Source organism: Amblyomma americanum, chromosome 1 (genome assembly GCF_052857255.1).
Source record: "Amblyomma americanum isolate KBUSLIRL-KWMA chromosome 1, ASM5285725v1, whole genome shotgun sequence".
Classification (NCBI taxonomy): domain Eukaryota; kingdom Metazoa; phylum Arthropoda; class Arachnida; order Ixodida; family Ixodidae; genus Amblyomma; species Amblyomma americanum.
Genome location: NC_135497.1, coordinates 113,027,808 through 113,084,729, shown reverse-complemented (window position 1 = coordinate 113,084,729; position 56,922 = coordinate 113,027,808). Strand labels below are relative to the sequence as shown.

General features: G+C 46.9%; 2 protein-coding genes and 1 pseudogene across 2 annotated transcripts; 1 reads left to right on the top strand and 2 right to left on the bottom strand.

Annotated features, from left to right (window-relative positions):
* Positions 1-15,580: 15,580 nt before the first annotated feature.
* LOC144113187 (MIF4G domain-containing protein-like) lies at positions 15,581-16,509 on the bottom strand. The gene has a single exon (XM_077646140.1). The coding sequence runs from the start codon at positions 16,507-16,509 to the stop codon at positions 16,213-16,215; it is 297 nt and encodes a 98-aa protein (XP_077502266.1). The 3' UTR covers positions 15,581-16,212.
* Positions 16,510-17,144: 635 nt separating this feature from the next.
* On the bottom strand, positions 17,145-32,616 carry LOC144113184 (uncharacterized). The gene is made up of 6 exons (XM_077646126.1): positions 32,371-32,616; positions 28,460-28,564; positions 21,419-21,564; positions 19,122-19,299; positions 18,508-18,626; positions 17,145-17,537 (listed from the first exon to the last, which is right to left on the bottom strand). Exons 2-6 carry the CDS (start codon positions 28,548-28,550, stop codon positions 17,145-17,147), a joined length of 927 nt encoding a protein of 308 aa, XP_077502252.1. The 5' UTR covers positions 28,551-28,564; positions 32,371-32,616.
* A 7,743-nt stretch (positions 32,617-40,359) lies between these two features.
* LOC144113177 (piwi-like protein 1 pseudogene) lies at positions 40,360-46,221 on the top strand (annotated as a pseudogene).
* The last annotated feature ends 10,701 nt before the right edge of the window (positions 46,222-56,922 follow it).

The following is a 56,922-nucleotide window of genomic DNA, read 5'->3' as shown; positions in this document are numbered from 1 at the left end:
ATGCAAGCTTACCGAAAAAATGCTTGCCACACGACTGTCGTGGTGGCTTGAGCACCATGGTTTCTACCATCCCGCCCAAATTGGCTTTCGTACGTCCATAGGTACAGAAGATGGACTGGTTGTCTAGGCGTCAGCAGTTCTGGCCTCAACTCGCAGCCACAATGTACGTACTGTACTGGCCATGGACGTTGAAAAGGCGTACGATAATATTAGTCATGCTGCCATCCTGGAATCGCTTGACATGCTGCATTTCCCTGTTAGAGTGCACAACTTTGTTAAATCCTTCCTTGAAGGCCGACACTTTGCCATACGCCTCGGTGGTGAGGTCGTCGGATCATTTGTGCCTCTTCGCGGCGTTCCCCAGGGATCGGTGTTATCGCCAACATTATTTAATATTGCTTTTATCCCCCTTGCTTGGCGCTTACATGATGTCTCTGAGATTAAGTTCTTATTGTATGCTGATATAATGGTGTGGAGCACTCACAACGACCTGATGACTCAAGCAGCAGGCCTACAATCAGCCATAGATATTACGTCGACTTTTGCTTCTTCAATTGGTCTGCAGCTTTCAGTGAGCAAAACCACGTTCGTGTCAGTCGCCAACCGCTGGGGGCGCCGTAAATTGGCTGCAACATCAATTCGTCTCCATCTATCCGGAGCTCCAATTCAAGAAAGATCGACCGTAAAAATCTTGGGCTTGACAATACACGAGTCAGGAAGAGGCACTGCTTGGCTTTCTCGGGCTAAAAAGCAAGCAATTCGGGCGTTGGGCCTGGTTAGACGCATTGCTCCTACAACAGGCGGAGCCCGCTCTCATATTGCACGACAGTTGGTGCGGGTGGTTGCGCAACCGCGCCTCGTTTACCAAGCCCAATTCCGGCATTTGACGAGGGCTCAATGGGATCGTCTAAAAGCTGTTAATCGAGAGGCAATGAGGGTCATCACTTGCCTTCCCCGCATTACCCCGATCGTGGCGCTCCAAGAACATGCGCAGCTGAATACACTAGATGAGCTGGTGCAGCAATGACGCGATGCTCGCCGCCTAAAGTCAAGCCTTACACACATAACGTGTGCACTCAGGGCATACGCGTCATCACACTCCATTCTACAGGCGCCCCCGCCAGTTCTTCCTCCTTGGCGCTTTGTGCAACTAAGCGACAACAAGCCAACTGATCTACGTCGGCCATCATCTACCCGCGCGGCATCGTCGTTTCGCGACCGAATTACAGAGCAAGACGCCAATCTGCCGCATGTCTCCATCGTCATGTACGTTGACGCAAGCATCCAGGCCTGCGAAACAACAACGGCAGTTTACTGTCCTTGCAAGCCTGCTCTGTAAAAACGTCAAGGTTTCGCCTCTCAGAACCTCCTTCCTCATTCTGTGCGGAGATGCTTGCAGTTCAAGAGGCACTTTGCTCTGTGGCCGCCTTTCCCATGCTACCCACGGCCCGCATTGTCATTCGCACCGACGCCCTTCACCTCACACGCCTACTACGACGAGTCAGTCGCACCCCAGAAATCTGCCAAGACATCCATCGTCTAGCGGCACGCATCCCGCAGCAAATCCGTATTGAGTGGGTCCCGCGTGACCTCCTGAGCGCACAAAGCCGCGCAGATTCGGCGACCCGCCTTTCGACCCCAACCTCGTCTTTGCCTCGAGTCCTCACTCTGGATGACACCACCCTCGTTTTAACAAGAAAGGAACACCTCCGGCCCCGCACACGTGCTCTAATCCCCCCGTGTGCGGTAACCCTCCCTCGTGGTCTTACCCGTGCAGAGGAGGTTGCGCTTCGGAGGATACGGGTCGGGGTTGCCCTAACTCCAGCTGTGACACGCAAGTGGCCGCATTTCAAAGATTTATATCCCCACCCCGGGTGTCCAGTCTGCAAGAACAGAGAGTGTGAGGCGGATATCCACCACTTGGTGTGGGACTGCCAGGCGCTGAAGCCGACGAGAATTCGGCACCTGGCGGCAGTGGGACTCTCACCGGACAATCCAGATTGCTATATTGCCTGGACACAGGGTCCATATCATCGTTCACTTCTTTATTTCATCAAATCAGGCCACCTTTTTTCATTTATTTAAGCATTGTACTCATCTCTCACTTCATAGTTTGTATGCCCTGAGGCAATAAACATCGCTTGAAAAAAAAAACTGCGGAGGAAGCAGGGACAAGAATGTGTTTATACAAGGACTGTCAACTTGCGCGGCGAGGGACGAACACAAAGATAAAGAATCGGTAATTACTGCCACTGCGGTAATAGAGGGGTCTAGCTTGCTTAAGGCAAGTACTATTGCCAGAAACTCTGCTTGAAAAATAGGGGTGAAATCTGGAAGGCGCAGTGAAAGGGACCAGTCTGAATGCGAACAGAATATTCCTACATCTGCCTTGTCATTGCATTGCGATGCGTCGGTTGCTATTGCAATATTTGTAGGTAGAGTCCTTAGATGATCTTCTAGTAGGCCATTTAGAATACAGGGTGGCAAAAGTTTTGCATTTTGGGCGATAATATCGTCGAAAACAATGTGCACAGCGGGCCCTCTGCATAACGCAGGAAGGATGTCAATTTTTCACATCTAAAGGCTCAAGTAATCTTTGCGCAAACACTACCTGTGGGGTATGGAAACGAGACCAGAGGGCACCAAAAAAGGAGGTCGGCTGGCAACAGAAAATGCTTTGCGAACGGTGTAAATGAGATTCATAGATTCTGAGGTAAGTCGGCACAGTTAAAAATTGAAGTCGAGATAAGAGAGGGGGAATGCGGGCTTAAAGGTACAGCACATTGGTAGCCACAAATTTTGGGAGGCCGAGGAACATCCTAGGTGCTTCCCCCTCCAAAAGGAAGAGAGGACGAAGTTTGTATGTAGCCGAGCCTGAAAACACAGATCCGAATTCTAAAATTGGCCTTACATACATTTTGCAAATCATTAATAGCGCATCTCTTCGCATGCCGTACGGGTGACTACACAATCTACGTAACATGCCCACGGCACGAGCCCCTTTCACCGCGACGTGGTCAATGTGTGGTCGCTAGGTGAGTTTGTTGTAATAAATGACTCCTGGGTATTTTAGGGATTGAACCTGCTGTATTGGTTGTAACTGGCAAGTGAGAGAGACTACTAAAAGATTCTGTAGAGGGAAAGCAAGAATGGCGCACTTGCTAACATTTAACTTCAGGTGTAAACTGCTCAACCAGTGCTCAAGTGTACTCAAATATGACTTCAACAAATCATACAGGGAAGTTATATCCGGCGCAGCCCCAAAAAACGCAATGTCATCCGCATAGATGTAAGTGCGTACATGGCGATAGAGAGGAATTGAGCTCAACAGAATATTAAAGAGCACAAGAGAAAGAACAGCTCCTTGCGGTATACCTCTCGTTTGTTCGTACCTCTCTGAATGAACACCATTATGGAAGCAAAATAATTCCGTGTTATAAAGAAATGCAGATATCCAAGAAACTATATAATCTGGAAACTGAAGAGACTGTAGCCTATGTATTAGGATGGAGTGTTCTACATTGTTGTAAGCTTTGGAGACGTCTAGCGTAACCAAAGCAGCGACCAGGTGTTGACGACAAGCAAGGAGAATTCTGCTCTCAAAATCAGCATGTGCATTCAATATCGAACACCGTGGCCGGAATCCGAGTTGACACGGCCTGAGTATAGTTCTGCGGTGCACGAAGGCTGACCCCTGAATTAGTAACAGCCTTTCTATTAATTTTACCACGTTTAATGCTAAAGAAATGGGCGTAATGTTATCAAATTCATAACCTCTGCCCTGATTTTTAAGTAAACGGATCACCTTGGCCAGTTTCCACTCAGGAGGTATCCAAGCATGTTTGATAGAGTAGTTTATTAGGTGCAATAAGGAGTCGGGAGGCTCTTCAAAGAGAATCTTGAGCATCTTTGTAGTGACACCATCAGGACCAGGAGCAGCGGCATGTAATCTCTATACAACTTGAGAAAGCTCCGATAGATTAACTTGTGAGGCATTATTATTTGGCATCACTGACGCAAACAACATTGGTCGCAAATGTAGTAGACACGAAAACCGCTTTTGCAGGCTCGTGGCAATTAATTCAACCACCTGGATAGCTTCCTTAGGTGGCATAACTAACGACTTTAAATTCCTAGAGGACGTGAGCAGTTTTCTAGACCGTAGAAAGCTGAATAGTGCACGTCTTCAACCCGGGGTATCTTCAACCATTTCTTCTTTCTTCTCAACATCCGTACACAAGTGTTTGGGCATACCTATGGGAATATTTGCTCCGGCGTTCAAAAATTTCTTCTAGAAACAGAACACCTACCATCATGTGCTTTCGTAATGCCCCTTTTACTCTTTATTTTGGCATTCTTTTCTTGCTAATCCTACATGTTTTTCCTTCTTTCTTGTACTCACTCCCTCGCATAAATTTAAGCTTGTTAGACCCTCTTACCACCCTCAATCACCTCAGTCACGGAAACTGAGTTGCCCAAGCTTTTTAGATCATCCCATGTTTGCCGCATGCAATTTGTAATACAGGTAGTTACCACCTGGTTGTGGCCAATCCCGTTTTTGGGTATGCGCCACTTTATGGGGCAAACAACAACTTGCGTCAGCGATGCTTCAGTGTCTCTATCGGTGAAGGAACTGACAGACTTTGGTTCCATGGGCAAAAGCAAAAGAAACAAGAGAAACAAAATAGGAAGTATCAGTATCACAGGGGACAAAAAGAAACTTGAAATTCCATACACGTAATCTACTGGAAAAATTGCAGCGCAGCAGTAACAAATACGAGACGAGAAGGACGCAAACACAAGCGCTGACTAAAAACTGTGTTTTATTGCTCTGAGCCAGCCTATATAAGAACTAGGTACAAAACAACAAAACAGAAACCAACACATCACCTCACGCATTCGTGGCACGATTATCGGAATTGTCTCCCGTTCCTCCAATCTTTCGTCCTATCATTGGCGTTCAGAAATGACATTTCTTTTTCACTAAGGCACACAGAGGGGTTGCTGACACTTATCTGCGCATTTTGATATCGCCAGAGCTTCTGCTATCAACCTCGTGGTGGTGTCCCGACACTTACGAAGAATAACTGTGCTTTCAAGGGCAGGGGTGCAGCCTTTGCACTGGCTACAGTGTAAGGCGCACAAAGGAACCTAAGGGACCCAAACTAAGGGGAACTCGCCTTACACTGTAGCCAGTGCAAAGGCTGCACCCCTGCCCTTGAAAGCACAGTTATTCTTCGTAAGTGTCGGGACACCACCACGAGGTTGATAGCAGAAGCTCTGGCGATATCAAAATGCGCAGATAAGTGTGTCAGCAACCCCTCTGTGTGCCTTAGTGAAAAAGAAATGTCATTTCTGAACGCCAATGATAGGACGAAAGATTGGAGGAACGGGAGACAATTCCGATAATCGTGCCACGAATGCGTGAGGTGATGTGCTGTTTTGTTGTTTTGTACCTAGTTCTTATATAGGCTGGCTCAGAGCAATAAAACACAGTTGTTAGTCAGCGCTTGTGTTTGCGTCCTTCTCGTCTCGTATTTGTTACTGCTGCGCTGCAATTTTTCCAGTATGCAGAACCAACTAGCCAGTCACTATGTTTTAAGCAAATTTATTTCTAGTTCAACTGGCCTTCTTTTTCCTCGTTATCCGTGGCAACTCATACCTCACGTAGCACTGGCATTGTGTAAGGCCAGAACATACGCCTTTTGCATCCGTCGGAAGCTACAGCCGGCTGACGTCCTTTTGCTCTTTGGTGGTTTCCCTCCGTCGGCTGGCCATGGCACTCGTATCTGCAAGTTCCTGCGATCAGAGTGGCAGCGGCAAGCACGCCTCTACAAGAATCACCTTCGCTTGCTTCTAAACTGCTCCGAGAGCGTGGTTAATGCTGCGTGGCGCTGGAACAAAGCTTCCCGTCTCATCGACCAGACTACTGAGGTCCTGTGGACACAGGTACTGCACCAGCTACGGAGAAACCTTCCACGGAATGGGACACCCTCCAGGAATGCAGTGCACACTGTTGGTGACGTGCAGCTACCTGCGGAAGTCCACCAGCTACTCGGCCATGGTCCAAAGTTCGCCGTGGAGCCGAAAAAGAACGAAGCAGAACAGCTGGCGATGGTGAGGCAAGTCGCACGATTTGTGCCCAATACAGAGACAGAACGGTGTATTTCGGAAGGTGTTGATGTACTGTTGCGTCGCAGTGGACATGTAAGGGATATGTCGCTTAGAATTGTTGATTGTCTAAAGGGAAGGTCTCTCAATCTGTTACCGGCGGACAAAGAGGGTGGCTTTGTCGTTATGTCAAGCGAAGCATATAAATCGCGAACTACTGATGCAGTGCACTCGGTCTTTGACAGGCACGACGAAGTGTCGTTGAAAAAAGTGAAACGTCCTACTATAAAGCTATGCGAAAGTTTAAACCTGGACAAGCTTGCTCGGGGTATCAATGGTGACAATAAGCTCTGATTATATTTTTTAGCGCAAAAACGCACAAGCCTGACTGTCCACTCCGTGTTATTGTTTCGGAGAACGGGGCATGGCAGAAAAATCTAGGAAAGTTTCTCCAGACTCATCTAAACGTGCTCGATATTGACGACCCTTTTCAGGTGAAAGGCTCCGAGCAGGTGATTGACTACTTAAAAGATAGGCGCGGAGGTAGTTTTACTGCCATATCTGTGGACATAAAAGACTTGTACTATTCCCTCCCGCATGACGACCTGTTAAGCGATGTCAGAGATTGTATCGAGGCCCATGGTGCCGTCAAATTTCAAAATGCTTCAGGCGTGGCTGTCAGTAGCTTCTTGGAGCTGCTGGACACTTACCTGAATTCCACCTTTGCACAGTTCGAAAACCACATTGTCTCTCAAAGAAACGGGATTTGCATTGGTTCTTGTGTCGCGCCCGTACTAAGCGATATATGCCTTGGTGTCCGGGACCGCAAGATACGGGAACGATGCGCTGAGTTTGGCATAGACGAAGTGTTTAGGTTTGTAGACGATTTTCTCGTAATCTTGAACGACGAAAACGGTTGTGCGAATACGCGAGTGCCCGAAGTTTTGACAATGTTTCCAGAGTGTCTTCGACCGTTGGAGGTGACTCATGAGCGGCCAGCCAACGGCCACATTAGGTTCTTAGATTTAGGACTGTACTTTGGCTCTGATCACGTTTGCTGGGCCTGTGAGCCGAGGGGTAAAAAACCAGTCCTCCCGTATGCCTCAGCGCACTCTAAGCTTGCGAAGAGGGCCATTGTGAAGTCGTGCTTTGTGAGCGCTCTTGAGAAAACATGTGGGCACCGTAAAGAGGAAGCCTTTCGAAGCCAAGTGGGTCGTCTTGAGCAAGCCGGATATCCAGCGCATCTCCTAATTGCTGTTGCAGAGGGCATACTGAAACAATCGCGAAATGGGCCCACCACAAATGAACGTCGAACAAAGGCAGCTGTGATACCATACCTACATGCAGTATCACACAAACTGAAAAGGCTAGGAAACAGAGCGGGAATTGATATTTTCTTCTCGGCCCCGAAGAAACTGCATCAGTTGTGCAGAGGAGTAAATTCTGACACCGAACGTGAGCCCGACTGCATGACGAGGCACCGTCCGCGTCTCGTCGATTGCGAAAAAGATGTCGTATATTCAATTCCCCTGTCGTGCGGCAGCATCTATATAGGCCAAACAGGGAGATGTCTGAACACAAGGCTACAAGAGCACAAAAGGAACCTAAGGGACCCAAACTCAGGGGAACTCGCATTTGCATTCGGCAGTAGCAGCAGTTGCACATCGCCGACGCTTGTCTTGGAAGGCGCTTGACGCTTTTCTACCACTTCGCAGTTTTACGGCTGGGCCTCCGTTCAAGTTCAACCTTTGGCGCATGGCTCCACTGCGGCTGCGCTGCATCTGAAGAATTTCCTGCTGACAACGACGCACGGTTTCGAAGATTGCGGACCGTATCTCCTCGTATCATCCGGGAAACCTAGCCTGCTCCCATTGGCCCCAGCAACCACGTTCGAACTACCGAGGTTTCTTCGGCGATACTAGGAATCATTGCTCCGCATTTGCATTCGGCAGTAGCAGCAGTTGCACATCGCCGACGCTTGTCTTGGAAGGCGCTTGACGCTTTTCTACCACTTCGCAGTTTTACGGCTGGGCCTCCGTTCAAGTTCAACCTTTGGCGCATGGCTCCACTGCGGCTGCGCTGCATCTGAAGAATTTCCTGCTGACAACGACGCACGGTTTCGAAGATTGCGGACCGTATCTCCTCGTATCATCCGGGAAACCTAGCCTGCTCCCATTGGCCCCAGCAACCACGTTCGAACTACCGAGGTTTCTTCGGCGATACTAGGAATCATTGCTCCGCATTTGCATTCGGCAGTAGCAGCAGTTGCACATCGCCGACGCTTGTCTTGGAAGGCGCTTGACGCTTTTCTACCACTTCGCAGTTTTACGGCTGGGCCTCCGTTCAAGTTCAACCTTTGGCGCATGGCTCCACTGCGGCTGCGCTGCATCTGAAGAATTTCCTGCTGACAACGACGCACGGTTTCGAAGATTGCGGACCGTATCTCCTCGTATCATCCGGGAAACCTAGCCTGCTCCCATTGGCCCCAGCAACCACGTTCGAACTACCGAGGTTTCTTCGGCGATACTAGGAATCATTGCTCCGCATTTGCATTCGGCAGTAGCAGCAGTTGCACATCGCCGACGCTTGTCTTGGAAGGCGCTTGACGCTTTTCTACCACTTCGCAGTTTTACGGCTGGGCCTCCGTTCAAGTTCAACCTTTGGCGCATGGCTCCACTGCGGCTGCGCTGCATCTGAAGAATTTCCTGCTGACAACGACGCACGGTTTCGAAGATTGCGGACCGTATCTCCTCGTATCATCCGGGAAACCTAGCCTGCTCCCATTGGCCCCAGCAACCACGTTCGAACTACCGAGGTTTCTTCGGCGATACTAGGAATCATTGCTCCGCATTTGCATTCGGCAGTAGCAGCAGTTGCACATCGCCGACGCTTGTCTTGGAAGGCGCTTGACGCTTTTCTACCACTTCGCAGGTTGGTGGCTTTGCTTCCTTTATTTTTTTTTCTATTGCATCGTCTGCTGCTGCTGCTGCTGCTGCTGCTGCTGCTGCTGCTGCCGGGTGCTGTTGCTTAGTGATAGCCATGCCTAATCATACGGCTCAAGAAGAGCCTGACCCTTGTCTTTCCTGCCATGCTGTTATCCCACCCGATTCCCCATTTGTAACCTGTGTAGCGTGCGAATTCAACTACCATGTTGGAAAAGCATGTTCAGGTCTAACAGCCAGAAGCTACAATAGCAAAAAGGCCGATAGCAGCATTGCGCAGTGGAAATGTCGGACATGTGTAGTGGCGTCAGAGCGCACTTCTCGACCGTCCAGCGATCAATGTCGCTCACGTGGCTCCTCCTCTACGCATAGCTGTTCAAATAACGAACAGCAGCAGCTCTCTCAACAGGCACTAATGGGCATCGTGACAGATATGCAAAAAAAGCTATGCCTTCTGATGCCTTTAGTTGAGGCGATGAATGCACTTCCCGAGTTAAAGCAAATAGTGACTGATGTACAAGTGTCTGTCCAACACATGTCGGATAAGTATGATGAAGTGCTACAGCGCCTAACCAAGCAGGACCGTGAACTAACAGACATTAAGGAGCGTATTACAGCAGTGGAAGACTCCGTCAGTGCGAAGGAGATTTCTGATTTAAAGGATCAAGTTAACGAACTTGAACAGTATGGTAGACGGCAGAATCTCGAGATTCATGGGGTCAAATGGGAAGAAAATGAAAACCTTTTACCTAAAATCAATGAGTTGGCTGCTTCCCTTGGCCTTTGTTCGCTTGCTGAAGGCGACATTGATGGCATTCACCGTCTTTCCACAAGAAAAGGTCGAAAGGCTCCCATTCTAGTGCGGTTCGTTTCTCGAAAAACAAAAGAGAACTGGAAGAGCAAGAGTAAGCAACTGGTTGACAGTGAATCAGAAGTCCGCTTCTACGATAACCTTACCAGTCGAAACAAGCATCTTTTGTGGCTGGCACGCACAAGGGCACAGCAGATGGGTTACTGCTTCACGTGGCAAAAGAATGGAAAGGTGATGGTCCGCAAGGGCCCAGGTGAACCAATTCTGCGGATTTCGTGTGAGGCAGATCTGTGTAATATCAAGGAAACTAAGCAGGCTGAAAGTGATGATTCTGAGGCGTGAGCGTCCATCAACTTAGTTTTTTTTTTCTGTGTTTCTTTATCTTTTCTAGCAGTATGGATTACGAAGCATCTTCACAAAACCGCAGTTACTACGCGATACATGAATTTAACGAGACAGTAATGGGATTACCTTCTCATTCAAATAAGCCTCTTTCTATGTTTTGTTTAAACTCACAAAGTCTTCGAAACAAAGGAGATGCCGTTGGCGCTTATCTGAACTTACTTCACCATAAATTTGATGTTCTAGCATTTACAGAAACCTGGTTCACTGATTCTTCTGACGTTGCTCAATTTGAAGACTATTCTCATGTTTCTTTGTTCAGAGACAACAAAAAAGGGGGCGGTGTCTCTCTGTATTTTCGTGATGGCGTATCACACGCCTCCCTAGAGTCGTTTTCCGTTGTTGATTGTGATTTTGAGGTACTTGTTGCCGAATCTTGTGGTGTTATTATAATTCTTGTTTATAGACCCCCGTCTGGTAAAGTTGAACGCTTTTTTTCCTACCTTGACAGTGTACTTCACTCGTTTACAGGACACAGCCAATCTGTTGTCGTGCTGGGTGATTTTAACATAGATATATTGACTGAGAATACAGTTTCTAAGAGTTTTATTGGTATGATGTCTTCCTACAGCTGTGCAAATGTTATAAACCTGCCAACAAGAATTACCACAAGTACCAGAACTGCTCTCGATTTATGTTTCACTGATTTCTTACCAAATGATGTACAGTCGGGTGTGATGGCCTGCGATGTTAGCGACCATCTTCCATTTTTTGTCTTTTTGCCCCATTCGAGGAAAACTTTTTCTAATAGCACAGCTAACACTTTCTATCGGAAAGTTAATGACGAAACTATATATTGCTTTCGACGCATGATTTCAGAGGTGGACTGGTCACTCGTTTTTAATGAAGAAGATCCTAGTCGCTGTTACGATGTCTTTGAAAAAAAATTTCAAGATGCCTATTATGAAGCCTTTCCTCTAGTCCGCCGCTCTAGGTACAAAAAGTCTAAGAAACCGTGGGTTACGAAAGAGCTGTACAAAAGAATAAGGCAAAAACACAATCTCTTTGCTGATTTTTTGAAGCACAAGGACATCAATATACTAAACTTGCATAAAGCTCTAAGGAATAAGCTCAACACTGATCTAAAAACCGCAAAACAGGAATATTACGCAAAAGCGTTCGCTAATAAACTTGCCCCTAATCAGATATGGAGGTCATACAACAATTTAGTATCAAAACGAACCGAGCCAACTCCAGTAGAGATTGTGGTAGATGGCGTTCCACTCAGAGGTCGTCCCTTATCAGACATGTTTAACGAACACTTCCTGACGGTTGGTGACAATCAGTCTGCGCAAACAACATGCACTGATCCAATGTCATATCTTAAAGGCATACCAAAGCCTTCGATATTTCTTTCCCCAACAACTACAGCCGAAATCTCTTCGTATATAATACGTCTAAAAAATAACTGCTCCGTTGGAGCTGATAACATCAAGGGTGAGGTAGTAAAAGCCGTATCTGATATTATCGCACCTTTGTTGTCCCATATATGCAACCAAATGCTCAAAGAAGGCAGGTTTCCAGATAAATTAAAGATAGCAAGAGTTTGTGTGGTACATAAGACAGGAAGCTATAATGATCCTAACAATTATCGCCCAATATCCGTTTTACCGGTCTTCTCAAAAATTGCTGAACAAGTCATCAATACCCGCCTTACTTCGTACTTCATTAAGATCGGAGCTATTGCGAAAGAACAATATGGCTTTCAGAAAGGGAAATCTACGGAAAAAGCTTTACTCCACATAAAGGATAAAATAATTAACAATATAGAAAACAGAATTTTTACACTTGGACTATTCTTAGACTTTAGAAAAGCCTTCGACTCGGTCTGTCACAAAATTTTACTGCGCAAATTACAATTCTATGGGATACGAGGTTCCGCACTTAATCTTATTCAGAGCTACTTATCATCCAGAGTACAATTCACAATGATTAACGACATACCTTCAAGCCACGGCCTTATACGCACTGGTGTGCCACAGGGCTCAATACTGGGTCCTATTCTATTCCTAGTTCACATAAATGACATTGTTAATATTCTTCCTTCCTCCGAAACAGTTTTATACGCTGACGACACAAATATTTTCTTTCATGACGCGAGTTTACAAGCAATAGAATGTAGAGCTAATCTCTGGCTAGAAAACCTTACATTATGGTTGAGGGCCAACAGGTTAGAACTAAACATCACGAAGACGAAGTATGTAATATTCAGAGCTAAAAATAAAGTCATAGATCATGAGCCAATCATATTATACAATTCGAATATTTTACAACGAGTACAGTCAATAAAATTCCTTGGAGTTATATTTAATGAACACCTGTTGTGGACTGACCATATTAATCAAGTAAGAAAAAAAATTTCGCGATCAGTGGGCCTTCTAAATAAATTTAGACTTCTATTGCCAGTATGGCTCAAAAAGCAACTTTATTTCAGTTTAATTCATTCACATCTTCACTATTGTTTACTGATATGGGGAGACTCAACACAGACTAATTTAAATGCTTTGTTTTTACTACAGAAAAAGGCCATACGAGCAATTGCTAATCTAGGCTACTTGGATAGCACTAACTCGTGGTGGAACAGCTTGGGGTTACTGACAATTTTTCAATTAAAAACTCTTCGGCTAGCACTTGAAACATATAACAGATTTCATCTTGAAACTAATTTTTGTGCAACACCAGAACTACCGCAAAACCCATATCCCCTTCGACACATGACAATAAGAGCACCAAAATCAAGAACAAATTACGGATTCCAAACGATTAGATATCAGATGACTACCTTTTTGAATGAAAACAGAAATTTTCATGACCTCCTCCATCAATGCAGAACTCAAAAAATATACAAGAGAAAAGTGATTGCACTGTTGACTTCATGACTAACCCGTACATCCTGTGACATATTATAAATTGATAACAGTCAACATGATTGTATATATATTTTTTTTCCTTTTTATAATTCCCTGTAACCCAACAGCACGCATCTTAACAACTTCGAAGATACCTTAACATTGTTGTACAGTTTTTCCTTTGTTTTTCTTTTAACATGCCAGCAATGTGTAATGGCGACCGCTACATTTATTGTATTTGTTTATTTTGTGTGTGTATGTGCCGAGTGCAGTTTGCTTACTCCCAGGGAGGAAGGCCCTCGTCAGGCACCACGCCTTTTGGCCTCCTTCCTGAAGTGTATGAAACACACTTCAAATAAATACTTTTCAAACTTTTCAAACACTGTAGCCAGTGCAAAGGCTGCACCCCTGCCCTTGAAAGCACAGTTATTCTTCGTAAGTGTCGGGACACCACCACGAGGTTGATAGCAGAAGCTCTGGCGATATCAAAATGCGCAGATAAGTGTCAGCAACCCCTCTGTGTGCCTTAGTGAAAAAGAAATGTCATTTCTGAACGCCAATGATAGGACGAAAGATTGGAGGAACGGGAGACAATTCCGATAATCGTGCCACGAATGCGTGAGGTGATGTGTTGGTTTCTGTTTTGTTGTTTTGTACCTAGTTCTTATATAGGCTGGCTCAGAGCAATAAAACACAGTTGTTAGTCAGCGCTTGTGTTTGCGTCCTTCTCGTCTCGTATTTGTTACTGCTGCGCTGCAATTTTTCCAGTATGCAGAACCAACTAGCCAGTCACTATGTTTTAAGCAAACGTAATCTACAATGTACGCTTACAGAAAACCATGTGACTGTAACGCTCAACCATTTAGGTTTGCTGTCCAGCACATCGAGTTAGAAAGAGGCGCCAGAAACTATTTGAAATATGTTGAAGACATTGGACAGTGCGCTTGTTGTGTATTGCCGTTGTCTAATCTGTTGTTCCCCTAGCGATTGGTGATAGTTCAACACTCGAAAGCATTTTCTTTTTGCATCCATTTACTACTAAATACTCCACGCTGGCGCGGCGGCTCTCCAGTTAAGCGAACGGCTGCTGCGAACTAGATCATGGCTGGATCTAATCTGGGAGGCAGCGGTTGCATTTCATTGGAGGTGAGATGTAGATGGCGCACGTGCTGCACTACCTCAGTGTACGTTACAGAGACCCACGTTGTCTAGATAATTCCATATACTCGATTGTAACGCGAGGGCTTACGCCACAGGCATGAAACACTGAACGAAAACCTACGAATGTAACGCAATGGTGGACGCGAAACAGGAGAAAAAAATACTGGAATTCCATATGTGAAACAAGGTCGCGTTGAATTTTTGAACGAAAGTACTCAAAAATATTGCTTTCTTATCTTCGTTTTGAAAGGAAGAAACTTAACAAAGTACAGTAGTTTACCGCATGTTTCACGCACCCTTCAAGAGAACCGTGCAGAAGATTCACTCGACGATGGAGTCAGCGAAAAAATCCGGTTCCGTGAAATAGGCTTGACTTGTGGAGGTTTAACTTCCCAAAGCGAATCAGGCGAGAAGGTCGGCATTTGCTATAGCCTTTTAAGTTCATATCTTTCTCCAATGGCATTTGTCAATGTCCTGGTAACAATGAATGTAGATGCGAGTCGAGCACTCAGTCATCTTCGCTGTGTACGTAGAAACGTGGTTGCATTTTTTTGTGAAGAATTTCGATGTCTCGGTGCGCCGTGTTTTGCTAGGGAGATCAGTGTGAAAAAAATGAGGAGCCATAAAATGAATTTGATGTTCGGCACCGGTGCCAGCCGCCCACCACAGAGCCCAACATGGGGACGACAGGAACTTTAAAAAAATCTTACCCATGCCAGCTGTACACAACTACTATAACCAAATATGGCGAGAGACAGGTTTGTCAGCCACACAAGGTTAACCGTAGCAGCCAGAAAAACGAAAAAAAATAAGAGAGGGGGAGACAGGAAAGTTGAGGAAAATGGGAAAGTGATAGATGGAGCGGAGGACAGGAAAAGGAGACTGCCGATTTCCCCATGTAGGGTAAGGCCGGAGGTGCCGTCTACGGGAAGCAGGGGCCAAAGTGGTGTGTTGCCTCCGCCGAGAGGCCATGCAGGTCCAAACACTCACCAACGGCCCAACCACCGGGGTCCCCTTTTCCCCGTACACGGCGCTGCCACGCACGGCTAGGTGCGGGTGCTTGGTTCCATGGTGACGCACTTCCCATCATCCCCGTGCGGGATATCACTGCGGATGCTCAGGAGCCCGTGGTATCGTCACTCACCAACGTCTGTATGTTGCAGACGCCCCTGCGGGCGCATCGAATGTAATGAACACAGCGCTGAAAGCTAGCGATATATAACATTCTTTTATTTACAACAAAAACGAAGGCTGCAAACACTGCTAAGCACGCACAAAAAAGCATTGGCAGTGCTTTCCTCTGCTCTTTCAATCTAAAAAAAATGCTCGAAGCAACGCCGCTTGCTGGGTGTTTGGCAGAACGACAATATTTACACACTAGAAACTCAGGGAAAATACTTTCTCCTAATACTGAAGAATTACACCAGCAGGAAAAAAGACAGTACACCATGATGAAAGGGTGCCAAAGACTCCTCAATGTCTTGCCGCACACCACCTAAGGGCTTCTTAATTGTTTTTCTGTCAGACAGGTACAAGACATGCACCGGGATAGACACTAAAGAGGGCTTCAGAAGTACTGCAGCTTGTTACCGAACTTTTAAGACTATACTTGGATGAAGCAGAAATGACAAATTCTGTTGGCCCGGTGGTCAAGAAATATTGGCTTTGCGGTTACAAGCGGTCAACATGCTGCTAATTCAACGCGTGACTGACAGATGCTCATCCACACTGGAAGGCATATGCGGATAAAGTGATGGCTTTCGGCCATGAAAGCAACAATTAATCATTGTGAGTTAGAGCATCATTGTGTGTGCTTTAAATCATTCAGCTTTGACTTGCTATGAAGTGTCGCGCCAACGTTCCAGAGCGCCACAAACAAGCTACGGTGCAGCGAGATATATTTTCGAATACAGAAACAGGCGGCTAGTCGTCGTCATCATGGTCGACACTTTGGCGGCGTCGGCGACTCGCATGCGGTGCTTGAGGCTTGCGTATAAGGGAAGTGGTACAACTCTTGAGCGAGGTTGAACTGCCATCCGGAGGCGCGCAGCTCAATCACTTCCAGCAGCGTCTTGCGCGCCTGCGCCGAAAGGTCGGGCAGGAGGAAAGCCTCCCGCAGCCGCTGAACCAGGGTCTCCATGCGCTGGGGGGCGCAACGCTCGATGCCCTCGCCGGCGATGGTGAGCACCGACCGCAGGCACTCCATCTGGGAGGCGCCGCGTGCAGTAGTCATCACGCGTGATGTCTAATGCGCTCACTGCGAAGAGCAGCTTAATTCGAGAAAAATCGCCGACAGTTATCGTTACCGTCGCCAGTATCTTTACATATCGCTCCCCCCCCCCCCCTTTAACCCCTTTCTGAATATCTTCAATCACTGCGGAGTTAACCCACTGTAAGACAGCTGACGTGCCTTCCCTTCAAGTAACTACTTACAAAGCCAACGCAGAAGCGGGCACAACCTTATGGATGTCGCCGAGCGCGTGCTGTCTGTGTTCGGCTCGCTGTATATTTGCGGATTCTGGCGTCATGCCTATACGTGCAGCATCCGAGAGGCATTTTGAAGAGCGGTCGGTGGCCTCTTACGGCCGCGCGTCCCCAATGGCTATCGACGAAGGTTACACGAGGCACGAGGCATGGGCTACGGGCACGGTCTATCATAGTATAACCGCTTACCAACGCCACTGTGTTGGGGGGGGGGGGGGGGGACGTATGCCCGTAAAATCTGTTAACATGAGTCACTTATGAATGCAGCGCAGGACCAGTTACAAACTGGTTGCTTTTTATGGACGCTGTTTAGAAATAACGTAGTCAGTAACAGCTCCAAGAAGCCATACAAGCATACATTCATGCATTGTATACTGCTCGGACTTAATGACTTGGTACGTTGAAACTGTCCCAGGACACAACGTGTGCACGAATGCACTGGCGGGACCAAAAAAAGAGGAGGGGGGAACTTGCCTCGGCTGCGTTTCCCAACGACGGAGGCCGCAGAATGATGTGGCAGCAGTCGTACAGCAGCGTTACCAGACACAGCGTACGATTCGCCGTGAGCGTCGTGGCAGCCCCGTGGTCATCCGAGCCTGCTGCTCCGCTAAGGCCCTGCAGCCCCACCAGCAGCTGGGCCAGGAAACACACGTAGGCCGTCCAGCGGCACGGCACCGCAGTGGACGCGTCGAGCTGCCGCAGCAGCTGGTCTCGCTCGCTGAACCACTCGCGGCAGGCGCACATAAGGCTCTCCAGAAATGTCTCGCCCCTCTCCTTCTGCAAGGATGCACGAGGAGACGTCATCGGCGTTCTTGCACTCTAAACAAGAATACGCCTATGTGAGGGTAAAAAGGGGAGTAAGCGGTCCTCCAGTGCACACCCTTTAATAAAAGGATGTACGCTAGAGGACAGCTTACTCCCTGTTTACACCTTTCTGTTCAGAGTATACGCATCGCGCGACGCGAAAACCCACCGAGACAGTGCTACAGCTTGTTGTTTCCTTCGATGCATTCAGCCCTGTGTGGTCTTGCATTTAAGCGACACGTGAGCAACGAGGGACGCCACATTGGATGGCTTCAGTTTGTTTTGGGGCTTCTGGTGTTGCTTCACGTGCGTCGACATCGCACAGAACACTGCCGATTTTTGTATTTCGCCTCCATTGAAATATTCCGCCGTGGCCGGGACAGAACACGCGACCTTCGAAGCATCAGCTGAATGGCAAAACCACTTAACTACTAAGCTGGTTCATCCAGCACTGTGTCACTCTAGTCGTTCGAGGTATAAGCTGTGTGTACTGACGAGGCTGATCTGGCAGTGACCTATGCTCATTTGCAAATTACAAGAAGTTTGCGCTTCGCTATTTATCAAATGATGTTTATGATTTCACATTTTCTTGCTGCAGTTGCTCCCAGAATAAACCAATTTCAAAGTATGCTACCTGAGACAATTGGCGAGTGCTGAGTAGTAGGGAAACCACGCATTCTATAAGATAAACTCACTATGTAACTTTTGTTTCATGGGGCACATACATGTAGAAACGGAAAGCATGGACAGTGCAAAAGCCACCAGCTGAGGGAACGACTGGACACCACGGTTTAGAAACATACGGCCGGGTGCAGCCCTAAATCACTGCACCTTGTAATATGCTGCTATAATTAAACACAGCGAGGAAATGTCCACCAGAATGAGACCTGAACCCTCAACCCCGTCATAGGCACAAGAGAACAGGAGAGAAGTGTGAAGTTACAGCGATGAAGAAGAGGCAGAGCTGGGCAGCTGGCTCGGCATTCTGGACGTCCTCGATGGCCGTGTGGCAGACAACGCTCACCAGTTCCATCAGCTGGTGGGTGCTCAGGGCGCTTGGATCTGCGGAGAAAAGAAGCTGATAAGGAATCAGCAACAGCAAAAGCTACAACCCTTTATCATGCGATTTCATGCCGTGCGGCGGTTGAAGTGAGGACGTTAAATCACAAGAGTCACGGCGCACCTGGTAGCACCTCTTAGACATGCTCGCTAAAACATGAAGGCCTCCAGCATCACCAACAGTTGATTTGAGCCCATAGCACAGCAAAGGAAACTCTGGTTGCTTTCCTCCTACGCCAACAGCTGCTGTGCGATGCAAGCGAATTGCTTGATCAATCGCACCACCTGACTGCCACCCCTGCCAGTGCTCTCCTTTTAGTGGAATCCGGCCCGCGACTCCTAACTATCAACAATCATTTGTTCATTTCTCTTGATTTCAGTGACGTTGCCATTCGCTTCACTCTCCGAAGCCCGACCTCTTAAGGTGACAGGACTAGGCTTAAAAACTAAACATAGCATAACTATGCGCTAATGGTGCTCGTTGGTACGCTTCCTCACCGTGCTGCGCCTTCTTGACAAGGCCCTGGTACTCGCCCAGGAAGGAGGCGTTGGTGGATGCCGGATCGTTGTGCGAGAAGCTCTTGGATCGCCGTATCAAGCTTTTGCCAACCACCGGAGGGTCATTCGTCGAAGACTTCGTCGAGGATAGCTTTGAGGTCAGCACCGCGGGCGGAGCCTGAGAGAAGTTGACGGAGCACGAGCATGAGAAATGACGCCTCTAAGACAGTCAAGGTGTGCCGGATTTTGAAGCGAAAAGCTTCACCGCGCTAGGTAAAGCAGTCTACGGGTAGGCAGTCTACGGGTAGGCAGTCTACGGGTAGGCAGCACAACGACCTTGAACGACCTTCAGCCCAACGAAGGATAGCCGTGTGTGACCATATGTGATTCAGTTATGGTGTCGAACCCTTAACACCTGACCTTGACCCATGACCTTTAGTTTCCTTTTACTTCTGACCTTTGACATTGGGTGACCTTTGGGTTGACCTTAACAACATCCGATGGGGTGATGCGAAGCTACGTGATGACATCCGATGGGGTGTCGTAAGACCATGTGATACCACGTCGTAGCTACGTGTTCGTGTGGGTGTATATAGAGCGGCTGTCGCAAGCGTGTAGAGGGGCGGCCATGGACGAGACTCAGACGCTTAGCAAGCGTGCTTGCTTTTCGCTGAATTCCAGGGTTGGCCAAGTTAAGCCACTGCCAGTTTAATTTCAATTGTATCCGCACTCGGACGTGATGGCCCCACGTAGCTGAAGTCTCACTTTGACGCAGGCACACGTCGCACCGGCAGATTTTGGGTACTGGACATCGTGTATTACTCTATATTGTTACAAGGTTGTCTCAGCTAGAGGAGTAATTACTGAGTGCGATGTTTAAAGTCTCAAAGCGACACATGGGCAGAGGGACGCCGTAGAGGAGGTCTCCGGGTTAATTCAGCCCAGGAGTGGTTACTAGCATTCGTGCTTAACGGACGCAAAAAAAATATGAAAACGGCAGACATGACCGACTAACCCAACTTCTCACATTAATTTAATTACTAGCAACTTGTGCATAGCCATATGGTTAAAGAGGAAAGCGGACGAACTTTGTTGGAAATTACCATAAAAACATTTGAGCTTGAGCAAGACAGCTCTCACTTTGAATTCATCTCATCGCCCTCACCTTGTACATTTACTGGCGGTAGTAGTTTGCTTAGTTGGTTTGCTAAATTGATCGTTAATGCTCTTTGCGAAGACAAGCCGGCGTAAATGACGGAATCGGGGCACGGTGTGCTGTCAAACGGCAACACCACATTACATTTCCTTCCATTTTTAAGCTGTAAACCATTTACCGCCATTAAGGGGCGCGTAAAGGGCATGTACTAGCTAGAAGGGACACATCGTCTACAGCTGACTTATGGTGAAAGAAACCATGACTTTTACACGAACGTTACAGCGTATTCCAGGTCAGCATTATGCGAGGGGTGGCTAGCCGCCTTTTTTTCTGTAGATTTATTTCTAGCAGTCTGAACTTCCGCGCAGTTTATCCACACATTTTATGCAGTCGTTGCTCTTCAGTTTTTTTTTTGTTCATAAATACAACTTAAGTTCTTGAGTAAAGTGAAGTAATTGTTTGCAATCACTGTCATGAGTGCGGGAGTCAACTGTTTCTGTGCCTACACAACACATCAAGGACACACTTAAAATCAGAAAGGACTGCCGCTTCGCTTCTACCCTCAACACCCCACCCCCTAGAAATTTAGATAATTTAAATTTAGGTTTAGGTGCAGTAACCACTGAGGTGCCGAGGTCCGTCTCGCCAAGTGGGTGCACCACTCTAAACAGAAAGGAGTAAAAAGAGGAGTAAGCTATCCTCCAGTGCACGCCCTCTTTTATAAACTTGAGAGTGCTAGAGGACAGCTTACTCTTTTAACTCCCATGAGAGGCGTATTTGTGATTAGAGTGGGCAGAAGTGCTAGGACAAGAAAAATAGCTGGCTGAGCCCTTATAAAAATGGTCTTTAAACAGTCTATAGACTTCATATCGACTATATTGCCCTCCTATAGATATTTATTTTTTGTCTATTCATATTCTATAGACTCGCTATAGACAAAATTGTTCTAAAAGTGTACGGCCATAAATCTATAGATTGTCTAAAGGATTTTATTCCCTATAGACTATTCTCCTGAATTTGTCTATTGACAGTCTATAGACCTTATAGACAAGTCTTTGGATAGTCTATAGAGTGTGTAAAAAAATTTTTGCAAGGGAGGAGCGCGGATCTTGGTGTTCGCAAGCGCGTCACCACCACTCACCTGGAAGTGAACAGCCTTGGGCGCGACGGACTGCCGGGACGCGGCCCCGACGCTGCTGGCGCGTTTCATGTGCGCCAACTGGTGGTGGTGGTGAGAGTTGGTCGAGGAAGGAGTTGCAGCCACGTCTTTGCTCGAATGAGGCGGGTCTGTGCGACGAGCAGACGGGCCCGCGTGGGGCGAACGCAGTTGAGGGGGAAGGGTTGTTCGGTAACGAGTTAACCAAAAACCCACTATCTATGGAATGCATTTTTCCGCTCGAAATACACAGGACAAAGAAAGGGGCGTTCGTTATCTGAAGACTAGAATGAAACGTGCGCCGAGGTAATATTGCTGGATTGTAAAACCGTGTTAAGACTGCAGCAGTGGCTCAGTGGTTATGGAGCTCGGCTGCTGGCCCGAAGGACGCGGGTTCGATCCCGGCCGTGGTGGTGGAATTTCGACGGAGGCGAAATTCTAGAGGCCCATGTGCTGTGCGATGTCAGCGTACGTTAAGGAACCCCAGGTGGTCGGAATTTCCGGAGCCCTTCACTACGGCGTCCCTCATAGCCTAAGTTGCTTTGGGACGTTAAACCCCGATAAACCAAACCAAGCTGTGTTAAAGAGGGTGAGAATGTGTGGGGCAAGCGCTTGTGAGCTGGGGATTGAAAAGTTTCTGTGCATTTATTTCTGTTCGTGCCAATAAACCATCAGTTGAAGTCAGCGTTCTTCCTGCGCGTATCTCCTTTCTTTGTCCTGTGTATTTCGCGCTGAAAAAAAATCCATTCTACGTACCAAGACCAACTAGCCCGTCTTTCCACTTTAACAAGCCGGTTACATGAGCTCGGGAAACAACTTTCATATGATAAAAGCCAACGAGAATTCCGGTTTACTCCTCTGCTCGCTTGCACGCAGACAACAAAAACAAGGAAAAATGCATATGGATACTTTGTGTGTTGTGTTTTATGGCACATAAGAAACTGAGGCCATCATGCGCCAAGAACAAGGTATAGGAAAAGTCTTTTGTTGAATATTATAGAAATGTTCGAATCCTCCCTGCTCTAGAGGCCCTCAAACTTTAATATTACCCAGTGAACACATACACAAATTTTAGAAATGGCTACAAGTAAAAGCTTTAAAGTGGGCCGGGTAACCTCAGTAGCCTTCCTTGGCTGCGGAAGGACATCGAGGCTCCCAACCAATTCAAAATAAAAGCCTCAGCTTTCTTCTCAGGCATGAGAAAGTGGCTGAGGTGTACTAAAATTCAAACAAACCAGTGGGAAAAAATTTAGAGTTTCTTGAGAAATCCCGTTTCGTTAAGAAAGCTAAAAACACATGATATATCAACAATTGCATCATCTCCTAAAAGCAGTGCGGGATGAAAAGGAATGCATTTATTATAAAATTCAGTAAAATACGTTTTACTTAGTCCTTCCAGTTCCACACAAGAGAATAAATTGTGGTTAACTGTGAGTTCATCTCCGCATTCTTGGCAAACAGGTTTGTCCTGTTTCGTTAGTAGGAAGTTGTGCGTAAGGTGCGTGTGGCCTATTCGCAGACGGCATACGATCACTTCCTTGAAACGTTCTTGGTGCACACACGACTTAAATTCACCTAAAACTGGTTTTACCAAGTGTAGTTTATTATTTACCTCATTGTTACAAGCCGACTGCCATTTTTTTCTTAGTTTCCTTGCTACTAATTTCATGCAATCATTAAATAGTATATTTACTTTCTTTATTTCCTTGCCACGAGCTTTAGCAGCACACACATCTGCTTCCTCATTGCCTTTTATTCCCACATGACTCGGGGCCCAGCACAGTTTTATATTTTGTCCTTGAGCTGTGGCAGTTACTGTGTTGTGTATGATGTAACCAAGCAGAGGGGAGCTTGCATTTTTTTAATGGAGAGCTGCAAGCACACTTAAGGAGTCTGTGTAAATAATCGCATTTTTGAGGTTCTCAGTATATTTTCTATGGCCCCACATACTGCGTAGCACTCCGCGGTGAAGATGGAGGAACACTGTGGTAGTCTTACTATTTCCTCCGAATTCCCTCGCACCACTGCGCTTCCTACGCAACTATCTGTTTTTGATCCATCAGTATAAAATTCTGTAAAACTACTGTATTTTTCTTTAAGCGCACGAAATTCTTGTATTATATGTTGCTGTGGAGTTAGTTTTTTAAGGAAATATGCAAGAGGGAGGTCACAGATTGCAGGAAACTTGAACCATGGAGGCAGTGGACCACGGTTTCGAGCAATGCCAGGTAATGCATCCATTACGCCGAGGTTTTTGCACGTATCTTCAAAACGCAGGAGAAGTGGCCTTATAGCTAATGGTCTGTTAAATAGTGTTCTAGATGGGCACTTTGTGACTATTTGGTGACAGATATGTTTAGGTAGGGAACGAATTTTTAAAACGTACGAGCATGTGAGCATGGTTCCTCTCTCTGTAAGTGATGGTTCGTTGGTTTCCACATAAAGACTTTATTGGTGACGTCCTGTATGCACCGGTGGAAAGACGCAAGCCTAAATTATGTACTGGATCTAGCCGTTTAAGGTATGATTGCCTCCCTGATCCATAAACTACGCATCCGTAATCAAAAGTAGAATGTACTACAGAGCGATGAATCTGTAAAAGACCAGTCCTATCGGAACCCCAGTGTTTTCGTGAAAGTACTTTTAGTATATACAGAGATTTAGAAGCTTTCTTTTTGAGTATGTTTATGTGTGGTAGGAATGTGAGCTGTTTGTCATAAGTTATTCCTAGAAATTTGTGCTCATCTTTAATTGGTAGTGGGACTTCATTTAAATGCAGGGAGGGATCAGTGTGCAGTTCTCTTCTAAGCGAGAAAAGAAAAGCTACTGACTTTTGCTTAGAAAACTTGAAACCATTTTTGTCTGCCCATGTTGTTAGTTTATTTACTGTCATCTGTATTTGCCTCTCGCACGATGTAACGCTAGAGGATGTGCAAGCAATCTGGAGATCGTCGACGTAGACTGAACACATGATAGACTTTGAAATTATTTTTGCTAGGGAATTCATTTTTACTATAAAAAGCGTGGTGCTTAAATGCACCCCTGAGGCACGCCGTTCTCTTGAATGAAATTCTTAGAAAGAGTGGCACCCAGGCGTACTTGAAATGAACGGTTGGTCAAAAAGTCACTCAAGCATTTCAGCATTCTACCAAGGATTCCGAGGTCTCCAAGGTCCCGCAGTATGCCAAACCTCCATGTGGTGTCATAGGCTTTCACTAAATCGAAAAAGACCGCAAGGAAGTGTTGCTTATGTATAAATGCTTCTCGGACTGTGTTCTCTAGGCGGGCTTGGTTGTCGGTTGTAGGGCACGCCTTTTTAAACCCACACTGATGGATGTCAAGAAGATCACGGGATTGTAATATAAACATTAATCTAATGTTAAGGACGCTTTCGAAGGATTTGGCAAGTACGCTTGTTAGGGCTATAGGCCTGTAATTGCCAGGGCAGGTAGGTGCTTTTCCCGGCTTCAATAACGGCACAATAATGGCTTTTTTTCAAGCCTCTGGAATCTCTCCTGATAACCATATTTTGTTAAAAAATTTCAGAAGCGAGTCTACAGCGTGTTCGGACAGGTGGACAAGCATTTCGTAATGGACTTCATCTGGTCCTGGTGCAGTTTGCTTACCGGAGGAAAGTACGCTGTTAATTTCTTGTAGAGTAAATGGGCGATTATATGCTTCGTATGCACTGCCCTTTATCGGGAGCCTTTCTTTTTCGGCTGTGTTTTTATATTTTAAAAATGATTCTGTATAGTTAGAGGAACTAGATACAGTGGAAAAATGTTCACCTAATATGTCTCCTTGTTCTTTTATATTTGTCTGTACACCAGGGGCTGTCAGAAGAGGAACTATAAATGGAGAGTAGCGACCATCCATTTTGTGTACTGCCTCCCACATTTTTTTCGAAGAGACTTGGCTGTTTATCAAGGAAATGAAACGCTGCCATGATGATTTTTCGGCATTTCGACGTATGTACCTGGCTTTTGCTCTTGCTTTAAATTTTAAAGTTTATAAGGTTCTCCTGTGTGGGGTATCGGCGAAATATACCCCAAGCTTTATTTTGTTGTTTTTTTGCTTCTTTGCAATCTCGTGTCCACCACACTTTATCCTTGCGTTGTACTATTTCTGAAGATTGGGGGATTGCCAATTGTGCGGCAGCAAGAATAAAATTTGTTAACTTTTCATTTATTTCATTTACATTAAGATTTTCTAACGTAATATTTTCTAACGTGGCTGCTGTTCTAAAAAGCTGCCAGTCCGCTAAATTGAGCTTCCAACACCGTGGTTATGTCTGGGTGACTGATGGTGGGGATGGCAGGCAGATTTCAACAGGGAGATGATCGGTTCCATATGGGTTGCCTAAAACATCCCATTTAAAACCGCTAAAAACTGATGGACAGCTAAAAGACAAATCTAAAACACTCATTTTTCCTGAACTAGGGGAGCAATAAGTAGGTTTACCGGTGTTAAATAAACAAATATTGTTCGATAGTATAAAATCCTCAATAACCTGACCTCTGCTATCGGTTTTCTCACTGCCACACAAATAAGAGTGTGCATTAAAATCGCCAACTATCAAGTATGGCTCCGGTAACGGTTCTAAAAGGTTCTCTAATTCATGCTGTCTTACTTCGAGATGTGGTTGAACATATACGCAACAAAGTGTTATGGTTTTGTAACCAACCGCGGTGGCTGCTACGGCTTCGAACATAGTTTTGAGTTTCATCTCGCTAGCTGCTACGCCAGGTTGCACAATGATTCCTACGCCTCCCGAGTGTCTGCTCGCCCCCTCTCGGTCACGGCTGAAGACAGTATACTTCTTTAGCAGCTTTGTGTGCTGAGGGCCTAGATTGGTTTCCTGCACACATAAATAGGGGAAATTGTGTTTAAAATGTCTTTTATGTCGTTATAGTTATTTACGAGACCTCTGCAGCTCCAGTGTATTATGAAAGCCATCTTGATGTTGAGTGCGTGTGTGCAGATAAAATTAGATTAACTATGATTTGGCCCCGTAACATGTACACCTCAACTATAACCAAATATGACGAAACCCAGGGTAATTCGCCACACAAGGTTAACCCTAGCCGCCCATGAAGAAAGGAAAAAAACCGGGACACGAGGCGGAGACAGGACAGTAGTCAGAAAGAAGATAGGAAAGTAAAAGATGCAGAGGAGGACAGGAAAAGGCGACTGCCGATTTCCCCCGGTCGGGCCAGGCCGGAGGTGCCGTCTACAGGAAGCTGGGGCCAAAGTGGTGTGCTGCCTCCACCGAGGGGCCTTTAAGGTCCAAACGCTCGGCATCGGCTCGACCACCAGGATCCCCTTTTCCCTGGACACGGCGATGCCACGCACGGCTAGACGCCCGTGGTGATGCACTGTTCACCATCATCCCCTTGCGGGGATTTCCCTGCGGATGCTCGGGAACCCGTGGTGTCGCCACTCACCAACGCCTGCAAGCTGCAGACGCCCCCCTGCGGGAAATCTGGATACTTTAGTCTGCTTATCATCCCCTTTGATGGATAGTAGACCTGGGCTTTTACACACAATACGGACTAACAAAAACTGCACGCGAAAAAGCGGTACCACAACTTGCAGCGAGCAGTGCTGCTGCAGCAGCTTTTAGTTACATGTTAGGAGGCAGGAGCTGCAGCCCATGTCATATAATCGCAATCGCAGCTGGCAATGAGCAACTTCTCTTAGTCACTGAAGCTTACTTCTGCGTTTAAGAGTAATCCTGTTAAAACTCTCAGTCTAAAAATACAGTTATTGGCTTTTCCCGTGGAGAAAACTAATTGCTACGAAAATTATGATGATGACCTTAAATTTTTATTGCGCAAGGGAACCTGCGGCCAAAGAGCGCCATGGCGCAAAGTATTTTCCTTTACTCAAGGTGGGGTCAAAGACCCATTTCCTAAACAATTCACCCTGAATAAGCCGATCGCACCGGGCCAGGGAAAGCTTCTACCCATTGCTTGTACCATCTCTCTTGTACCCATTGCATCACCGATGGGTATTCGGCGTGACACTGGGGATCGAACCCCGCAGCTCCCGCATGCGAGAATTGCTGCGGAAATGATGTCGGCACCAAATCCTGATGTCCTAAAACTAAGGGATGGACAGTTGGTTAAGTGGAGATCCTCCAGTCTCGCACTGCACTCTGGGTCAGCTCTTTTTAGTCTGCGCGCAAGGAAATGAATAACAAAATCCCGCTAAGGCAGCTCTTGCAGGACGAACACGCAGAATAACAAAATGCTGGGCGCATTTTGACTGACCTATCTTACTCTTCATGGCCAGTCCTGGAAAAAAAATGCTACTCACTCGTGGTCAACATTTTTTCTCTGAAAAGCTCAGCTCCAAATTTCACTACAATCCGAGTTCTATACTGCCTAGCTTTCCTTTATAAAGTCATGCGGCTGAGCGCACATTTCCTGCATTCACTCCGTCGTCACTGAGCATATATAACCGCCACCAACTGCAGCGACAGGTTCAAGTTTTCGCATGCAGCAAGCTGGCGGGCTCTCATTGTCCTAACCAACCCCCGCTACCCTAGCGGATAAATGCCACTCTTCTAAAGTTATCTCCATTTCAGGTTGTCATCAAAACCTGAAGTACACAAGAGCAGCGCCAGGGTCATGTTGGCGGGCCCCAGGAGAAAGGCACCGCCCAGCTTGGTCCGTAGCATGGACACTGATAAATGCGGGTAATTTACCTTTGAGCAGGCCTCCTCCCTCTACCAGATAACACTGACTTTTCTTCGATAAACATGTACCGAAAGACCTCTATAATTATGCCCGCAATTCATGTAGTCCTACGAGCCGAAATGAAATTTTTTCCCCATTTCTGCACTCTGTATAAAAGGTGCTACGCCGGGTACTACAAGGTTAGCAGAAGCAGCTCACGTCGGCGAAATGGACAACTGTGCCGCTTTTCAAACCTAGTCCTATGCTTGACTTAATAACTAAGTTCTTTCTGATCTGGCAAGGCGAGAGACTGAACAGCTGCGCAATGCTGGGCAGCCACGCTTACCGCGGGGCCGGCGAATCTCGGTGGTCGGCTTGGTCGATTCGCTGGACAGGCCGACTCGGCGTGCCAGTTTGGGAGTCTCAGTTGGCTTCATCGCCTCCTTGTAAACTGCGCACAGAAAAGCCGAGAAACAGGAACGCTTATACGAGAGACAACAGACAAAATCCCTTTCCGAGTTAAGAAAGAGAGCGCGGGGGGTCCGAAAAACTCAGAAAGGGCTTTTCAGCTTTTTCTGAGCTTGAAGGAGGGGGGTGGGGGGAGAGCATTCCCAAGCTGAGAAGGAAGTTTTGTTATACAAGACAAGCCAGTCCACTTCAAGACAGTCAAACGGTCCATAGCCAGATCAGGATTAGAATCTAATTCAGAAGTTATGTAAGCATCGCATGCCAAGCAGCTTTCAATTCCAGATTGCACGGCTACAAAACGCAGGCTTCCCACGAACTCTTCAACCGATTCGTTGATCTAAAAAATAGAAGGTAAAAACAGGAATGTCCCTGAGAAGGGTAAAACCTGTAGTTGCCCCTTACTCACTGCGAGTAGCACACACTTTGAAGAAGTTCGCAAATAAGTTCAATGTTCCTCTAGTTTTTCCGCCCATTTCATGCTGACTGCTTTGTGCCTCCGGATTAACAACGAAAAAAAAAACCGGCACAACTAAGCATGCCCAAATATTTTTCGGTTGCAAGGAACGGGTGCATGGAAGGGGTGCTTAATTATATTTTGTTCACATGCAGCAGACAGGGAAGAGTTTCAAGGAGCATCTGAAGGAACATGACAGATCACTATAGAGAAGGGTGCCGGATCTAATATCCCCCTCCGTTGCAAATAGTGTAAGTGCATTGGCTTAGATGAAACTTGTTCTGGACAGAAGTCGAGACAGTCTAGCCCGCGATTGTAAGAAGCCTCTATCAAAAGAAACGGCTTAGTTTGCGTTAGTGAACCATCAAAGTTGCTGCACGAGAGTGAACTAGCCTTTTTAGAATGCCGCTGTTCAATTTGGAGCATAAGTATAGAGCCGTGAACTGCGCATGCCTGATTAACTGAAAGTTACTCTTTTGGCGGAGGCTGTGTTGTCGCTGTATTTCACAGGCACCTATCGGTTTTAGATAGTTCTTTTCATTTGATTTGGCCCTGTAGCCCACATGCCACAGCTCACATTTCACATTTTTACCAAGTTTTCGATTTTAGTTTATTCATCTTATCCTGCACGTCTGTTATCACTTTTTATGGCGCTCTACATCATGTGAAGTTTACTGCCACTGATTAGCGCCGCCACTGTGCGCCTATAGATTTTGCGTTTCCTTGAATAAAAGCTCTTGTCCCTGTCACTCTTGCGTTCCTTCGTGTTCGAGCTTTTTATAGTCACATTCCTTAGCTAGATTCGCTATCACGCCTGTTTTGAGGTTCAAATTGATTTGTGGAAAGATTTTACACCCCTAAGCCACACTCTGGCCTTAAGCACGTTCTTAGTATACAGCGACTTTACCAGAACCTGTAAGTGAAGCATAAAGGCAGACAAAAGAGCTACAACTGGGGCTAGTTGGAAATGCATCCTTGAAGGTATTGGTGAGCGCTACCAAAATACGGAAAGGGACGAACACACAAGACAAGCGCTTGTCTTGTGTGTTCGTCCCTTTCCGTATTTTGGTAGCGCTCACCAATACCTTCAAGGATAAAGGAAGATTAGATAGACCTATTATTCGTGCTCCCATGCGGCTCGAATTTTCTTCCAGCAGATGTATTTTTTTTAGATTCCGTTTCGTTTACCCTTCTTCTAGGCATTGTTACGAACGGAAAACGCCAACATGCCAAGAATGTCCAAGCGACTGGGAGTCATCAATCGACAAACGCTTCAAGGAAGCGCCGGCGTGGCTGCGGTGCCACGAATCTAGATGGCGGCGTCCACTAGGGATCCCCCCTGTTGTCTACGGGGGTGAAATGGTCATCCGCTGCCTGGGAACATTTCTCGGGACCGTGGTTCACATTAGTTCACGGCGCCGGACCCACCCGGGACGCAACTACATGGTGTCGGCGGAGGCGGCGGGCAGCGCGGTGCTGCAAGCGAGTCACGGCAGACACGGCTGTGTTTCATTGAGGCGAGCAACGACACCGGAATGCTCGTGCTTCGGAAAGGGCCTCGTCTTCCCCTAAGTGTCTTGCCCTAAGTGGAACCATCTGCGCAAGTGCGGCGGCGGCCTTTCGTTCCCACGGAGCGCTGTGCAGTGCAAGTGTCTGACCTTCGACGCCGATTGGGCCTCCATTCAGGCTTTTCATCACTGCTGCAGGGACAGCACGGACCATAACTTTCCATAAGTGGCGAGAATGCGTTGTTGGGGGCGTCCTGGTAGGCGGATCCTAAAGGCTGGACACATGGTCGACATCACAGTGATTGGACGCATTTTAAATGAACTAAATTCCCCAACAAGGGACCTGGGGACAGGGGACCCTATTTAAGGAGCAGTTCGGCATGTGATCGACCAGCTCCCGATTCACTATTTTGAACTCTGCTAAAATGTAAATAAACCGCTCCACATCGAAGCCCATCTCGTCTCTTCGTCACCCCGTAGCAGCAGACTCCCGATCCGGAACCCGTGGACCTCGGTCTGGCGAGAGACGGCCCAGGCGAACCTGGGGCCCACATCTTACAGCCTCCATAACCGGCGTTGCCCGCCACTGCCTACGTCACCGGGAAGCCACGATGAATTACGCGGAACCAAAGGAAGAAACCGAAATGCTACTCAGAAGTATAGGACCCAAGGACAGAACAAGAACAGCCGCCGCGGTAGCTGAGTGGTTAGGGCGGTCGGCTACTGAGCCATAATACCCGGCTTCGAACCCGACCACGGCGGCCGCGTTTCGATGGAGGCGAAACGCACAAGGCGCCCGTGTGCTGTGCGATATCGGTGCACGTTAAAGATCCCCAGGTGGTCCAAATTATTCCGGAGCCCTCCAATACGGCACATCTTTCTTCCTTTCTTCTCTCAGTCCATATCCTTTAACTCTTCCCTTACGGCTCGGTTCAGGTGTCCGCCGAGATATGGGAGACAGATACTGCGCCATTTCCTTTCTCCAACAACCAAGTGACGCCGCGATCACTTTCAACAAATAGCTGCAATGCCGAACGCGTCCAAACGGCCACAGTGCAGGTCTTTAACTTCGGGCTATAGTCATCCCAACAAACACGTTCCAAAGCCAGGCGCACAAAGGCTTAGTGTTGCGTTCTAATTTCTGCTCTAATTTCATCTTTAGCAAATACCACAAATTGCAAAGTTGTCCAAGAGGGGAACCAGCCGGGCCAGTTGGTGCATGACAAGGATTCAAAGCGCTACGGACAGGACAAGTGAAGGAGACACACACACCAGCGCTACTAACAACTGAAAGAATTTTATTGCGCCAAGACCTGAGCATGCGCAGAACCTTGCTACTGTTTCTATCTTTTTATGTTTCTATGCAGTGGGCGTTGTCCATTGGTATACATTGCTCCTGGCGCAATAAAATTCTTTCAGTTGTTAGTAGCGCTGGTGTGTGTGTCTCCTTCACTTCTCCTGTCCGTAGTGCTTTGAATCCTTGCAAAGTTGTGCTCCGGCGCTTGGTGTTACGGCGTGTTAGCTACCTCGGCTATAGTGGATCGAACACCGAATTAGAAATATGTGACTGTTTTCCGATAAACTACTATTTTTAAAAACAAATGCTACTTCGCAACACGACAACGTTCAACAAGCATTTAGAATGCCAGCGTGGCACCGTAGTTCAACCCTCCCATAAAAGCAGTACACGCTTGAGCTATCGCTTAACAGCCATGCCTTAATCTCCGGCAGACAGCGAACGGACTCCACAGCCGTCACTGCAGACAGCATGCTGAAAAGTCCGAAAGATCACTAGTCGGAGCCTGAGCGAGCCTCAAGAGAACGTACCTGGTGTAGTGCCTCTGGATCTGGTTGTCCTTGACCTTTCACAGAAAGCCGTGCTTCACGCTGAGTCCCGAGGAGGGTCCCCCTCTGCGGAGTCTTGCCGCTACTCTGTGCATAGCATGGCCTCGTTTCGTCCTCGATTTTTTTTTATCGCCCGTCGCGCACGAATCTGCGGCCAGGAGGAACACGATGAAGCTCCTTGATAGCACTGGCAATCGCGGGGAACACCGACGCACTTCCAGCACGAACACGCCATACAGAGACAACGAATCACCTCAAGAATCTGCACTGCCAGCCAGTGAACAAATATGGCTCAGAATTTACCTCAAGGCAGTCGAACTGTGCACGCGAGAAAGCTCGAGTGCACAAGCGGTATCACAGGAACGTTATCACACCAGCGATATCGGACACAAAAGAGCCAGCGGAGCCCTTTACCGGCACTGCGTTATGTGATTTGCCCTTCCCCGACGTGTCTCGACCTTCGTCGCTTAGCACTGCCAAGACACCAAGCGTCGCTAGCACATCGAACCGCAGAAGAACCGCGCTCGCGCTACTGCGCTACTGCAGCCAAGATTAGCAGGAAAGGGAAGGAGACAGGCCTTGCCCCCGTAACGTGTCACTGAGCTAAGCAGTCCGGCCACTGAACGAGGGTTCTAACTTCCGGGCGTGGTCGATCGGACTAGTTGGTGATTCATGGTAGCAAAAACAGAAAACGCCGCACATTTTAGACAGGGACAGATTAAAGATGAGAACCACCCCGCCGACTTCAGGATTCCGAATGGAGGCAACACGTAGAACGAGCAGGGAGGCACCTGAAAAATCGCCGGGTTCGAATGCACGTCACAGATCGAAGTACAAGCGCAACTTTAAAACTTATCATATAATAGCGTACGCGACAACGTCATACGAAGGAAATTAAAAAAATAACAGACATAACAGAGGCGTTTGCAGGTGTGAAAAGTATGGTACGAAATAAAAGACACAAAGAGTCAAAAGAGGCTGTTAGGAAAGCTGAAAAGGAGTGAAATTGAGAAAAAAAAATTAACGAAGCCAGTACGATAAAACAACTCAAATTACGTGGGATTAAGAAAATCTGTTTCAAGCTTTCTTAGAGCTACAGAGAAAGTAATGACAATCTTTCCCTAAGATACAGTACCTACGCATTGACATCCACCCAAGCGCTGCCATACGGCTACACAGGGAAGGTGCACAGTTTCCACAGAAACTTTGTAGTGTAAGTAATTTCGTCCTATTCCGGGGCTCGAACCCGGCACCAGGACGAATTTTTCTTTAAATACGAAGTTTGTGTGGAAACTGTATAACTTTTCTGTTGAGCCGCATGCATGCAATTGGGTGGATGCCAATGAGTAATTACTCCCTTATTACAAATCTACTCCACCTTGGGGGATTCCGCGAAAACATGGGACACTTTAAGCAACGAGCTCCATATTCCCCTTCAAAATTCTGTAATCACTGTTGAATTGATACTTGGGTCTTTCACTGAGACTCCGCCTGGTTTGTCCGACGTGCGCTTTGCAAGAGCTTAAAGAAATTTTGTACACAACCCGAACTTTGCAAATCCAATATGGTGGTGCTTGTTTGTGTGAACTGGCTTTCGCGCTGCAGCATCGTTAACCCTCAGCCCAGACAAGTGCCCGAGCTGCCAACGATCCGACCTACACTCCGGCATTCCGTTTAGGCATTCACCACACCAACCGGTGGCGTCCCACCCATACCCCCCCCCCCCTCCTCCTCTTGGGATCATGGGGTAGCCAAAGGGGCCATGGACTGAGCGCCTTTCTTCCCGAGACCTCTATGACCAGCACAAACCGCAATACCAGCGACAGCTGCTCTGGCGGGCCGGCAGGATCGCGGCCGCTCATCATCATCATCATCACCATCATCATCATCATCAGCCTGACTACACCCACTGCAGGGCAAAGGCCTCTCCCATGTCTCTCCAGTTAACCCTGTCCTTTGCCAGCTGCGCCCACCCTATGCCTGCAAACTTCCTAATCTCATCCTCCCACCTAACCTTCTGCCGCCCCTGCTACGCTTGACTTCTCTCGGAATCCACTCCGTTACCCTTAAGGATCGGTTGTTATCTTACTTTTGCATTACATTCCCTGCCCAAGGCCATTTTTTCCTCTTGATTTCGACTAGGATGGAGCCTTGCATTGAGAGCTCCACTCAGGAAGACTAACTGCACTCAATAAACTAAAGTCACAAAATAAGCTCTGGCGCTGCTAATGTTGCCAGCAATGGCTTTGTTCAGGGGCAGAAAAATCAAATGTGAGGAGGTTTTAAAAAAGGCTTTTTTAAGTAAGATTTACTTCTTTTAACAACATCTCTATTCTTTTGGCACTTTGTTATCGCAGTCCTGCATATATTGGTGCGCATTTGCATGTGAACCATTTTCTGGTGCATATTGTAGCCATTATAACCATACTTGGTACTACATATTACCCGCATTTGAAAGTAGCTGGCTTTGCTTGCCAATGTTTTGAAGTTCTGTTCATTGTACCTTTTGACTAGACTAACTAGGTAGAGCTTTCCAGTTGTTTATTATTTGTTGGATAATGCTGTTAACTGCAACTTCCTTTCTGCTTGCTGGTAATGAATTCTCGAGCCAGTTACAGCCTCTGTGTAAGTCTGTGCTGTTATCTGCTTAATGAATGAGTTGCTTAGAATTTGCTGCAGAGCACTGCTAAAGCACGAGCAAGCAAATTATGTCTTAAAAGGTTAATTTCCTGTGCTTCAAAAGGCATACACACTATGCGAGAGTCTGGGAACGGTATAAATATTTTGTTTTTGCGGTGCGCTGGTACAGCGCATAAGCAGCAATATACTCGCACTGTCTTGCTGATGTAATGTGAAGCTTTTGGTGCCACTCAAATGATTATGGTGATGCATTAATTCTGTGCTCTCAGCATTGAAGCAAAAGCATGTTGCAGACGAGGAGTCCAATGTTTTAGCCCTCCTTGTTTTATGGCTGTTGTGCACGTACACCTTCCTGAGTGATGGAGTGATGCTGCTCTAAGAAAAGTGGGTCCACCTAACTCGTGAAGCTTGCTTCCTTACAATGCGTGGCGTACTCGTGGGTGTGCTACGAGATATTCTTTCAACGTTTTCCGTGATTGGTACGCGTTAACTGATACGTTCACGATAAGCCGCTACGCCGTAAGCGGGCATCAAGATATGAGGCTGAATGAAAGCGGAGGCGGAGGATATCGTGCTGCAACTTCCTAAGCACAAGTATTGCTCATGCGAGTACACCCTGAACTGGCTTGACAAGGTTTTACTGCGTTACGAAACTGGTACTGCAAAATGCTTAGGACTTAGTATGCACTAAAAACCTGAATTTATTATTGAAAGGTTGGAAAGCAGAATGGGTGGTTTGTGCATCTTCTTCATAAGGTTTTTGTTCCAATTGATTTGAAGGCGCTACAAACGTTTTTAAAGCAATGGGCTTGGGGACGGGAAGACGTCAGCATCTTTTACGTTCCTTGTAGAACCATAAAGTGCGCCCAGTTTAAGCCATGCCCACATGGTTGTATGCACTTGGTGGGAACTTGCAGAATGCTGACCCCGCGCTGTGTCGTGGTCGCTAAGAGCACATGTGCTCCTACAAAGTCTAGTTTGCATTATTTTTAAAACTAGTTTAGCATATAATGGGTATACGGGCCTTCTGGGACACGACCGAAAATCTTTAGCGAACTCTGAACTATTGGAGCTACCCAGATAAGTGCCGCTGTCCGCAAGCCGCGGTGGCTGAGTGGTTATGGTGCTCGCCTGCTGACCTGAAAGACACGAGCTCTATCCCTGCCGCAGCTGTCGCATTTCGATGGAGGCGAATTTGTGGAGGCTCGCGTACCGCGCATTGTCAGCGCACGTTAACGAACTCCAGGTGGTTGAAATTATCCGATGACCCTCCACTACGGCGTCCCTCATAGACCGAGTTAATTGCTTTGGGGCGGCCATAGACCGCAAGCCGCAGTTGCTGTCTAAAGGGCCCATAATTCCCTCACAGATGCGGGCCAACCTGACCGTGATGCGGGACCTGGCTCAGCACACACGCGTGTAGCCTTCCAAACGGGTGCGGAACCTGCTCGAGTTCATGGAGCGCATCAACAACAACGAGGCTATCCGCAACGATATGGACAGCTGGGGTCTCCGGTTCGACGACTCAGTCGTCAGAATCGACGCCCGCGTGCTGCCACCCGAGAAGGTGATGCAGGGCAGCAACACGTACCGCTACAGCGCGGCCACGGCCGACTTCTCGCGCGAGACGCGCGACCGGCCGCTGCACGTGGCCGTCGCCGTCGAGTCGTGGATCGTCCTCTGCCACCGGCGCGAGGAGGCCAATGTGACGGAGTTCGTGCGCACCCTAATGTTCGTGTGCCCGCCCATGGGCGTCAAGATCAGGCAACCGCGCCTGGTGCTGCTGGACGACGACCGACCCTCAGGCTCCGTGTATGCCCTGCGCCAGCTTGCCAGAGGGAGCAATATTGAGCTGGCTTTGATCGTGCTTCCCAACAACCGCAAGCACCGCTACGACCTCATCAAGAAGGAGGCCTGCGTCGACCTCGGCCTCCACACGCAGGTCGGCCGAGGCTATTGTTCTTTGTCGCCCGAAGTGGGTAGCGAGATCCAGTAAAAACTCTGGATTCACTTTCAAGACTTACCACGAGTCTGTTTTTGTATACTGTAAGATGACCATTGTAGAGGAAGCCTGTGGCTTCGTCAAGTGGTCTTCATGACAGCTTTTTCTGCAGACCTCTGGCATCCTGTATATTTTATTTGATGCCAACAAGAGTTATTATTATCATTATTATAGAGCGCCGAGCCCAGCTTCCTTGAAACACAATTGGAATCAGTTGGAATGAGGTTCCCCTTGCCCTTTGTAAGCAAAATAGGAAAATGGTGTGGTGTGCTGTGATGTGGTGTGCTTTTTCAGGACTCAAATAATTTAGAATTAGTTCATTTCAGTTGTTCTTCGGTTAGTTTCATTTGTATAAATGGAGGCTCCAATTGGTCATAACTGGCGAGAACGCTGTGCGCAAAGAGAATAATCACTTCGTTTCACGTGGTGAGCACCGAGCAATTCTCTGGCCAAGAGCATCACTGTCCAGTTGGTCGTGCTGTAATCTGTATTACTGTCAAGATTAGCTGTTGCCTCTTTTCCCTGCGCTGTAATCACTTACGCCAAGAACGATGCGAGGGCTGTCAAGGTGTGAAAGTTGGTCGACGTGTAAGTGTTGACGTAGCAAGGAGCTGTAGGGTCAGATGAGGCAAGTAGACTGAGGAAATATAGTCCAAGGTTCGACGGAACACCGTCTGGTCAGGGCGAAGCATGATTTATTCACAAATGAAAATTGGGTCACTGACCAAGTCGAAAGATGAAAAATGACGTTTCGGGTCCCATACGGGGCCCTTGTTCACAATGAGGCTGTCACAGAAGAAGGAATGGTTATATACGCTTCAGAATCTTCTGCAATCTTTTCACGTAGATAGGATGTAGCGTGCCCTGATTCTTGTTTAGCGTGTTGGCCGTTGTCTGGATGATTAGGGATTCTAGATGAAGTCTTGCAGATAGGTTTCTTTCCGTCGCCAAGATTTCCACCTCATCCCAGCCAATCTCGTGGCCAGTGGACAGCACGTGCTCTGCAACTGCATTTTTTGCTGCGCGCTTGTTTCTGACGTCGCCCTGGTGCACCTTCATGCGCCGCTGGAAGTTCCCGGTTTCCCCAATGTAGACGGAGGGGCAGTCGCTGCAAGGGATCCTATAAACAACGCCAGGGAACTTGGCACGTGGTAGCGGGTCCTTCACGTTGACCACATCGGCTCGCAGTTTGCTAGTTGGCACGTGTGCAATGTGCACTTCGTGTTTACGGAAAATCCTAGAAAGGGCCTCGCTGATCTGACGCACGTAGGGAATCGCAGCACGTTTTATCTTTTTTGTCAGCTGTTGTGCTCCTCGTGTGTAGGTGGCTTTCTTGGTGACTTTGCTGGTAAAATTTCTAGGGTAGCCGTTTCGCTCAAGATCGTGCTGTATAAGCTTCATCTCGTTGCCAAGGCTGACCGGGTCGGAACAGATGTTTTTAGCACGGTTGACAAGTGACGCAACCACTGAACGCTTGTGAGCCGTAGGATGAGCGGAATCAAAATCCAGGTATCTCCCCGTGTGCGTTGCTTTTCCGAAGACGCTGAAGGCTAACCGATGCGCATCACGTTTGACGAGCACATCCAAGAACGGGATCATGCCGTTCGCTTCCTCTTCCAAAGTGAAATTTATGGATGGCTCTACGGCATTCAGGTGTTCAAGGAAGCTGTGAATGTGCTGCTTGTTTAAAATGCAAAAGCAGTCATCAACATACCTCAGAAACACCTTTGGACGATGTGTGAACGAGTTCAGGGCTTTCTGTTCAATAGACTCCATTGTCAGGTTGGCAGCCGTGACTGAAATGGACGCTCCCATTGCGGTTCCGAAGATCTGCTTGTACACCGTGCCGTTGTAAGAAAAATACGTATTGGCTAAGCAGAAATGAAGCAATTCGCTGATCTCGCTGACGTTCAACGGCGTGCGATCGGGAAATGAGGGGTCGTTTTTTATGAGCTCCTTGCAGGTTTCCACAGCAAGATCGACCGGGACACTTGTGAACAGGAAACATACATCAAAGGACACGAGCACATCGCTTTCTTCGAGGACGACATCCTTGACTTTTTCAATAAAGTCTTGCGAATTCTTGATGTGCGTCGCTGTTTGTCCCACCAACGGAGCCAACACTTTGTGCAGATAACCGGATAGACGGAAAAGAGGCGACCTGGTGAAATCCACGATTGGCCTTAGCGGAGTACCACTTTTGTGAATTTTCGGCAAGCCATATATTGCCGGAGCGGATCCGTTAGTGCAAAGAAGCCTGTAGTACAGTTTTCTTTGAGAAGGCGGAAGACCACTGAATATGTCAGACAGGATCACTTGCAAGCGGGACTGTATTTTGGACGTAGGGTCCTTACTGAGCTTGCAGTAGGTTGTCGCGTCCTCGAGCATCTCTGACATTTTTGAGTGGTACGCAGACCGGTCAAGCACAACAGTCACATTTCCTTTGTCTGCGGGCAGAATTGCAATATCTTCCTTCTTTCTCAGCGACTCGAGGGCCTTCCGTTCACCTTCGGAAAGAATGTGCTCATGGTGCTGTTTCCGCATTCCTTTAAGAACACCGATCGCATTCATTCTGACATCTTCTTGTACGTCTTCATCAAGAAGACTAATGGCTCTTTCCACAGCGCAAATCATCTTCCGCGTATCCGGCGGCTTCCCCTGATTGAAATTCAAGCCTCGGCTTAGCACCATTTCTTCGGTGGCACTCATGGTGTACGACGACAAGTTTTTAACCTTGAAGACTGGTCCTCTAGACTCGTTCCTTTTTTCCCCCAGCAAAGTGCATAGTTTGCTTCTTTGCGAAACTTCGTGCGTTTCTGTTGTGCGCCTCTCTTCTTGGTTGGCAGCTAGTTGTACCTCCGCGTAGATTTCTGGCATGCGGAACTCTAGTTGCCACTTCGCAAAGAAAGCCTCCTGTTGTAGGCGCTTCAAGGTGCACTTACATTCATCGATGCGGGCTTGTACAAGCTGTCGCTCTGCCTTCGTCACGACGTGGCGTCCAAAGGCGGTGTTCACAGGTCGACGAAGCTTCAGTGATCTTGGGGTCACGTTGTTCGATTTGCACTCCAGGCTGAAGCGCAAGTGGGTGCTGAAGGCTGCTAGGCGTGCAGAGAGGCTTATGAAGCGCCTTATTCCTGTGACAGCTTGTTGACCAAATTGATGGCGAATATCTACATAGTCCAAGGTTCGACGGAACACCGTCTGGTAGGGCGAAGCATGATTTATTCACAAATGAAAATTGGGTCACTGACCAAGTCGAAAGATGAAAAATGACGTTTCGGGTCCCATACGGGGCCCTTGTTCACAATGAGGCTGTCACAGAAGAAGGAATGGTTATATACGCTTCAGAATCTTCTGCAATCTTTTCACGGTGCCTGGAGATCCCGCTGGTCAGCACCATGGTGATCGGCTACGACACCTACCCGGACTCGAGCTCACGCAATCGCTCGGCGGGCGCCTTCGTGGCCAGCATGAACAAGAGCCTGACGCGCTGGTACTCGCGTGTCTTCTTCCACGCCACCCACAAGGGGCTGGCCAACTCACCCCCTTCGCTGCTGCGCGATGCACTGCGCAAGTACTCGCAGTGCAACGACGGCGCCTCGCCCGACCGCATCATCTTCTTCCGCGACGGGGTGTCCGACGGACAGATCCCCCAGGTGAGCATTTCTCGTGGTACTCTGTTTAGCTGCAGTTTTAACGGGACAGTGTCAGGGGCCTCGTTACCCAGAACACCCGGCGTTATCGTTGTGAGCGAAAAAATTCTCCGCTAACGCTGCCCCAGTGTTCGACTTAGAGTGTTAGCAACGGGAGCTCCGTATTTGCATCGGTGTGCTCAACAAACGTTAAGAGTAAATACGAACGTTCGCGAATGTTTCGTTTCCGGAAACATCCCTTCTGAGACGCAAGCAGCGCCGTCTACCTAATGAATTTTGCACTACTTTTGCAGTTTACAGCCAGCTTCGCTATATCCGACATATTTCCTCGTTATGTCAGATAATGAATGTTCAAACGTGTGCAGTACAACAGGTCGAATCGTTTGACCACAACCGGAACCCCCTCCGACAGGCGGTTCGGCCGCAATTGCCGCCTGAACATCCTCGGAATGTACGGTTTGGGACGAGAAGGTCGTCGCTGCGAATCTCGCACGTGTTTTGGGCTTCATCTCAATTTTCAGTTTTGTCCTCCGGAACGTGTCAAGTCATTTGGCACCACTATTAACATTCTCCATCAAGCTCGTGGCCCCTAGAATGTATTCAAATGATGCCGCAGTACTAGCACATATATAACGAGTCGAAAGTATAGGTATCTATTCGGGCGCTACGCACCCACTTTCGCTGCAATGTACCGAGGTCACGTGGTAACTGTTTTGGTCAATTTGACCTTCATTGCATACGGACGCGTCCTTGACAAACGTAAGTTAAGTCACGAGCATGACTCTGGCAGGTGGTCCTACAGAGCAACCCAGGAGACAGGTGGGCCATCTAGGTCACGTGGCCTTGCGGCGTCGTCGCAACCTGCCTACCGGATAGGGAGCAAGCTACCCACCATCGCAGATGGCAGTTAATGATTGGTCGCTCGAAAAGAGAACCCTGGGGCGCAGAAGGGCGCAGGCACGTTTCTCATTGCTTAACCGCTGCACCACTGCGCCAGAATGGGTATGAGGAGTCCCATGGTTCTATGAATGTAGAGAATGACCTTCTGCATATATGGGAATCAACCTTTTATGCTTTCGCATCATATTGTAAAGGCGGAGCTTAAATGTTTTCTCCAATATTTGTACTGTGACCTTTGAACTGTAATATTATTTCTTGGCTTTACGAATGCCGATTCTTTCTAGTTTTTGCCCATCCTTCCTGGACCATTAGAAATCTGCAGTATTATGTAAATAAAGTCAAATAATGTAGGTGCATGAGGAGTGTAATGAAGGTTCGTAGTGCAGGCATTTTGCGCTGTAACTGTAGCGGTGGCGAACATCCGAGATTTCCGGAGCCCTTCAGTACGGCGTCCCTCCTAGCTTTACTCCATTTGTTACGTTTACCCCATATAATCCATGAACCATAAACATCCAAATACAAGCGAATCAGGTTTACAGATAAGCTGCTTAGCTAAATTGTAATCGCTTGCTACATAACTATTGTGGTTATTCGGATAGTCTCAATGAGAGATACGTAGCTGGCCGATGCTAATGCCATCCCCTCAAAAAATTTCAATAGTTTCTCTCGACTTTCAGTAGAAATACATCGAAAGTATATTACTGTCAGCAGGCGTTGTTGGCAGGGGATGTCAGTTCTTAAGAGTTTGCAACATTTACTGGTCGAGAAGCACTCCCACCTTCTCTTTTGCGGCTTTCAGAAAATCGAATTTCGAAGGCGTGACTATGGCCTGGTATAAGGCACCATATGGCCTCGAAAACTAATTGGCTCGGATGGTGCAGGCATCCCATCATCTTATCTCTCCCGCCTGGGCCGGCCATTTAACGTCGCAGAAAGAATTTGTCTAACCATCTATCTGGATAATAACATGATTGACCTGTTTTGTGGCGTTCGTCATCACTGGTAATAAATACATGGGCGCGATGATTCATTGCATCTCGGCAAGAATTTCACGGGTTGCTAAAATGTCCTGGCGAGACAAACTTCGTCATTTTGGCCCTGTAAAACTGCAAGTTATTGATAAATGTTTGCTATACCGTGTTTCGTAGCTGGGAAGAAAAAAACATTTTAGAGCGATCAGTTGGATTGATGCTGAGGAAATATGACAGCATTCTTCTTTGCCTCACCAGTCTATTTCAGTTTTCATTTTATTATAATTATATTCCTATTCCAATTCTGAGTCCATTGTCTTCCACTACTCAGTCTACTCCAGTTGTTTTCTATGCAAAATCTGAGACCGGCGGGTCTTCATACCACTACCGGCGCAGTGCGGGAGTGGTTATGTGATATCTCTTACAAAAATTTTTTATAGATAGTCTATAAACATGTTATAGAGACTATTGTTTCCTAAAGATATATCTTTTTTGTGTATTCATTCTCTATAGACTGTCTACAGAAAAAGTCAACTAAATGTGTATGGTCATAAACATATAGAATGTGTATAGACTGCCTATAGGATTATTGTTGGCTACAGACTTTTCTCTAGCATTTGTCCACAAAGAGTCTATAGACATTATAGACAGAAGTCTATGAACATGCCATAGCATTTGTCCATACACAGTCTATAGACATTATAAACAGAAGTCTATGGTCAGTCTATTGACTGTCTAAAGGAAATTTTTGTAAGGAATACCTCTACACAGGAAGGTGGCCGTTTCGAACAGAGCCACCGGTGGGCCTTTGAGAACCATGTTCTTCCCGAGCTGCGCCAGAAGGAGTGGATCCAGGAAGCTTCATCGAACCACGTCTTGCTCCTCTCCCCTGCAAGGGGATAGTTGACAGGTGGAGGGTGGAGAGAGGGAAGCCCCTTTAAGGTGGGTGCTTCACGTAGACACTGCTGGCGAGTTTTCGCCTTCATGGTTCATTAATTTCTGTCACATTAAAAAAATTGGAGAGGACACTTAAGCTTCGCTTTAACGGTGTAACGTGGCAGCGGAGTGGGTTAGGCTTTCCATTCTCAGCAGTTTGACACCTTTGAACGCATTTTTCTTTTTTTTTCAATTGTTTCAGATAAATAATTGATCAATTACACATCCTAAATTGTCTTAATTAGCATTGCCAAGCATTGGCTTATCATTCAGAGAAACTTGACATCTTTGAACACTGCTTCTTAGATTTTATTCTTTTCTTACAATACCAATTTTTCAATTAAGCTCAAATATTTTATTAACTCCTCATCGCCTATCCCACACCAGTGAATCATCGATCGCTAGAACCGCAAATTGGCCTGATAGGCGTTTTTACGCAGCCCGATTATAAAACGGCGGGTAGAATTCCTGCCGCGAGCTAAGCAGAAACTTAGTACATTTATGCTGCGCGAAACGCTCAATTATAAGAGACAATCCGGAACATTGTGCGGAAAACGCTTGGCATGTAAGATTCGTTTTATGCAGCCCCAATTATTTTCGACACGAGGGGCCGAATACGATGACGGCTTTTCGACCGAACGAGATGTATACTCAATCGCCTAAAAACGTTTGGATTGAGCGTACCAAAGCTGCATGAAAGCTGCGAGGTATGGTGTAGTGGAGGGCACGGGGATAATTTAGACCACCGGTGGCTAGTATTTACAAGCTGTTCTTTAACTTACATTTACATTTCAAACTACGTGGGTATTTTTACATTTCGTGTCCGCTGGAGATGATGCGGCCTCCGTGTTGCAAGTGTGATCAAGCAGGAAAGTGCAGTAGTGGACCACGCTGAACTTTTTGCCGAGGCGTTGTAGTGATTACAGAAAGCTATTATTCCACAGTAAACTTAGATTTTCTTCAAGAACGGTAACTTTTTATCGCAAGGCTGGCTGAATTTCGGACTAATAGAATAGGATTAGGAATCAAGAGGCTGGGGCTCTGAGCATCTGCCATGTACGTACGCAATGATTTGATTCCCGGGAGTTCCGAATAGCATGAGAAAATGTGCAGATATTGGAAACTTTGCAGATGGCGTAGACGGCCGATTTTTTCCATGAGGATGTCATCATGGCTAGAAAGTATGTGACAGGCATGCGCGTCTTGCTCGGGACCAGGCTCGCGGCAATACAGTGCGGTAATCGAGAGATTTAGCATAATGTTTTTGGTGGTTTCCACATGATATGCCGGAGGCTGTATGATGTGCAACATGTAAATTCGATGTTGGAAGCCCGAGCAAGTGGCGATAAGCAGATTAGACTTACGCGCGGAATTCCATCATGTTTCATCAATCTACACATACATGGCTGCCACTGGGGCTTAAGTGAAAGCTCCTGGTAAAGCTCCTGGTTACTATATGCCGCTACCTGGAGCCCTGGGTAGCGCATGCGCAGTTGCCTCCGGCTCGGTTTTTTTCGTTAATGGGTAAAAATTGCATGGCATTTTTCGCGGTTTCGTGTCATTACGATCTTGTGATGATGTGGATGTGGGGTTATTTATTAGAGCCAAAAATATTCAGCATCAAAAAATCTCGCAGGGGAAATAATGAGGTGCATGTGGGGTAATTTATTAGAGCCAACAAAAATATTCAGAAAGTGAGCGGGGCCGGGCCAAAAGTGGCGCGAAATTCGAAAACACCACAAGTGGGCGGAGCTAATGTGTGCCGAAAAATCTGAAAAACCGAAAGTGAAGACGGAGCGAAGCATGACGCCAGATTTGGAAACGAAGCGTGGCGCAAAGTTATTAAAATCAAAATGGGCAATGATGGAACTTAATTTAGGCAAAGAGTGGCAAAGAGGGGCGAGGAGGTGTCTGCTCACGAATTCCCCCAATGCGGGGGCTGCAGTGATAATCTTTTTTAACTGTGTTATAAATAGGTCTCACAATACTCCGTTTTCAGTCCTGCACTTTTAACCTTATGTCACCTCTCTAGTTTTGAGCCATCAATCGTCCAATCACTTTTTGGTAACTTCCAATGCCCTCTGCTGTCAGCAGAAATGCACTGGCAGGCGGTGCTGGTGGCGGCAGTGGGCGCGACTGAAGCGTGTCTCGGGTGTGCGCGGCGCAGGTGATGGAGTGGGAGATCAATCCGATCGTGGCCTCGCTGCAAGGGCTCTTCCCTGGCGTAAAGCACAAGCTGGCCTTCGTGGTGGTGACCAAGCGCATCTCGACGCGCTTCTTCCTGCCGAGCCGTGACCACGTGACGAACCCGCCGCCGGGCACCGTGGTCGACAGCGAGGTGACGCGCCCCGAGCGCTACGACTTCTTCCTGGTGTCGCAGAGCGTGCGCCAGGGCACCGTGGCCCCGACCCACTACAACGTCATCTACGACACGACGGGCCTCAAGCCGGACCACATGCAGAGCCTGGCCTACAAGCTGACCCACCTGTACTTCAACTGGCCGGGCACCATCCGCGTGCCGGCCCCGTGCCAGTACGCCCACAAGCTGGCCTTCCTCGCCGGCCAGTCGCTGCATGCGGAGCACGACCCGCGCCTCTCCTCTACCCTCTTTTACCTCTAAACTGCAGGCGTTCGGGGTTTGCCAACGTTCACCGGTATGAGGACGGTGGGAAGGGAGGTTTGCGCCCTCTGCCTCCATCTGGACACCTGCGCACGGCATCTAAGGAGCACGGAAAGAGGCTAAGCAGGTGTGTGTGATCGACCACCGCATGTTCCCATGGCAGTTCATGAACGAAGCGCCGGCGTCTAATAGAAGCAGGGAGGGGTTCATCCTTACCTCTGTGTAGTAAGGGTTATAGTAAGGCTCTGTAGTAAGGGTTGCTTTTTCAGGTGAGAACACTAGCGATGTGAAGGGCGTGTCTGATGATTGTTTGTGGAAAGGTTCATGCCTGAGGTCTTCGCTGTAGGAGCTGCTGCGTGTCAGCAAAGGTCATTGTTTCAAAGTTTATCTGTACTATATGGCCCATTTTTTTCCGCTTTACCTTAGGAGAGCATTGAATTCGATATGTCTTGTGCAGTTTGATTCGTGATGGATGCTTCACTATTCTCGCGTTTTCTTTCTTGACATCTTTTTGTTCGTGCCCATGTGCAGTTTTTCTAAAATGAACGGATACTGGTTCAAGAATTGCGGGTGTCATTCTTCCGTGATTTTGTTGAACTAAATGACAAGTACTGCCCATGCATACGGCCATCAAGTTTTCACAGCAGGCATTTTTGTATTGTTATTAGAGAATTTCTGGTTTCTCGAGAGCACTAATCTGTTTATGGATTTATGAAACTGTGTAATGAGTTTATGGTATTCCTTATCAAGTTATCTATTTTTTCAAATGTCACAAGTGATTGCCAGATTGTTATAGCGAATTTATTCAGGCTTTAACCAGGAGAGTGGGTGAATGAATGATTTGGTTTATGATGTACATATTTTTCATTATGATTGAAAAATGTAAGCACACATCTTAATTTTTTCATTAGCGATGTAGGCATGTCGTCATCAGACATGCAGTCATGGTATGTTTTCTGTATCGTATTTCAGTGAAGTATGTTGACTTGGTTTTCTTTATTTATGCAGTGAAGCACATATCTTGATTCTGCCACTTGTGGCCAGTGGCTCATTTTCTACGCATGATTACATTGAATGAATTGTAATGATGAGTTAGCAGGACACATACGTGTTGTTGCAGTAAAAATATAAACAGATTAGGAATGTCTGGATGTAATACAGGTAGAGCGGTGTTGGCTAACCTGTTGCAGCCAAGAATATATTGAACCAATTGGTGTTCTTCCAATTGGTTCACTGAAACAATTGGTGTTGCGCATTTTGTGTGGATGCTGACGCGATTTTCTCTCATACGTGAGGCTAGAGAAGTACTCATGATGATTTTTTTTTGTTTTGTCTGCCTGAAAATGCTTTTTAAGCGTCTCATGTGTTTATTGATTTGCTATTATGTTTCATCTTGACTTCTTCGTAACAATTTCAAAAAATGCGTGCTTTTGGTGCGGCAGTTAGTCAGTGCAGCATCTCACTCCTGTACTTTTCTCTAAAAATATCCGACACAAATCAGATTTGTTTCCCTATTTTATTTTTTTTCAAGATTCATCTTGGAACTTCTGTGATGTATTATGGTGACTGAAAGCCCTCAGTTTTTTTTTTTTCTCTGGAAATGATGAGTAAGGTACTGTGCTTAATTAGAATTGCTTTATTTTTCCATTCAGTTTGTTAAGCATTTTTTATGCCACAAAAAATTGGGGAACACTTTTGTTTCTACCAATGCCTTATTTTACAATTTCGTGCTTTTCTTTTTTCCTTCATTGTGTGCATTTTCTTGTTAGTAGTTGGTTTGCTTTCCAAAGTTGTCATAGCAACTTTTTTGTTTGTAGTGTTGTCTTCACTTGTTGGTTTGCTTTGAATTCGTGTTGAAACTTTTTGTGCGTAAATGTTGTCATATCGTTTGCCTTCAAAAGTTGTTGAAGCAATTTTCTTGGTCTGTTGTCTTTACATGCTGGTTTGCTTTAAATTTGTATTGGAACTTTGTTTTTGTAAATATTCTCACAAAAACTTCACTGAAACTGATTTGGTCGGAGAAGTTGTGCCGTTACCATTTGCTAAATAAAGCGCCCTGAAGCCTGCGAGGTTCCTACATGAGAAGTTCGTGACAAACCCTATTTCTCTGCTTGCTGCTTTGCTTGGTCTCATAGTTGAAGGGACCATTTGGAACACTCATGCGCTCAAGAGGGGTTAACTTCACGTGTGAGAGTAAATAGGCAGAGGGCAGGAGAAGCTAGGCCTCCAAAACAGAAGAATGGTGTTACACTAAGCAGCCTAAGGAACTGAAATTGCTTGGCCTGGAGTTTTTTTTTTTCATGTAGCATCTGGGCATGGAATTATTATCCGGCACAGATCTATTTGTCTTTAGATATTTTGATTTGAATTGCGACTGCAATCATTTTTATGAATAACAGTGCTACTGGTCTGGCTAAGATAATTGCGTAGTTTCAGCCCGGTATGCTCACGAAAGACCCCGAATGCATCCAGGTTTCTAGATGTCGAATGTAATGACATTTCCCCGATCTCTTAGCTTAACGTCGTAGTTTACGAGATGGGTTTCAACGCTCATACCTCAAAAGGGCTAATTATGTCAGGAGGAGCAGGCAGACTGTAATGAAAGCTCTGCTATGCAACATAGGGATCTTAAAATTCTTGGCTTAGGGGCCTTTTCTGAGCATAAAGTTCTAAAATTAGAAGCTAAGCAATGAACCTCAGTCGCATGCATTGTATGCGAACTAAAATTCTCAAATTATAAAGGACTGAAAAATGATAATTGCTTTATAAAGGAGACTCTTAACTGGAATTGGGATATGCCAAAAGTGCAGTTATGTGATTTATACATGGTGTGCAATGTTTCATTGAAAGATATATAGTGTAATTTCTTTTCTCTTACGCCGCGGTTCGGGTGCCCCCCGTGATAGGCGAGACAGTTACTGCATCATTTCCTTTCCTCAAAACGAATTTTCATTTTCGATACCTACAACCCGCTTCACATAGAGCGATTGTCAACGCAGCGCAGTGTATATGAGCCGTTTTGCGACACCAATTCGCGTCGCTGTCGTCGGAGACCTAATGCGACTGGCTTCCAAGAAGTTTGGCGCATTGCCGCAACCCTACGGCCAGCTTGGTTGCGACGGTGTGGTGGTGGTGGTGGAAACTTTATTACACACAGGAGAGTTTAGGACACGCAGGTCCTTGGGACCCCGCACTGCCCCACTGCACTCAAACGTTCATGTCCCGGAGGCTCATGACGCTGGCAGCCCGGCCTGTGGCGGTGGCTTGCTTGGCCGGGTCCTCGGAGCGCAGTAGGATCTCCCAAGCCTCCCAAGTGATGAGGTGCTCCAGGCCCCGCGGGGCAGGATCCACCGGGCAGAGGAAAAGGATATGATCGAGAGTGGCTTTGGGGTCGTGGCAGAGGGTACAGGAGGGGTTTGTGAGGACTTGGAGATAGCGCGAGCGATAAGGGGAGAGTAAGGTGCGTGCTTTGAGCCGCCTCCAAGTGCCTGATTATAATTGTCGAGGGAGGAATTGGGGGGTGGTAGAGCCGACGCTCGGCTTTGTAGGCCTGCGTCAGCTCACTGAAGGAATGCATGCGCTCCCGTGAGAACCCCAGATCGGAGGCTGTCGGTGCCCGATTGAAAGAACCTCAGGCTAAAGCGTTGACAGCCCCGTTTCCGGGATTCCCGGAGTGGGCAGGCACCCATATGAGCTCCATGTGGCGGGGTGAGTGTGCGGCGGGGGAGTTCAATATGCGAAATGCAGAGACGTGAACTCTCCCACGGGCGAAATTTAGTATAGCAGTTTTAGAGACTGACAGCATATATCGACGGTGTTCCGCTTGGCAGGAAAAGAAGCAGTTGAAGACGGATTTTTCTGAAATAAAAGGGCGTGATAGTTGAATTTATACAATCCTGCAAATTTAGACAACAAATTACTGGTAGTTTGGTGGTTTAGTATTGCTGAGTACGAAACGTTGAGGGAAAGCATGGTTCTTTGCAGGTGGGCCCCACCGTCACTTACCTGAAAGCACGTTCGAGGGGTCCACAGACCTATGGAGCCAGTTATGCGCGTCTTGAGCTTTTTCACCATCGTGCAATTTGCCATTTATAAAAAGCCGCATTTATGCAGCAATGTCGACGCCAACGCTAATGTGCCGTGCCGTGCTACAATGTGCCGTGCCGTACGCAATGTGCCGTGTTACTGTTACAACGCTGTCCACGCCAACGCATGCCGCGCACACCTGTCACTACCGCCATATTAGTTTGAGAATAGTATTGACAAAGAATATGATGTGCAATGGTCAGCGCGAGTGTGTGCTGCAAGGCTCTCTCTATGTCTGTCTGTGTCTGCACGTGCGTGCGTGAGTGCGTGCGTGCGTGCGTGCGTGCGTGTGTGTGTGTGTGCGCGTGCGCGCGCGCGCAACTTTTCCTTTAGGCGTGGTCGACTGCGCCGACGATATCACAGTGTTTTCGTGCACTGCGCCAGCTACGCCGATCTTTTCGCGCCCTCGAGAGTTCTAATCGCAGTGGGACAATGTTTATTTCATTTATTTATGGTTTGCTCAAGGTAAAGCTTCACAAAAAAAAAAACGGTCAGCTAGCTTGACGTCGTGAACTAGTGATTTCGCACTAAAACTCCGCGATCTGACGATATGTACGTTTCTCGTCCACATTGTATTTCGCCACCATCGGTAAGTTGCTTTCTTTTCCATAGAATAAAGTCTAAAATAAGAAAATCAAATAAATTTTGTATTTTGGTGGAAAATGCAGGAGCTGAAAGCAATTGTTCACCGCACGCGACGACTGGGAGCAGCGTCGTCTGCTTCGGAGCACAAGCAGCTAGAAGCCAGACGCCAGTCGCCGCTGCTACGCGTGTTCGTTCACGCGTGCTTCTACCGTAGTGACCATAGTCTCAAAAAACAGTCCTTATTAATAGCTTACTGAGATGGATAATTCGGCACACGTACGCTTTTCGTGCACTAGAATGAAAGCAGTGAGAAAGATCGCACGCGGCCAAGTATTTTTTTTTTTCGCAGCTGTGGCGCTCTTCCACGATGACGTTGATGCTGGCGGGCGGCGCCGCGGCGCGCCGAGTTCGAATTTTGCCAGCGTATCGCCGCTACCGCGCTGCCCGGGCGTGACTGAGCAAGATATCTTAATACGCTGCTGTTCAAGAGAGAGAGACACAGAGAGAGAAAAGCAGCTCAAATGGGCAGTTCCTTCGGATGCTTCGGACCTCAAGATGGCTGGCGACGAAGGTGCGGTTTGTTCGTTGCGGGTGGGCGGCGATGGCCCTCGGCGAAGGTTAAGCTTGCTGAGCGTAGTCTACGAGGTCTGAAAGCCGCAATCAATGCCTGCGGTCTCCTGGCTGGAGAAGTTGATGTTGGCGTCGGCCGCTTTCGGGTAACTTTAGCTTTTCAATGTGCAATGTATTCGCTGATAATTCATATACACGTATCTGTTAGTTTATGTATATTCATCAAGGCTATTCAAAGCCACCAGTAAACGCTTTTTGCACGCTGTTTGTTGCTTTCTCATTGTGCAGAGGTTAAATTTCCTTAGCGTGAGTCAGGATGGAAGCTGACTGTACACAGTCGTCCACTTCTACCTTGAACACCGCTCTGCGTGGCCTGCGTAGAGTCATTGGCACTTGGCTTCGTCACTGGGTTCCATGGAGTCTTCTGGTGTCTGGATGTGGAGGGCAGAGGTGTACTGGGGTTAGAGGCATTGGTTTTCTCTTCAGATTAGTTACTGGTCATGCCAAAAGATGCCGTGTGGCAGTGAATGATTTTTCATTGTACTATATGACTCACACATGGAAAATTAAAACAAAGCATGACTTACAGGAAAATATAAAAATGTGGTATGTGAATACGCATTCTTGGTGCTGCACATGTCCAGTGCTTGGTATGCAACAACATACATTTAGCACTGTCTTTTCGGGAGATGTATGCCACAGTGGCCTTGAAAAGATTAAGATTTGATGCTAAACTGAAGGTGGAGGTGAGTTAATTGCTGCTCAGGGGCCTTTCAGATCTCTTGCTGTGGCGTGACAGTTGCACTGTTCAGTTTGTGACACGGAGGCCTCTCTGCGGCATGAACTGTGGGTAATTTACGGACTGGGCAGCTCTGTGGAATGAACTACAGATGTTTTTCATGTTTTGTTACAACACAGGCTGTAGGTTAACAGTGTGCAGTTTAACAGTGCAAGTTAATGGGTTGTAACTATGTGCTACGTGGCCTAATACAGTCCATGTTCAACATGCAATGAAATAAACTTGGTGCAGCTGGCACGCCGGATAATACTGGTCCAGTGAATCAGCTGCTATACAAAGAACATAAAAGCGTATATGGTTGCCCAAAGGTCAACTCGGCTTTACCCAAATATTCTCTATAGCCTTAAGGGGCTCTGAAACACCTTACGAGTAGAGGACACCAACTTGCTCAATCACTGCATTGTTTTGTCATGAACTCCTGAGCCAAATTATACGCTCCTTCATGCAGCAGAGATCTCACAATCACGCGCGAAAGATGGCGAACCCTTCCTCGCGACCTTTTCATGTTCTGACCCTCCTCCGTCGCTCGCATATTTGTATACAAGTTGAGTGATGGCTATTGGTTAGATTCGTTCCGACGTCAGGCATCTACCAAGGCCGCGGATAATAAGCCGTGTAGTTCCGGTGGGTCAGAGAGCTCCCCCCCGGAGGTGGAGCCGGCGGAGGAGCACCGACCTTCCAATGTGCAAAAAGTGACGAGAGGAGAAAGAAAGGCGCGAAGAGTCTAAATTCAATTTTTGACTACAGATAACTCTGTTTTTACAAAGCGCATTAAAAAAATTCTTCTTGGACAGTACTCGTGAAGCAGCGTTCTTTAACATTTCAGGCATAATGCAACTTTATTAGAGCCCCTTTCAGAGCCCCTTTAATGGTATGCCTGTTGGTGTCAGGGTCTATGGACATTGTAAATCGTCAATCAGACTGAGGATGAACAGTCAACTACTAGCCAGTCGGCGATGCAGCTCCTGCTAAGCACCTCTGTGACCAAGCTTGCCACTTGATTCTGTTGAGACAGCACTCACCGGCACCTTGCCATGAACCCAGAACCTGAACTGCAGCTGTGCCATATTATTGCCAAGACGGGCTTCCAGCCATTTAGTGGTACGCATGGTATTGCAACCCTTCCCTCCAAGAGAGCAGCAGTTCAAGCTTAACCAGGTTAGTCGGCAAGTGGGAAGGCATTAGAGCCTACTATACAGCAAGGTTTACCGATTGAGGGTCGGAAATCTTGCAAAGATACGACCAGCTCTTAGAGCGGACTGCAGTTTGTGAGCTTAAAGATTTCACTGCTTGCAAGGCTGCACTAGTGCGACAACACACTTGCTTGCTATGTCAGTGTGTTTTTTAGAAAAATTACATACCATAATTCTAAACAATCGGAATTATTGGCAGCATCGCTTGGGTAAGCTGGATGGCGGGGATCATAACAGTTGACGTCGCGATCTCCTGAAATACCCCTTGGGTAGAGGCAGGCGAAAATGTCAGAGAGGTGTTGATAATTTCTCTTTAAATACAAAGGCCGAGCGAATGCGATGGAACGTTGCCCTTTAGGGTGACCGACCGCGGTAGTAACACGCGCTGGAGTTGATTAGAGACCACCCGCTGAGAAGACGTCAGGGCCTGCACCGCGGCGCCATTCAGTCATCGTGTCGTTCTGCAGGCGACTAAATAATGTTGTTTATCTTCTTCCTCCTCCTCTAGATTATTCGTTCATGCAGAGTTGAAACTTGACTCTTAATGTTCTGCTGTGAAGTCAAAATGTTTCATGGTGCTGTGATGTGGCACCACATCCAGATAGCGGCCACTGTTATCGTGAGTAATGAAGATTTTAAATCTGGAAAGGTTGTGCAAGAGCGTGGCTTAAACTTCATGAACTTCACTGATATACATGTTAATGCTGAAGAATTATGTCTGTTTATTCTCTAATCACAGGTAGGAAAAAATATGTTTCAGCAAACATTATATTTTAGAATGCTTGCATCACTGAATGTTCGCGAACGTGCCTTCATCTCTGGCACTCATTCGGGGTAGTAGAATAAGCAGATGATCGAATTTTCATTGGCAGCAAAATTTCCTCTAAGGGGTCTAAGGTAAAGTTTTTGTCAGTGATTTTTACATGAAAACAATAAATGGGCAATAACTCATTGTTTCTGGCTATTTTCGCAGGTCATTATGAATTCAGCCATTGTTGCAGGCCAATGTTGCTGCAGGCTTTTGTAGGCTATTTATAAGGTGTCTCTTTCGTTTTCCGATATAAGCAGCAGCCCGGAAAAAGAAAAAGCGGATATCTGACTAGTGCAGGCATCAAACCTGAATTCCTTGGCACGGCAGCCCAAGGAGCCTCGACCATTCGGCCAAAACTATGCATGTAGTGCATGTAAATGTTTTAGAGATGGGAGGCTCTTTTCTACATTGTTAATGTTTTTGCTTCTTTTGGCCTTTTCACGAGCCCGCGGCTGCAAAATTGATGTTTGTTCTGCATAAAGCTTGCTTGTTGGCCTTCTTACAGAAACTCTCATTAGGTAAATTACGAAGCCATAATTTTTACGCTAGTCCCCTGTAAATTGACTGTCAATTCTGGTTATCTGAACGCATTTATTCACTCTGAAATGAGTATTTATGGAAACAACTTAAACACACGAAAGTGGTTAGAAGGCGAACTACCATTCAAGTTGCTGGCCGCCGCAGTGGCTCAGTGGTTATGACGCTTGGCTGCTGACTCGAAAGGACGAGGGTTCGATCCCGGCCCCGGCGGTCGAATTTCGATGGAGGCGAAATTCAAGAGGCCCATCTACTGTGCGATGTCAGTGAACGTTAAAGAAACCCAGGTGGTCGAAATTTCGAGAGCCATTCACTACGGCGTGCCTCGTAGTCTTAGATGTTTTGTGATGTTCAAACCCCTTAAGCCTTAAGTTGAAGTTGCTTGTTATTTCACAAACGGGCCTGTCTTTTTTTGTCCACCCGCTTAACAACCTGACGTGCTAAGCTCGGAATAGCCGCCTTGTTCATGCAACACATATGGCCATACGTAGACATGTAGCATCTTCGAACCGTGGTTCAGACGCTATGTGTTGAAACAGTTAATTTTCGTGGATTTTTGAAGGTTACCAGATTCTAATTGAACTAGTACTGTAGGTTTTTCTCTCGTTCTCGATTGCTTTCGCAGAGGGTGGCAGCCATGCGACATTTAATTTGGGCGCAAGTAGAGTTTAAAATATGTCATTTTCATAGCTTCGGTTCAGTTGTTATCTGTGGGAAACACTGAATTTTAGACTCTCATACAATTTCAGCACCATCCATACGCACTTCTCTCTTCAGTAACAAAATTCTGAGGCTTGTATTAGGTTGTCTTAAGCATTTTATCAAAATAGTCTTCATTTTCAGTCACTGCTTCAGCCATTCAGCACGCATATGAGTTTTTCTAGCTCCTGGCCGCGGACTCAGTTTTAGTGTCGATGTGCTGTTTGCGTTGATTTAAAACTATGCCACTGTGTTTTTGAAAACTGGTTTGTGGTGGCCTTCGAGAGGACTTCAGAGATGCGAGGGAAATTAAACTTGCCGACAGGTGCCATTGAGGTAAAGCGCCCAGCACACATTGTGAAGAGAGTTGCTGAAAATGTGGAAAGAACGCGTCGCAGGTTGTTGAAAAAGAGGAGGCATTGGAAAGAAGCCGCGAGAAGTATGAGAAAAACGACTGATGTGCCCAGAACTGGGCAGTTCAGTGCACGAAGAAGCGAAGCAGAGGAGACGTCTGTTGCGTGAAAAGGTCACTGCATTAACATGCGGGAGGCTTCCCGTAGCATGTTGCCGATTCCTTATTTTTCATTCTTGGAATTGTAATTTTTCTGTTGCTGAAAATTGGAGGCTTTAGCCATATATTTCTTTAGCACATTTTTTGGTTGCTGGCTATTATTGATAGCTACAGGTGGCAGCTATTCCTGTGGTCAGTTTATAGCTCGTTAGGTTTAAAGGTCCCGTTCAACAGAAAACCCGGCGACTGTGCCGGTGTGACTGGATCATCCTGACTGGTAAAGAGGGTAGTGGCCGAGAAAAGTAGTTTTACGGTGAACAGGTGGTCAAGCGGAATCGAACCACTTTCCTTTGGGCCAGGAGCTGGGCACTCTACCTCTACACCACTGAAAAATGTCTCTTCAGTGTATAAATGGAGGCCTTGTACGAGCACCTAACACCACACAGTAGCGGAATTAAATCACAAGAACACTCAGTCACTTAAGGTCACGAATTAGCATCACCAGTTAATATGAACAATGATGTGTATTAGAGCAGTTTGTTATGGCAGCAAGTGTGTCAATGTCTGTGAAAGGGTGTACCATGGAACTCACAAGTAATCATAGGGAATTTTTAATGGTTTCAAGTCATAGTCGTAAGGTGAGCGCCAGTGTCGCCAAAGTTTTTTTGGGTCGGCCATTGTGTAAGGCAGTATAGTATCTGGATCATTATCGGCTGTTGTATTCAACCATAGTTTCGGGCCTTGTTGGTAGCAATTTTCAACGGTGCAAGATTTATTCACTAGGTCTCCAAGGTTTCAAATAGTTCTGAATGTACACTGATTGGCACAGAATTGAAGAGGGAATTCAGTTGACTCTTCTTAATGTTTTAAAATGTTCGAAACTGCATTGGTTACACAGAAGTTTCCCGCAGGAAAATATTTATGATGTGCTCATGTCAAAGTTCTGTATTTCAGTGCGTGTCTTCAAAGCAGATGGCCGACATGTTTTTATAGCATTTTCGTTAATATCGTGCATAGGAAC

Excerpts from the sequence above, each read along its gene's own strand:
- LOC144113184 (XM_077646126.1), bottom strand. The coding sequence starts at position 28,550 with ATGAAGCCAACTGAGACTCCCAAACTGGCACGCCGAGTCGGCCTGTCC. Across the intron at positions 19,300-21,418 it reads CCAAGGCTGTTCACTTCCAG|GCTCCGCCCGCGGTGCTGAC; the intron begins GTGAGTGGTGGT and ends AACTTCTCTCAG. Across the intron at positions 18,627-19,121 it reads TGTCAAGAAGGCGCAGCACG|ATCCAAGCGCCCTGAGCACC; the intron begins GTGAGGAAGCGT and ends TTTTCTCCGCAG.
- LOC144113187 (XM_077646140.1), bottom strand. The coding sequence starts at position 16,509 with ATGACTACTGCACGCGGCGCCTCCCAGATGGAGTGCCTGCGGTCGGTG.